At 39.7% G+C, this 72,089-nt stretch overlaps 1 pseudogene across 1 annotated transcript; it reads right to left on the bottom strand.

The window, feature by feature from the left end:
* Positions 1 to 28,437: 28,437 nt before the first annotated feature.
* On the bottom strand, positions 28,438 to 53,862 carry LOC309858333 (5'-AMP-activated protein kinase subunit beta-2-like; annotated as a pseudogene). The gene is made up of 4 exons: positions 53,590 to 53,862; positions 29,718 to 29,884; positions 28,802 to 28,894; positions 28,438 to 28,569 (listed from the first exon to the last, which is right to left on the bottom strand). The product of its transcript is annotated as a 5'-AMP-activated protein kinase subunit beta-2-like (transcript).
* Between the last annotated feature and the right edge of the window lie 18,227 nt (positions 53,863 to 72,089).

The raw sequence follows: 72,089 nt of genomic DNA on the forward strand, positions 1-72,089 counted from the left end.
AGAGTGCCTGGGTGGCTCAGTGGGTTAAGCCTCTGCCTTTGGCTCAGGTCATGATCTCAGGGTCCTGTGATCGAGTCCCACATCAGGCTCTATATCAGCAGGCAGCCCACTTACCCCTGCCCCCTTTCTCTCTCTCTGCCTACCTTTCTGCCTACTCTCTGCCTTTCTCTCTGTCAAATAAATAAATAAAATATTTTTTTTAAAAGATTTATTTATTTGAGAGTGAGAGAGAGAGCATGAGTGACCAGGGGAAAGGCAGAGGGAAAGAAAGACTCTCCAGTAGCCTTCATGCTGAGCACAGAGCCAGGCTCAGTCAGGGCTTGATCCCATGACCCCTGGATCATGACTTGAGCCAAAATGAAGAGTTGGATGGTCACCTGATTGAGCTACCCAGCCCCCCCATTTGTATTCTTATTATTTAGTTGCAAGAGCTCTTTGTATAAACAAGATCTTTTTCAAATATATATTTGGCAAATATTTTTCCCAATCTGCTACTTGTCCTTTATTTTCACAAAAGTATACTCTTAAGAGGAAAAAATTTTTAATTTTTTAAAGTCTAATTTGATGATTTTTTTCTTTTATTGTGTGTGTTTTTATGTCATATTTAAGAAATATTTGCCAAACCCAAAGTCATTAAGACTTCATATGTATTTTTTTTTAGAAATTTTATACTTCTAGCAAAATTAAGTCTATGAAAGTTCTCAAGTTAATTTTTGTAATGGTGTAAGGTTTTTGGGGGGCGTGTTTTCTTTCATTTTGTTTTCCATATGGTTGCTTAAATGTTTCAGTACCATTTCCTGAATGGATCATCCCTTCCCCCAATTAATTACCTTGACACATTTGTTGAAAATATGAACTGCTGTGTGGATCCACTTCTGAACTCTTCATTATGTTCTATGGATCTATTAATCTATTTTTAGACTGATTCCACACTGTTTTGATCACTGTAGTTTTATAAGTCTTGAAATCAGATAGTGTTAATCTTCCAGGTTTTTTTTTCCCCAAAGGTGATTCAGCTATACTAGGTCCTTTGCATTTCCATAGAAATTATTTTTTTTAAAAAAAACATGCTGTTTTAGTAGAAACAGTAATAGAAATTAGTAGAAACCCACTTTAAATAAAAGGCACATATAGATTAAAAGTGTAAGAAGCATCAGGGATATGCAAATCAAAACCACAGTGAAATTTCACCTGATACCTATGAGAATGGCTAAAATAAAAAAGACAAGTATTGACAAGGATATGGAGAACAAAGATCTCTCAGGAACTGTCAGTGGTAATGTAAATTTGTTCAGCCCCTGTAGAAAACAGTATGGAAATTCCCTAAAAGATTAAAAATAGAAATACCACATGATCCAGTAATAAGATCCATCACTGGTTATTTACCCAAATAAATGGGAACACTAATTCAAAAAGACATATGCATCCCTATGTTTGTTGCAGCATTATTCACAATAGCCAAGATATAGAAGAAACCTAAGTGTGGAAAAATGAATGGATTAAGATGATGTCAGTGTGTGTATGTGTTTGTAATGAAATATTACACATCCATAAAAAAGGATGAGATCTTTCCATTTTTGACAACATGGATGGCCCTAGGGGGTATTATGCTAAATGAAATAAATCAAACAGGAAAAGAGAGAGACCATATGATTACACTCTTATGTAGACTCTAAGATATGAAATAAGGGAATAAACAAACAAAATGCAAAATTAGACCTAAAAAGGCAGAGAACAAACAGATGGTTGCCAGACGGAAGGGGGTGGGGAAGACGGACAATTTGGCTGAATAGGAGTGGGAGATACAGGCTTCCAGTTATGGAATGAATAAGTCACGGGAATAAAAGATGCAGCATAGGAACTATAGTCAATGATATTGTCATAGTGCTACATGATAATCGATGTTACTTGTAATAAGTATAGCATAGAGTATAAAATGTTGAATTACTGTGTTGTACACCTGAAACTAATGTAACATTATGTGTCAACCCCACACCCCCCAAATGAAAGAAGTGTAGGGATTGAAAATGATAAACTATGCTAACATTAGTAAAAAGAAAGCAGGAATGGCTATATTAATATCTGACAAAGTAGATTTCAGACCAAAAAATATTACTGGGATTTAAGAGAATCATTCGTTAAAACTGATAGGGTTAGTTATTAAGAACCCATAAAAATTGGGTTCTTAATAACTTAATGGTTAAGCATTGAATAATAGAGCTTCAAATTATGCAAAATGAAACTGTCAAAACTGCAAGAAGAGATAGACTGGGGCGCCTGGGTGGCTCAGTGGGTTGGGCCGCTGCCTTCGGCTCAGGTCATGATCTCAGGGTCCTGGGATCGAGCCCCGCGTCGGGCTCTCTGCTCTGCGGGGAGCCTGCTTCCCCCCCTCTCTCTCTCTGCCTGCCTCTCTGCCTACTTGTGATCTCTGTCTGTCAAATAAATAAATAAAATCTTTAAAAAAAAATGCAAGAAGAGATAGACAAATCTATAGTCAGTGTCAGAGATTTCAGTAGCCCTCTCTTCAGTAACTGGTAGAACAAGCAAACCTAATATCAGTAGGGTATAGAAGTTGAACGGTCCTATCAACCAAGATTCGTAATTGACATTTATAGAATACTCCATCCAAAAGAGCAGAGAACATATGCTTCCAAAGTACACATGGAACATTTACCAACATAGATCGTATTTGGGGCCATAAAATAAGTGTCATTAAATCTAAAAGGATTCAAGCCATTCAAAAATATGTTTTATCAAAATAAATAAATAAAATATGTTTCATTGTGGGGCACCTGGGTTAAGTCTCTGCCTTCCACTCAGGTCATGATCTCAGGGTCCTGGGACCAAGACTGGCATTGGGCTCTCTGCTCACCAGGGAGCCTGCTTCCCCCTCTCCCTCTGTCTACTGGTCTGCCTACTTGTGATCTCTCCTCTCTCTCTTTTAAATAAATAAATAAATAAATAAATAAATAAATAAATAAATAATAAAATGTTTTGTTCTTATAGTGGGATTAGAAATCAATGACAGAAGAGATGACATATGGAAAATTCTCAAATATTTAGAAACTAAATATAACACTTCTAAATATTTCATGGATCAAAGAAAAAGTTGAAGGGAAAGTAGAACTATTTTGAACAGAATGAAAATGCAAACATAAAATACAAAACTTTGTGAAATGCAGTATTATTTTCACTGGAATGCAATTCTAGAATGACAATTTTTTCAGCACTTGCAAAATGGTATGCCACCTCTTCTGGCCTCCATGGTTTTGATGAGAAGTCTTTTGTCATTCAAATTGTCTCTTCTCTAGGAAAGTGTCATTTCGTTCACTGGTTTCAGTGTTTTTTTTTTTTTTTCCTTTAGTTTCAGAAGTTTGGTTATGATGAGTTTTGTGTATTTCTTTGGGTTTATCCTGTTTAGATCACCTTCTGTAAGCTGCAAATTTATGATTTTTGCCAAATTTGGGAAGTTTTTAGCTGTTATTCCTCTGGGTACTTGTTAAGCCCCACACTATTCTTTCCTGAGATTCTCATAATAGGCATACTAGATTTCTTGTTTAGAAAACTACCATTCTTTGAGGCTCTGCTAATTTCTTTTTAGTTTATTTTCTATTGTTCATCCTAAATTTTTTGTACTATCTTCCATTTCATTGATTCTTCCTCTGTTTCATCCATTCTACTGAGATTTTATTTTAGTTATTTCTCAGTTCTAAAATTTTCATTTGTTTCTTTATAGCTTTTATTCTTTACTGAGATTTTCTATTTCTTTGATGGAACTTCTTTCTTCATTTGTTTTGAGTATGTTAGTGGTCGCTCATTGAAGCATGTTTATGATGGCTGCTTTAAAGTCCTTGTCAGATAATTCTAACATCTGTTTCAATTTGTTGTTCTCGTGTACTAGTTGTTTTGTTCTTATTCAAGTCGAACTCTACCTGGTCTTGGTGTGACATGTAACTTTTGCTTGAAACCTGGACAATTTGGGCATTATGTCATGAGACTCTGAGACTCTGGATCTTACTTCAACTTATTTTCACTAGTTTCCTCTGATGGTATTGAAAGTGAAGGTGGGGTAGAAGTCCAGGTTCCCCACTCAGCCTTACTGACACCCAGGAGAGGGCTCCATGTTAATTTAGCAGGAATGGGAATTCTAGCTCTCCATTATGTTCCCCTGATACCCTACACGCCCAGACTGGGAGGGATAGGAGAGCTTCTTTACTGGTCTCTGCATGGTCTCTGTGTCTCGCTAAGATGCCCCTTTGCTGGTCCATGGACTAGAGGGATCAGGGAATTCATCACTGTCTCATTCCTTGCATCCTGAGGTCCCTAGTCAACCTGCCTTTTTCTGTCTTTCAGTGTCTTATGTTTGTTTTATATATAATGACCAGGGTTTTAGTTGTACTTAGAGGGAAGAATAGGAAATAGTATGGCTTACTGTCTTCCCAGGCAGAAGTCACTCTTTTCAGCTTTTTATTGTAAGAAAAAGTCTTTATTTTACCTTCATTTTTTGAAACATATTTTCACCATATAAATAGCTCAAGGTGACAGGGTTTTATTTTATTTTATTTTTCTCTTAGTACTTTGAAGATGTTCTTCCACTGTGTTCTAAATTGTATTATTTCTGATGACAAATCTCCTGTGTTCTTATCTTTGTTCCTCTCTATACAAGTAGTTCCCCCCCCACCATTCTTTACACTTTTCTCTTTTAACAGGTGTTGAAAGATGTGATTATGATTTGCCTTAGTTTAGTGGGATTTTTTTTTTAATTTTTGTGTTTGGGTTTATTGAGCTATTTAGAGCTATGGTTTTATGGTTTTCATCAAATTTGAAGAAAATTGTCACTATCTCTTCAAATGTTTGTTCTTTTTTTTAATTTTTTTTATTTTTTATAAACATGTATTTTTATCCCCAGGGGTACAGGTCCATGAATCAGCACTCACCAAAGCACATACCCTCCCCAGTGTCCATAACCCCACCCCCTTCTCCCAAACCCCCTCCCCCCAGCAACCCTCAGTTTGTTTTGTAAGATTGAGAGTCCCTTATGGTTTGTCTCCCTCCCAATCCCATCTTGTTTGTTCTGTTCCTCTTCCTATTACATGTTTTGGGTATTCTACTTATTATGTTATTTAAAATTTTTCCATAATTCGGGCTCCTTGGGTGCTCAGTCGGCTAAGAGTCTACTTTCAGCTCAGGTCATGATCCCAGGGTCCTGGGATCGAGCCCCACATGAGGCTACTGGCTCAGCAGGATCCTGCTTCTCCCTCTACCTCTGCCTGCCATTCTGCCTACTTGTGGACTCACTTGAGCTCTCTCTCTCAAAAAAAATAAAATCTTAAAAAAATTTTTTTTCCATAATTTGCTGATGTGCTCTTCATTTTTACAAGTCTTTTTTTCATCCTGTTTTATTTCATGTAGTTTCTATTTTTATGTCTTTGGGTTTGATCTTTCCTTTGTAGTGTATAAACTAGTGCTTATTCCATCCAGCATGTTTTTCCTTTCATGATTTTTAGTTTTCTTCTCTAAAGTTCAAGGTCATATCTGATATGTCTCTACTTAAAATGTTCAGGCTGGCCTGGGTGGCTTAGTTTCAGCTCAGATCATGATCCCAGCATTGGGCTCAGTGCTCAGTGAGAAATCTGCTTGAGATTCTCTCCCTCTGCCTTTCCATGCACTCTTACATGCTCTATCTATAAGTAAGTAAGTAAGTAAATAAATAAATAAATCTTTTAAAAATTGTTCAGTCTTTTCTCTAGATCTTTGAACATACAGGATATAAAGTTATAGTAATTGTTCCACTGTTCATCATCTGGTATTTCTAACCTCTTGTGTTAGTTCTGAGTCAATTTTAATTGTTTATTTATTTATCTATTTATTTTTATGATGTTAAGCTAGCCGCCATACAGTACATCATTAGTTTCTGATGTAGTATTCAATGATTCATTAGTTGTGTATAACACCCAATGCTCACCACAAGACGTGCCCTCTGTTTTTTTTAAAGATTTAATTAATTAGTTTATTAATTTCACATACAGAGAGAGACAGCACAAGTAAGTAGAGCTGCAGGCAGAGTAAGAGGGAGAAACAGGCTCCCTTACTGAACACAAAGCCTGATGTGGGGCTCCATCCCAGGACCCTGGCATCATGACCTGAACTGAAGGCAGATGCTTAACTGACTGAGAGACCCAGGTGCCCCGAAAAATGCCGTCCTTAACACCCATCATCTGGCTATCCCTACCCCCCCAACCACCCTCCGCGTGAAACAAGGATTTTTTTTCCTCATTATATTTTGATCATCCTGTTGCTCTGAATAGTGTATATATTTTTAAGCTGGATGCAAGACATTATAAATTTTATTTTAATTTGTACAGGATATTTATTTATTTATTTTTTGTCTATGTTCTTTAACTTTGTTATGGGATGCAGTTAAATTTCTTGGAAACAGTTTGATCCAATGGCTTTTGTGTTTGAGGTGTAAGGGAGATGATAGCAGTGCTGTATTAGTTTCCTATCCTTGCGGTGAGAAATTACAACAAACTTAATGTCTTAAAACAACACAAATTTGGGCACCTGATTGGCTCAGTTGGTTAAGCAACTACCTTTGGCTCAGGTTATGATCTTGGAGTCCTGAGATTGAGTCCTCGCTCCCTGATTAGCCGGGAGTCTGTTTCTTCCTCTGACCCTCACCTCTCTCATGCTCTCTCTCTCTCTCTCATTCTGTCTCTCTCAAATAAATAAATAAAATCTTGAACACACACACACACACACGCATTTATCAGTTTACAGTTCTGTAGTTCATAAGTCCAAAATGAGCCTTAGTGGGAGAAAATAAAGATGTCTATCTTTTATTTTTTCTTTTCCTTTTTCTTTTCTTTCTTTCTTTCTTTTCTTTTTTTCCCCCTAGAGTCTCGATGGGAGAAACCATTTCCGTGCCTTTTCTAGTACTTAGAGGCTACCCACATTCCTTGGTTTATGATCTTCTTTTTCCATCTTCAAAACCAGCAAGAACAGGTCAAGTCCTTTTCACACTGTATCACTCTGACCTCCCTCTTGCACTTATTTGATTGGTTCCACCCACTATAATAATCCAGACTTAACCCCCCATCTTAGGGTCAACTGACTAGCAACCTTAATTCAATCTGGAGTCTTATTTCCTCTTTGGCATGTAATCCAACATATTCATAGACTCTGGGAATTAGGACATAAACATCATTGGAGGATCATTATTCTGCCTACCACAAGTATTTTGTTTAGGGGTATTGTTTCCCACAACTAAGGCAAGACTCCTCTGAATATTGTACTCATTATTCTATGAATTATGAGATTTATCAGGATGGTAGAAACAGAGACTCTTTCTGGTCCTGTGTGAGGTCTGGGTGTTATTCTCTTTATTCTTTCTGATGGCTCTTTTTCTAGACCCAGAAAGTGTTTTTCTCACATGCATTGATCAATGCTCTGCTGAACACGCAAGGGAACCCTCTGCCGCCAGTTAAGCTCTATCTGTTTGTAGCTCTCTCCTCCTTAGTACTCCATTATGTGCTTCCAGCAGTGTTGGATTCTGAAGACTCTTAGCTGTGTCCTCAACTCAGGCAGTTGACCGGGCTGGAAATTCTCAAGAAAGGCAGTTTAGTCAACGAAAGGGATCACTTCGTTTGTTTCCTGTAGTTCATGGGTCACTGTCATTTACTGCTTGGTTTCCCTGAAAACCATTGTTTCATATATTTTGTCTGGATGGTGAGTTGTTTTAGGTTGGAGGGTAAACCCAATACCTGTTATTTCATTTTTTTAAATTTATTTTTTATTTTCAGCATAACAGTATTCATTATCTTTGCACCACACCCAGTGCTCCATGCAATCCATGCCCTCTATCATACCCACCATCTGGTACCCTGACCTCCCACCCCCCGCCCCTTCAAAATCCTCAGATTGTTTTTCAGAGTCCATAGTCTCTCATGGTTCACCTCCCCTTCCAATTTCCCCCAACTCCCTTCTCCTCCTCCCATGTCCTCCATGCTATTTGTCATGCTCCACAAATAAGTGAAACCATATGATAATTGACTCTCTCAGCTTGACTTATTTCACTTAGCATAATCTCTTCCAGTCCCATCCATGTTGCTACAAAAGTTGGGTATTCGTCCTTTCTGATGGAGGCATAATACTCCATAGTGTATGTGGACCACATCTTCCTTATCCATTTGTCCATTGAAGGGCAATCTTGGTTCTTTCCACAGTTCATTTTGACCAGAAAAAAAATCTGGTAATTTTTTATTGGATATCAAATATTGTGACTGTTCACCTTGTTGATTACTGTATATTTTTTTGTTCCTAGAGGTATTCTTTTTTCTTTCCTAAAGATTTTATTTATTTAAGAAATAACTAGTTTGCACAAGAGCATGTATGAATGGTAAGGGGGCAGAGGGAGAGAGAGAAGTAGACTCTCTGTTGAACAGGGGGCCCCACATGGGGCTGGGTCCCAGGATCCTGATCATGAGATCATGACCTGAGGTGAGGGCAGATGCTTAAGTGACTGAGCCACCCAGGCGCCTCATATTCCTATAGGTACTCTTCAGTTTTGTTTTCATATGCAGTTATTTGGAAGCCAAATGATTTCCAAAGCTAAGGAATTTTCCCTTAAGAATTTTCCTTTAGGAATTTTTAATATTCTTTTGTGTCCCACTGCCACATCACTCCAATGCATGACAAGTGTCTTGGGACCATGTGCTTCAGTAGAGCCCCCTTGCTATAATTTGTCTTTGTCACCTCAGCATCATCAGACTTTGGGAGATTTCTCTCCACCTTTTGTAAGCCTTTTGTGCTAGCTCTTAAGCATTCCATGCAAGTTCAGACCTCAGTAAGTATCTTTTGGAGAAAACTAACCATGCATCTGAAGCCCCTCAAGTTTTTAAGTCCTTCCTTTATCACCATGTGCCACTAAGAGCTTTGTTGGTTTTACTTTACCCCTTCAAAATACCTTCTGCCTGGGCAAAGCTGTCTTCTGTTCATGGCCAAAATCATCAAATGGCTACAGGGAATAATACTAGTGATCTCAGTTCACTTAGACAGACCCTATTTCATGAACTTGAGTTCATTTAGACTCTGTTGCTGCTACAGTTCTCTATCATAGCTGAAAATTCTGAGCTCAGACTGGCTCTTTATTTGGTAAATCCTTGGATTGTCAAAGTCCTCTTCTCTGTCTGCAGATATCCTAACTCTAGGTCACACTTCTGGAGGACCTCTGAACCAAATCTTCTAATTGGGGAAATAAAATAATTACCATCTTCAGGTTGTCCCTATAATATTTTCTGAGATCCAATTGAATGAAACACCCATCCCACTTCCTATCACAACATCTGTTTTCTAATTTTGACCCAGAACTATTGTGATCTGTAACAAAGATCCCTGAGAGCAAGAGCTAAGCTATGGTATAGCTCATGATTTGAGGACTCAGTCAGCCTGGGGTTAAGATTTCCCCCCAAGAATCCAGTACACAGTTCTGCAGTAATTTTGGTGGCTCTTTCAGGTGTTCAGTATTCTTGCCTGATATTCTTATCATAATATATCACTAACAGGTGGGCTTTGGAAGCTGTAGTTAAGGGAATCTAGTTCAGTAGTAGTAAAGGAGTTTGTGAAAACCTACTTTTGGTTTAAACACATCCTAAATCATATGGACCTTAGGTCTTCTGACCTCTGACAACCTTGCCCTCCTCCCTAGGAAGTCAATGAAAAGAGAAAACTCTCAAGACATAAACCTCCTTCAGAGCACAACTGAATGCCTGAAGAATTCCAAATGGTAGGAGAGCATGGAGAAATTCATCTTCAGCCAATGTAACTGCCCTGGAGCCAAAGAATGGGCTTAGGGATAGGAAGGACTCCAGATTTGCATATGCACTGCAGATGAACACTGGCCATGTAAGCCAGTGGCGGGGGAGGTGGGGGGTGAGGTGCAGGTGGTGGGAAGCATAGAGATTCATGAGGTCTTAGAGTAGCCTGTGTTATGAGTAACTGTTGGTGCAGAGGATGAGAGACAGAATATGAGACCCCCAAGCCAGCTTGCCAAAGAAAAGCTTTAGGAACCACACACCCATGCAAGTTTGGGCTTTGATAGAATTCTGGTGTCATGCTGTTTTAGAGATCATGGTGCATGATGTTTGGGAGAGCATTGGGTCAGAGGTTGAGTCTGCATCACATCTAACACTTTGCTTGTTGGCAGTCAGTCTCTTGACCTGCTCCTGGGGGTTAAGGTGAACTTTTGTTCTGTCTGCAATCACTCGTCTTCATCACCTGTCCGACTTCACCCCTTCACACTTCTCTGATCACCTCTCCTATTGTTTTCACCCTGTAGTCACCCCCGTTTCATTCTCTTATCTCCCTTAAGGAAATTTAACTCACTTTAGACTGTAGAGTGGCAAATATAGGGGAATCTGACTGTGTTGTTTTGGGCAAAGTCTAGAGGTCAGCTATGTAAGAACCCTGTGAAATAAAGGGATGGAAGACAAAAATTATCCTGTTACAATCATGAACAAAGCCATGAGAAGAGTGATTTGCTGTCAGAATGAAACACACAATCCACTTTCATATATAATAAAGTATCTGTCTGAGAGTAAGAATAAGTCGGATCTTCATCCTTGGATGTGCATTATAATCATCTGGGGACTCTAGTACAGATGCCTAGATCCCATACCAGAGATTTTCATTTATTTAGGCATGGAGGTAAATAGATGGGGCACCAGTATTTTCATAGGACCTGCGTAGGTGATATGAATGTACACACAGGTGAAAACCCTTAGTCTAGGGCCTCAGCAAATCTAGCACAGGATAATAGCTAAGTTCACAGATTTAAAGGATGTGCCACATTTCAAATCCCTGAGTTCACATTCCTCTAGCTAATGATGGGATAGCCTGGAAAAGAGGCAAAATTGACAGATGGTTGGATGACACCACTTTTGTCCCACACATATGACCTCTCTTTATTCAAATGTGTTTGTGTGGCAGTTTGCATTCTTTACATTGTGAGACCACCAGAGCAATAGATCTTTATAATATAACCAGTGACCAATGATGAACTCAAATATTATTGCTGTATAATACTTTTATTCAACAATTTTCTGGGGAAAACCTCATATGTCTGTATGTGTTACATCACATAATTTTCAGCCATGTCAAAGTCCAGTGACAAATGACATTTGGGGAAAAGATTTAAAATCCATTTTTGTATGCCATTTTATGCTGAAAAGTATCCCTTTAACTTGGCACTAAAGGTTACAAAAAGCACCATTTAAAGGACTCACATATTTAATTCCCTTCCAAATTATAGTCTTAATCCCCTTTATGACAGAGCTGCACTCATTCAAAAATGTTTCAGTGAAATAACAAACAGCATACTTCAATTTACCAAAATTCAAACAAGTCTCACCTATGAGGCCCACCATGCCGAATAAGACTAATGGACATCAGTGAGCTTTAACTGTTCTAAAAACCACAATCGAGGTAACGTAAGTGTCCTTTGGATGGGAACAGAAAAGAAGATGATCAAATATGTAATACAATAATTATGATATATAGGGTTCCCTTGTCCACTTAATTTGACTACAAAATTCACAGAGTGGCTTCCCAGCAATCTTACTGTGAAAACACTGTGCGAAAACACTGTGCTCTAATGCAATTAATTCAATTTCAGTTAACATTGGAACTAATAAAAAATGTAATTTTTAATGAAACTTAATCACTTCAAAGCACAATAGAGAAAGGCAAATCAAGACAAAATTTACATTTGAATCTTAGAGGGATTCCATTGCTAAGAATTAGATTTCATAAGTGACACTCTTGAGACTTCTTTCTTTCTTGTCATACTTTAAAAAATAGACTGGACTTTTTATTCCAGAAGTCTAGAATCACTGCAGAAATGATAGCCCTTCAATCTTCCAGTATGGTGGATGCTTAAGGAGAAATAAATGCCTAGGATCCCGAGTCTTCCTAATCCCTAGCCCTACCAAGTTCTCTATCTGTAACTGAAGCTATCAGTCCCTGGTAGAAGACAGTAAGGACTTGGTTTTAAGGATGTGTCAGAATAATGTGTGAACAAACTATGTATCTGCTTATATGCCTATTCCCCAAATCACTAGAATGTGAGGACTTATGATTCTCTAAGTATAGAATATTTTTCAAACACACACAACATAGACTATTGCATATTATTTTTAGTTGAGCTCAAAATTTTAAAAGCCCTAATTCCCCAAGTAAAAGCAGGGGATTCTATCATTAGTATGTCTCCTTCATTTGTACTCAGATTAATACAAGAAGAGTTTGGAGGTAACACTTCTTTCCAAACTTAACTTCATTTTAGCAGCATAAATGGAGTACTGACAGTTTGCAAAGGTTTTATCTCAGATCCATTAGTTCTATGAGAGACAAGAATTGGAGGCTTGGGATTTATATAATCCTCTCAGAATCTTCTCTTGGATTCTTCTTTTACAGGGTTTCTCTACCATATAAGCATTGTTTAAAAAAAAGCCAATACACTTGAGGCCAGGCATGCTCATAGGGGGTGTTACCTAGCGTGACCAAATCCTATTCAACTCTAAGCTTAGTGCAAGCTTTAACCATGACCAGACTGGCAGGATGACAAAACATTTGTTTTAGGTAATATTTGACCTGAGGCTCTGGTAAAGTCAGCTTGACAGATGAAGGTAAAGCACAATATAGAAGAAAGAGTGGACAAAAGGAACAAGAGACCAAGGGATGTTTATACAGTAGGCTTTGCACAATGAGATCCAAATGATACCAGTATGCTATGTCTGTTTAATTAATGACAGAAAAAGGCCATTTTTAGTTCTGAGTTGCTTAAGCCTTTTAATTTCCCAGTATCCTTAGCTCAGTCACTCTTCCTTTTCCTCACAACCCCCAAACCATGATGTATTTCTGGAAGGATTAGCACTCCTGAAGAGTGATTTTCTAACTTTGACCCTGTGAAACAGCTAAAGGAAAAAAAAACAAAAAAACAAAAACAAGAACAAAAATACCATGTTTTTTTTTAAGCTAAAAAGGTTGTTTTTTTCCTGCCTTTATTCATTTTCAAAATTTGCCAAGCTTTCTTCTTTAGAAAATAAACTACCCTTTTAACTAGCATAGAAGAATGAATAAGTTGTACTCTGGGCTACCTTCCTCCTTCCCTCTCTACCTTCTATAACAGTTTCTTGGGGACATACTGTGTGTGATAGGCTTCTCAGGGTGAAAGAATGTATTAGCAGTACAGAGAAGGAACAGTGCTAAAGGAGGCATCGCCCAGTTCCCCTTGCCTATCCTATTCCATACCAGCTGGTAGGCTCTCATTTCACATTTGGCTGGGAGATTACCAAAGAACTTAGGAAACTGACACTTTCTGCACATATCCAGATTAGGAAGGTTTAATGGCCACCATAATCAGTCACTGGAGCCAGAGCTAGTTCACAGAAGCTGGGGGCTGAGAAACTGAAGGAATCTCTTTTCCTGCCTCACTCTACTGATCTATCAGTCTAAAAAATTTAATACATGAACACATAGTCAATGCTGCTTACGAGAAACAGTAGTGTGATAAAATCCTCTAAGTAACAACTAAGAATTTCAATCTTCCTATGTGGCCCACTTACCTAATGGGTATTGGGGAAAAACAGTAGTATAACTGAAGACAGTGTAGATCTTGAGAGTTGGTTAAATAAGATTTGGCCTGGATTTTTAAAATGACACACCACTCAAAACGTGCCTGGGACCACAAAGGGTTTCGCACAAAAGTGTTTTGCTGCAGAAAGGGGCCTCGAGTGGCTAAAGCTCGAAGTTTTATATCTCAAGTATTTACTCTAAGAAAGTAACCACCAAAACACTTAGAAACCTGCATTCCCAGCAAGACAACCACATGCCCTACTGCCTTACTCTTAGGATCTAAGGCCTACACACCAAAAGATAGGTGTGTCATCAGCTTTGAACAAGAAAGACAGGAGGTAGCTAAACGGACCTATGAGTGCCCTTTCAGTGTGGCTGGGCACATTTTAACAATCAAGGTATCCCTTAAGCATCAAGTTTGGCCTCCTTCACTGTAGAAATTTTTTTTTTTACAATTTTTTTTAAGATTTTATTTATTTATTTGACAGAGAGAAATCACAAGTAGACGGAGAGGCATGCAGAGAGAGAGAGAGGGAAGCAGGCTCCCTGCTGAGCAAAGAGCCCGATGCTGGACTCTATCCCAGGACCCTGAGATCATGACCTGAGCCGAAGGCAGTGGCCCAACCCACTGAGTCACCCAGGCACCCCCACTGTTGAAAGTTTTGACTTGCATTTTTCCTTAATGGAAGAACAACAGATACTTGGAAAAAAATGTTTTCTCTCTGATCCATAAGAGTGGATTGGATAGCTACTTTTCATTCCACAAATGAGAATCATTGACCCCACTTCTTCATCAAACACTTTAAAAAAAAGAGAAAAACAAAACGTTCCTGTTTGTACTTGGTTCAGGGAAGCAATACTACTCATGGTTAGGAACCCCAGGGTTATCTTCTTGCTTCTTGGCCTATTGAATCTAAGTTGAAGGAATTTTTAGGTGCAGCAAAGGAACCCTAATTTATTTCTAGAACACTGTTTAGTGTAGTGATGTGCATAGGTTTGGCCACATTAATGAAAGACTACAGAGAGCTAAACTATTTCTCTCTTGTTGAAGAAAATCTTGGGGACCATTTATCAAGAGCCTAAAAATTTCCTATTTAGTCTCTTAAGAATAACGGAAAGGCATTTTTGGGGGGGAAGATTTTATTTATTTACTTGACAGACAGAGATCACATGTGGGCAGAGAGTCAGGCAGAGAGATGAGGAGGAAGCAGGCTCCCTGCTGAGCAGAAAGCCTGATGTGGGGCTCAATCCCAGGACCCTGGGACTGTGACCTGGGCTGAAGGCAGAGGCTTTAACCCACTGAGCCACTCAGGCACACCAAAAAAGCATTTTTTAATTGAAGAAAAATGTAGGCACATAAAAATCTCCCAAAGATAAAAGACATTAAAGTGTTCCCTGGTTCCACTCCCACCTTCAAAGCTGTCTGCTCTTCAAAAGAAAATATGGAAGCAGGGCCAGGCCAGGTGGGACTAACCTATGGGAATGTGTCAAGAAAGTATAAGCTGTGGCACTAAACTAAAATAAGAAAGTAGACTTCTGCCCTCAGCCTTTCTTATAATGCTGAGATGTGTTTCTTTAGTAGAAATAAAAACCAGTGCTAACAAAGTGGCCTGGGCCTATGCTGGGCTGAAAAGGAGACTTTCTGGTAGCCCCAATCTGTGTGGTAGGTCAGGTCTCACATAGCCTTTGAAAGGGGTCACTGGCCAGTGACTTCTGTGTTAGGGATGGGTCAGGTATAGGATCTAAAGGAGGTTATCAAAGTAAGAGCATGAAATGAGATGAGAAAGGGTTCATATGGGGCATCTGATATCACAAAAATCAGACTGTGCCACATACTCTAGGAATACAGAGAATCCATGCAAGGGAAACCTGCCCCTGCAAGGAGGCAACTGTAAGTGGAACAGAAGTCTGGCACAATCCCATCACTTTGAAAGCCAAGGTAGCAGTGGTAGAATCTCTACCCAACAAGGATCCTGAGAGTTGGCTCTTCATCCATTTTAGAGAAAAAGCTTCCTATAATGGTTCTTACCCTTCAGCTCCCCCAAACAGGTCTTGGTGAGTCCCAACAGGCATAGAAAACACAGCTAGCAAGGAGGCTTCCATTAAATATATATATATATATATATATATTTATATATGTGTGTGTATACATATACATACATACATACATACATGTTTTTTTCTTAAAAAAATTCCATGAATTCATAAAGCTCCCATCTGCAATCGAATGAAAAGCAGAGCAACCTAATCAAAGGCTCTGAAACACACATATCAGCCTCAAAGCAAATTAGCCTACTAGTCTTAGGTAAGACTGGTCCAGTCCATAAAGGCAAGAGAGATGCTTCTCTTAAATCCTGGGAGAGAGGAAGGCATCCCTTCAGATGGGCTTTTACAGCAGAGTAGTGACATACTTCTTGTAGCAATGGGTTGCACTAAGGACCATCACACTATCCTGCAATAGAAAGAAACATGCAGCTGATTCATTAGTTCAGAGGACAGGTGGCTCTTCCAGCCACCAGTCCTTCACAGTCACTCACTTTTAACAGAGAGAGTTGATATGATAGAAACAGGCTGGTTCAGTTCAACTTAAATTCCAATCCTCACTCCACCTGTTACTCTATTTGTGGCCTTGCTTAATCTACTTGATGCTTCGAAGCCTTTTTTCCCTCATCAGGACAAAGGATAACACCTGCCATAAAAGTGGTTACAGGAGACTATCTGGCACAGTACGTGACGCATAGTAGATGCTGAAGAAATATTACTTTTCTATCTTCTTACTCCCTTTCCTACCTCAAATTTGAATATTGGGCTTAAAACTAGCATGGAATAAAAAAGATATCATGATATTTATTTTTAGAAGTCTAAAATGCAGTGAGAAGAAAAAGGAGTGATTTTTTCCCCATTTCCAAGACCCAAAAAAGGTCTAATTTCAATTTAATGTAGGTAAGAGCTTAAAAAGTTCATTCTAATCAAGAGGAGACCCAAGAATCCCCCTCTATCCTTGAACAAACTAGACCCCAAAAATCTTCCTTGAAAAGACACTCAGTGCAATGGATCAACTCACACAGCCTAAACACTCTGAAAGAACCTGGGGTGGGTCAAGGGCAAGCTGTATCACAGTAACCAAGACCCTGATCTGGGTTAGAAGCAATGTGCCAAGTAAGAGGTACTCTTTAGCTGGCTGTCTTACAGCTCAAGGGTATGCCATAGGAGGAGATGGTAGGCCCAGGAACACCAGTTGTCAGTCAAGGAGCAGTTACAGGAGGCAAAATTCAGTCTGATCCAAAGAACCCAACAAATCCAACAGAGAAACCAATATGTCTTCCTAATTTCCCATACACTAAGTTATCTACAATGAATGCTTCTCAGATTAACATTCTGTGATCAGAGTATGCTGATCACAGCCTAAATATGAGAGATGCTAGAGAGGTTAAAAAAAAAAAAAAGATAAGATAAGAAAAGAAAAGAAAACAAACAATGGCTCCAGGAAAGGTCTGGTAGAAATGAGGAACAGATGAGAGAAAAACCTTGGAAAGACCTGGCCCAGAGATCTCTGGGAAAGAACATGGAATGAGGATAGGAGGACCTAAGTCCTCCCTCTGGTACTTACTGGCATTAGGAACTTCTCTGAGCCTTAGTTTCTTTATCTATAACACAGTGGTTAAAAATAATACTTACCAGCCTGCTTCCCTCTCTCTCTGCCTGCCTCTTTGTCTACTTGTGACCTCTCTCTGTCAAATAAATGAATAAATAAATAAAATCTTAAAAAAATAATAATACTTACCTTCCAATTTCCTCCAACTCCCTTCTCCACTCTAACTCCCCATGGCCTCCATGCTATTTGTTATGCTCCACAAATAAGTGAAACCATATGATAATTGACTCTCTCTGCTTGATTTATTTCACTCAGCATAATCTCTTCTAGTCCTGTCCATGTTGCTACAAAAGTTGGGTATTCATCCTTTCTGATGGAGGCATAATACTCCATAGTGTATATGGACCACATCTTCCTTATCCATTTGTCCATTGAAGCACATCTTGGTTCTTTCCACAGTTTGGCGACCGTGGCCATTGCTGCTATAAACATTGGGGTACAGATGGCCCTTCTTTTCACGACATCTGTATCTTTCGGGTAAATAACAAGAGTGGAATTGCAGGGTCATAGGGAAGCTCTATTTTTAATTTCTTGAGAATTCTCCACACTGTTCTCCAAAGAGGCTGCACCAACTTTCATTCCCATCAACGGTGTAAGAGGGTTCCCCTTTCTCCACATCCCCTCCAACACATGTTGTTTCCTGTCTTGCTAATTTTTGCCATTCTAACTGGTGTAAGGTGGTATCTCAATGTGGTTATAAAGGACTAGTGTCCAGAATCTATAAAGAACTTAGCAAACTCAACACCCAAAGAACAAATAATCCAATCAAGAAATGGGCAGAGGACATGAACAGACATTTCTGCAAAGAAGACATCCAGATGGCCAACAGACACATGAAAAAGTGTTCCATATCACTCGGCATCAGGGAAATACAAATCAAAACCGCAATGAGGAATTGTGATGCCACCAATGTTGGCTTTCTTTTTTAATATCCCTTTAGCTATTCGAGGTCTTTTCTGGTTCCATATAAATTTTAGAATTATTTGTTCCATTTCTTTGAAAAAGATGGATGGTACTTTGATAGGAATTGCATTAAATGTGTAGATTGCTTTAGGTAACATAGACATTTTCACAATATTTATTCTTCCAATCCAGGAGCATGGAACATTTTTCCATTTCTTTGTGTCTTCCTTAATTTCTTTCATGAGTACTTTATAGTTTTCTGAGTATAGATTCTGTGTCTCTTTGGTTAGGTTTATTCCTAGGTATCTTATGGTTTTGGGTGCAATTGTAAATGGGATTGACTCCTTAATTTCTCTTTCTTCTGTCTTGCTGTTGGTGTAGAGAAATGCAACTGATTTCTGTGCATTGATTTTATATCCTGACACTTTACTGAATTCCTGTATGAGTTCTAGCAGTTTTGGAGTGGAGTCTTTTGGGTTTTCCACATATAGTATCATATCATCTGCAAAGAGTGATAATTTGACTTCTTCTTTGCCGATTTGGATGCCTTTAATTTCCTTTTGTTGTCTGATTGCTGAGGCTAGGACCTCTAGTACTATGTTGAATAGCAGTGGTGATAATGGACATCCCTGCCGTGTTCCTGACCTTAGCGGAAAAGCTTTCAGTTTTTCTCCATTGAGAATGATATTTGCGGAGGGTTTTTCATAGATGGCTTTGATGATATTGAGGTATGTGCCCTCTATCCCTACACTTTGAAGAGTTTTGATCAGGAAGGGATGCTGTACTTTGTCAAATGCTTTTTCAGCATCTATTGAGAGTATCATATGGTTCTTGTTCTTACTTTTATTGATGTGTTGTATCACATTGACTGATTTGCGCATGTTGAACCAACCTTGCAGCCCTGGAATAAATCCCACTTGGTCGTGGTGAATAATCCTTTTAATGTACTGTTGAATCCTATTGGCTAGTATTTTGTTGAGTATTTTCGCATCTGTGTTCATCAAGGATATTGGTCTATAGCTCTCTTTTTTGGTGGGATCCTTGCCTGGTTTGGGGATCAAGGTGATGCTGGCCTCATAAAATGAGTTTGGAAGTTTTGCTTCCATTTCTATTTTTTGGAACAGTTTCAGGAGATTAGGAATTAGTTCTTCTTTAAATGTTTGGTAGCATTCCCCCGGGAAGCCGTCTGGCCATGGGCTTTTGTTAGTTTGGAAATATCACCTCACACCAGTCAGAATGGTTAATTTGAATCTCCCTGATGGCTAGTGATGATGAACATTTTTTCATGTGTCTGATAGCCATTTGTATCTCTTGATTGGAGAAGTGTCTGTTCATATCTTCTGCCCATTTTGTGATATGATTATCTGTTTTGTGTGTGTTGAGTTTGAGGAGTTCTTTGTAGATCCTGGATATGAACCTTTTGACTGTACTGTCATTTGCAAATATCTTCTCCCATTCCATGGGTTGCCTCTTTGTTTTTTTGACTGCTTCCTTTGCTGCGCAGAAGCTTTTGATCTTGATGAAGTCCCAAAAGTTCATTTTTGCTTTTGTTTCCTTTGCCTTTGCAGACATATCTTGAAAGTAGTTGCTGTGGCTGATATCGAAGAGGTTACTGCCTATGTTCTCCTCTAGGATTCTGATGGATTCCTACCTCATGTTGAGGTCTTTTATCCATTTTGAGTTTATCTTTGTGTACGGTATAAGAGAATGGTCGAGTTCCATTCTTCTGCATATAGCTGTCCAGTTTTCCCAGCACCATTTATTGAAGAGACTGTCTTTTTTCCACTGTATTTTTTTTTTCCTGTTTTGTCGAAGATTATTTGACCATAGAGTTGAGGGTCCATATCTGGGCTCTTTACTCTATTCCACTGGTCTATGTGTCTGTTTTTATGCTAGTACTATGCTGTCTTGGTGATCACAGCTTTGTAGGAAAGCTTGAAATCAGGTAACGTGATGCCCCCTGTTTTATTTTTGTTTTTCAACATTTCCTTAGCGATTTGTGGTCTCTTCTTTTTTTTTTATTTTTTATAAACATATATTTTTATCCCCAGGGATACAGGTCTGTGAATCACCAGGTTTACACACTTCACAGCACTCACCAAAGCACATACCCTCCCCAATGTCCATAATCCCATCCCCTTCTCCCAAACCCCCTCCCCCCAGCAACCCTCAGTTTGTTTTGTGAGATTAAGAGTCACTTATGGTTTGTCTCCCTCCCAATCCCATCTTGTTTCATTGATTCTTCTCCTACCCACTTAAGCCCCCATGTTGCATGTTGGTCTCTTCTGATTCCATACAAATTTTTGGATTATTTGCTCCAGCTCATTGAAAAATACCGGTGGAATTTTGATCAGAATGTCATTAAAAGTATAGATTGTTCTAGGCAGTATAAACATTTTAACAATGTTTATTCTTCCAATCCAAGAGCATGAAATGGTCTTCCCTCTTTTTGTGTCTTCTTCAATTTCTTTCATGAGTGTTCTGTAGTTCCTCAAGTACAGTTCCTTTACCTCTTTGGTTAGGTTTATTCCCAGGTATCTTATGGTTCTTGGTGCTATAGTAAATGGAATCGATTCTCTAATTTCCTTTTCTGTATTTTCACTGTTAGTGTATAAGAAAGCAACTGATTTCTGCACATTGACTTTATATCCTGCCACATTGCTGGATTGATGTATGAGTTCTAGTAGTTGGGGGTGGAGTCTTTTGGGTTTTCCATATAAAGAAACATGTCATCGGTGAAGAGAGAGACTTTGACTTCTTCTTTGCCCATTTGGATACCTTTTATTTCTCTTTGTTGCCTGATTACTGTTGCTAGGACTTCTAATACTATGTTGAACAAGAGTGGTGAGATTGGGCACCCTTGTCAAGTTCCTGATCTCACCGGGAAGGCTGCAAGCTTTTTCCCATTGAGGATGATATTTGCTATGGGTTCTTCATAGATGGATTTTATGAAGTTCAGGAATGTTCCCAATATCCCTATACTTTGAAGCGTTTTAATCAGGAACAGATGCTGGATTTTGTCAAATGCCTTTTCTGCATCAATTGAGAAGACCATGTGGTTTTTCTCTCTTCTCTTATTGATTTGTTCTATCTCGTTGATTAATTTGCGAATGTTGAACCATCCTGGTAGCCCAGGGATGAATCCCACCTGGTCATGCTGTGCAATCTTTTAAATGTCCTGTTGGATCCTGTTTGCTAGGATCTTGTTGAGAATCTTAGCATCCATATTCATCAGTGATATTGGTCTGAAATTCTCCTTTTCGGTGGGGTCTTTGCCTGGTTTAGGGATCAGGGTAATGCTGGCTTCATAGAAAGAGTCTGGAAATTTTTCTTCTGCTTCAATTTTTTGAAACAACTTCAGGGGAATAGGTATTATTTCTTATTTGAAAGTTTGGTAGAATTCCCCAGGGACTCCATCAGGTCCTGGACTCTCATGTTTTGGGAAGTTTTGAATCACTGCTTCAATCTCGTTACTAGATATTGGTCAATTCAGGCTGTCAATTTCTCCCTGGTTCAATTTTGGGAGTTTATAGTTTCCATGAATGCATCCATTTCATCTAGGTTGCTAAGCTTATTGGCATATAGCTGTTGATAACTTCTGATGACTGTTTCTATATCCTTGGTGTTCGTTGTGATCTCTCCTTTTCATTCATAATTTTATGAATTTGGGCTTTCTCTCTTTTCCTTTAGATTAGGTTGTCCAATGTTTTATCGATGTTATTGATTCTTTCAAAAAACCAGCTTCTAGTTTCATTGATATGTTCTACTGTATCTCTGGTTTCTACCTCATTGATCTCTGCCCTACTTATTTCCCTTCTTATATGTGGAGTTGATTTGATCTGTTGATGATTCTCCAGTTCTTTAAGGTGTAGAGACAGCTGCTGTGTTCTGGATTTTTCAATTTTTTTGAGGGAGGCTTGGATGGCTATGTATTTTCCCCTTAGTACCGCCTTTGCTGTATCTCATAGGTTTTGGATTAAAGTGTCTTCATTCTCATTGGTTTCCATGAGTTGTTCCAGTTCTTCTTTGATCTCCTGGTTGACCCAAGCATTCTTAAGAAAGGTGGTCTTTAGCTTCCAGGTGTTTGAGTTCCTTCCAAACTTCTCCTTGTGATTGAGCTCCAGTTTCAAAGCATTGTGATCTGAGAATGTGCAGGGAATAATCTCAGTCTTTTGGTATCGGTTGAGTCCTGATTTGTGACCCAGTATGTGGTCTATTCTGGAGAAGGTTCCATGTGCACTTGAGAAGAATAAGTATTCTGTTGTTTTAGGGTGGAATGTTCTGCATATATCTATGAGGTCCATCTGGTCCAGTGTGTCATTCAATGCTCTTATTTTTTTTTTAATTGATTTTTCTGCTTCGATGATCTGTGTGTTAAGATCTCCTACTATTAATGTATTCATATCAATATGACTCTTTATCTTGATTAACAGTTTTCTTATGTAATTGGCTGCTCCCATATTTTGGGCATAGGTATTTACAATTGTTAGATCATATTGGTGGATAGTCCCTTTAAGAATGATGTAGTGTCCTTCTGTATCTCTGATTACAGTCTTTAGTTTAAAATCCAAATTGTCTGATATGAGAATTGCTACCCTGGCCTTCTTTTGAGGCCCATTGGCAAGACAGATGCTTCTCCATCCTTTCACTTTCAGTCTGGGTGTATCTTTAGGTTCCAAATGGGTCTCTTGTAGACAACATATGGAGGGGTCCTGTCATTTTATCCAATCTGCAACCCTGTGCACAACCCTGTGTTTTATTGACACATTTAGGCCATTCACATTGAGAGTGATTATTGATAGATACGTTTTTATTGACATCGTGTTACCTCTGAAGTCTTTCTTTCTATAGATTAACTCTATATTTATGTTCAATGCTATTTTGAGGATTTTTCTTCTTTTATAGAACCCCCCTTCATATTTTCTGCAGTGTTGGCTTAGTGGTTGCATAGTCTTTTAAGCCTTGCCTGTCTTGGAAACTCTTTATCTCTCCATCCATTTTGATTGTCAGTCTTGCAAGATAAAATATTCTTGGCTTCATGTTCTTCTCATTTAGTGCCCTGAATATATCTTACCAGCCCTTTCTGGCTTGTAAGTTCTCTGTGTACAGGTCTGATGTTATTCTGATGGTCTTTACTCTTTAAGTAAGGAACCTCTTTGTCCTAGTGGCTTTCAAGAGATCATATCTACAATTATGATTCCTCAATTTGACTATGGTGCCTTGTTGTGTTTTTGGAATCTATAATCTTGGGGGGATACCGTTTGGCCTCTAGTACATGAACGCTGGTTCCATTCCCGAGATTGGGAAAATTTTCATGAAGAACTTGTTGCACTATATCTTCTAGACTTCTTTCTTTCTCCTCCCCTTCAAGGGTTTCCAATGATTCTGATGTTGGAGGGTTTCATGGCATCATTTATTACCCTGATTCTGTTTTCATGGCTTCTAAGTTGTTTGTTCCAGGCTTTCTCCTGATCCTTTCTCTCTATCTGTTTGTCCTCCAGATCACTAATTCTATCTTCTGTCTCAGTTACCCTAAATTTGAGGGAATTTAGATTAGATTGGAACTCATTGAGAGCATTGTAAACCTCATCCCTGATAGCTTTCAGCTTTGCCCTAACATTGTGAACATCATCACTGGTCACTTTCAGTTTGGCCCTAATCAATTCCGTTTGGTCATCCATGGTTTTCTCCAATCTAGCTATTGCCTTTATTATTGTTATCCTTAATTCTTATTACAACATATTTTCTATGTTGATAGCCATTATTTCTGTTGCCTAAGGTCCATCTTCTGTATTTTTCTTCTGTTGGGCATTCTTCCTCCTAGTTATTTTATATAGAAATGACTGAGCAGATGTAGCTGAATGTATCAACCATGGTGCAGTCAAAGTATACCCTGGAACGCTTCTGAGCAATCAGAATTCCCCACCTAAATGATAGAAAAAAGAAAAGAAAACAAAAAACAGAGTGAGAGAGACAGGAAAGGAAAGGAAGATAAAAGAGAAGTTTCAGCCCAAATGGACCCCAAGGTAAGATTTACGATGTATACAAACAAAAAGACTGATAAAAGTATATGACAAGAGAAAAAAAAATATATATGTAAATAAAGGAAGAACCTCGTCAAAAAGTACTCCAAGTGTAAGATTTATATACTATCAGGACAAACACAAAAACACAGAATCACTGGTGGAAGAAAAAGATGGGAAAGTGGTTATAAATTCTCAGTGTGGGCAAGGATGGTTGTTTTGATTCTTCCTGGATGTATCTTGATATCTTTGTTAAAGGACTCAACTTTCCTAAGATAATGGGGGATTAAAAATTGGTTTTCCTATAGCGTAGTATTGATTGGGGAAATGGGATTACTTTGAAGTTTAAATCTATATGAATATTAGAAAATAAAAATACAAAAGGAATAAACTACACTAAACTAAACTAAGATTTAAAAAAAGAAATTTAAAATATAGAAATGGAAAGAACCAAGATGCCCTTCAACGGATGAATGTATAAGGAAGATGTGATCCATATACACTATGGAGTATTATGCCTCCATCAGAAAGGACGATTTCCCAACTTTTATAGCAACATGGATGGGACTGGAAGAGATTATGCTGAGTTAAATAAGTCAAGCAAAGAGAGTCAATTATCATATGGTTTCACTTATTTGTGGAGCATAACAAAAAGCATGGAGGACATGGGGAGTTAGAGAGACGGGGGTTGGGGTAAATTGGAAGGGGAGGTGAATCATGAGAGACTATGGACTTTGAAAAACAATCTGAGAGGTTTGAAGTGGCGGGGGGGTGGGCGGTCGGGGTACCAGGTGGTGGGTATTATAGAGGGCATGGATTGCATGGAGCACTAGGCGTGGTGAAAAAAATAATGATACTGTTATGCTGAAAATAAATAAATGAAAAAAAAAGAAATGCAAAAGAAAAACACAGGTGTATGAATCAAAAAGTTCAGGTTAGATTATTATGGAATTTGATGTACTGGACATCTCACTGTGATGGTAAATAGGTTAAAAAATACCTATATTAAAAAAAATGAACCAAAATAGTGGGAAGGAATTAAAAATAAAAGTTGCCCTATGAAGTAGTGGTGGTTGTTCTCTTGTAGTTTTTTTTTTTTTTTCTTTCCTGGTTGGCTTTCTGGGGGAGGGGCCTGCCACGAGGGATTTCAGGCAATGATATTCCCCATGTTAAGTCCTCCTACTCCCCTCAAGGGGGTAGGCTCTGAGGAAACCAGTTTTTTTCAGGCTTTTGTTCTCTGGAGCTTTTTATGTTTGTTCACTTTTTTTTTTCTCTCTCGCCTTGACCACTTTTGATGGTTTTTGTAGGTTTAGAGGAAAGCAAACTGCACCCTGACCTCCCTCTCAGAGAGAAGCCTCAGTCTGCTCTCCGGTGGGTGCTGCAGAGCCTCCTACTTCCCCACCATCTTGTCTCTCCCACCCCGCACCCCCCCCCCAACAAATCAGTTTTCTGATGCTGTAGCAAATGTGATGAAATCCATGGGAAAAAGTAAGATTGGGAGAAACAAAAGGATACAGGTCGTTTCCTGTAACAAGAAATTTATTTTTTCATCAAAAACTTATAAAACCTCGGTTAACATGCACACTAAAGAGTTGTGGGGGATTTGTAACCCTTTCTTCCCAGAGACAGTCATAGCTGGAGGGCCATATAAAACTGTGGAATACCCAGCCTAGCTACCAAACTGGCAGAATTAAGCTAATGCAGAGGCAACTAAACAAGCAAACCAGACAGACCTAATCTCAGCTAGGTGAAACTGCCAAAAGGTGAATGAAAACTTGAAAAGGGAAAAAATGAACTATTGGGATTTAATCAAGATCAAAAGCTTTTGCACAGCAAAGGAAACAGTTAACAAAATCAAAAGACAACTGACAGAATGGGAGAAGATATTTGCAAACGACGTATCAGATAAAGGACTAGTGTCCAGAATCTATAAAGAACTTAGCAAACTCAACACCCAAAGAACAAATAATCCAATCACGAAATGGGCAGAGGACATGAACAGACATTTCTGCAAAGAAGACATCCAGATAGCCAACAGAAACATGAAAAAGTGCTCCATATCACTCGGCATCAGGGAAATACAAATCAAAACCACAATGAGATATCACCTCACACCAGTCAGAATGGCTAAAATCAACAAGTCAGGAAATGACAGATGCTGGCGAGGATGCAGAGAAAGGGGAACCCTCCTACACTGTTGGTGGGAATGCAAGCTGGTGCAGCCACTCTGGAAAACAGCATGGAGGTTCCTCAAAATGTTGAAAATAGAACTGCCCTATGACCCAGCAATTGCACTATTGGGTATTTACCCTAAAGATACAAATGTAGTGATCCAAAGGGGCACATGCACCTGAATGTTTATAGCAGCAATGTCCACAATAGCCAAACTATGGAAAGAACCTAGATGTCCATCAACAGATGAATGGATCAAGAAGATGTGGTATATATACACAATGGAATACTATGCAGCCATCAAAAGAAATAAAATCTTGCTATTTGCGACAACATGGAGGAACTAGAGCGTATCATGCTTAGCGAAATAAGTCAAGCAAAGAAAGACAACTATCATATGATCTCCCTGATATGAGGAAGTGGTGATGCAACATGGGGGCTTAAGTGGGTAGGAGAAGAATCAATGAAACAAGATGGGATTGGGAGGGAGACAAACCATACGTGACTCTTAATCTCACAAAACAAACTGAGGGTTGCTGGGGGGAGGGGGTTTGGGAGAAGGGGGTGGGATTATGGACATTGGGAAGGGTATGTGCTTTGGTGAGTGCTGTGAAGTGTGTAAACCTGGTGATTCACAGACCTGTACCCCTGGGGATAAAAATATATGTTTATGAAAAATAAAAAATAAATAAAAAAAGAAATATTGCTAGAAACTGCTTCTTAAACTGTAGTCTATAACCCATTAGTGGCTCATGAAAGAAAGGATAAAATAGAAAATAGAGTGTATCACATATAACAAAGACAGACATTCTGCTGAGACTTGTCTTACAGTGTGCATGTGTGTGTTTGTGTGTGTGTGTGAGACAGAAAGAGAGGGAGAGAGATGGGGACCGGGAGAGAGATGGGAAGAGAGAGAATAGGTTCCAATGTGTAAAACAAATGTCTTGCTGTAGATCTTGGTTAAAACTTTGAAAGACTGAGTTTTTTTTCCCTGTCAGACAAGACCTAAATGTTTAGAAGACAAAGATATATATAGATATAGAAGACAAAGATATATATAGAAACGACTTTATATATAATATGTGTGTATACACACACTTACATATATTACATATATATATATATATATATATGTATATATATATATATTTATGTATGTGTGTGTGTGTATACATGTATATAAACACATATGTGATTCAGAGGATTCCTGAGAAAATGAGAAACAAAACCACTCTTGGGAAGAAATATGCATTACAAAGAAACACATCAAGAAAGAGCAAATACTCCGCATCCTCGCAAATGACAGATGCTGGCGAGGATGTGGAGAAAGGGGAACCCTCCTACACTGTTGGTGGGAATGCAAGCTGGTGCAGCCACTCTGGAAAACAGCATGGAGGTTCCTCAAAATGTTGAAAATAGAACTGCCCTATGACCCAGCAATTGCACTATTGGGTATTTACCCTAAAGATACAAACGTAGTGATCCAAAGGGGTACATGCACCCGAATGTTGATAGCAGCAATGTCCACAATAGCCAAACTATGGAAAGAACCTAGATGTCCATCAACAGAGTAATGGATCAAGAAGATGTGGTATATATACACAATGAAATACTATGCAGCCATCAAAAGAAATGAAATCTTGCTATTTGCGACAACATGGAGGAACTAGAGTGTATCATGCTTAGCGAAATAAGTCAAGCAAAGAAAGACAACTATCATATGATCTCCCTGATATGAGGAAGTGGTGATGCAACATGGGGGCTTAAGTGGGTAGGAGAAGAATCAATGAAACAAGATGGGATTGGGAGGGAGACAAACCATAAGTGACTCTTAATCTCACAAAACAAACTGAGGGTTGCTGGGGGGAGGGGGTTTGGGAGAAGGGGGTGGGATTATGGACATTGGGGAGGGTATGTGCTTTGGTGAGTGCTGTGAAGTGTGTAAACCTGGTGATTCACAGACCTGTACCCCTGGGGATAAAAATATATGTTTATAAAAAATAAAAAATTAAAAAAAAACTAGAAAAAAGAAAAAAAAAAAGAAAGAGCAAATACTACAAAATTATCTCTACAAGATGTCTCCAAGCTTTCCATTGAATCTAGCTTTATAGCATCAAACACCTCAAAGTGAGATTTCTTGACATGGATCAAATTGTTAATCGTGGCAAGCTGATGGGTAAGCACAGGTTGAAACAATGAAAGGAAAGCATCATATACCCTGTTTTAAATTAATCTCTTCCATCTAACTCTCTTTTTAAAAAAAATAATCATGCTGGGCACCTCCACCTTTAATCAAGAGAGAAACCCTCCTGTGTAGGAGCCCATCAATCCTGAGAGCAATGATGTTTGACACCAAGGGGAATAATAGCCAAAAGGACAAAGTTCAGTTAATGGTTACCCTTGGAGATCAAGGCCTTACCTCTGATGGATCATGAATCCACTGTCCATCCACGAAGAACTTGTACTGGTGCTCTCCCTCAGGAAGGTCAAGATGGCCACAAAGTCATTATGGCTACAGAAGAAAACAGAAGGTTAAACAAGCCAAGTTCCTATTATAAGACAGAATGTCAATGTAAAAACCATGAGACACTCACAACGTACAACAGTGATCTCCCATATTCCTAGGTGATTTTCCCCACTGGAATATAAAATGTATACACCCATTTTCCTTTTCTGTATCACCTTGAGCACATATTTGCCAGCTTCTCCCAATAACTTTAGTTCTTAATATCTGGAAAAGAATAAAAGATGTTAATCTCCCAAAATGATTCACTCTAGTACAACTAATTTGCTTCAGTAGGATCAGATCTTTCACAAGTGTAAAGAAGAGAGCAGGTAGCTTCAGAATACAGGAAGTGTCTTATGGTACCATTTTCCATATTTGGGTGAGCACTTTCTGAAAAATAACCTACTGAAAAAGGGCCATTCTGATTACCAAGTAGTTCATTATTGCTCTGCAAGCAACAGCTTACATTACTACCTAGAACATCAATCGTGCTTTTAGTGCAGAAGTCAGAACAAGGAAAAAGTGGGCTCAGCCAGTTACAGATGACTTCCCACAGGCATAGGCAGGACTTGTGTTAACACAATCCTAAAGAATGTACCCACAAAGCTGAATGACAAGTTACTCTGAGGCAATGCCATTCTAACTGGTTATACATTTATGACTCACTATGAGATTAAAAAAAAAAGCCACAGATGTAGTCATTGGCTACAGAAAACGTCCTAGAGAGTCCCTAGTGGGTGGAGAAGAGCGGTCCAGCCAGGTCTCTCTCCTGAGTAGAAAAATCTGTACTCCTGGACCCTGTAGACTCAACCAAGACACTCGTCTTCACCTCTTAATCAGTAGAATCTTGCTGCTCCAATTGTTGAAGGACCCAGAAATGAAGACCTCCGTGACCCCTTCAAACCAGCGGATAACAGTGAGCCCGGCCTGCAGTGTGGGCTTTATGGAATCCTCCAAATCCTGCTGCCATGTTACAAACTCTTTGTCCCCAGGGAGCTGTAAGAAGAAGTAGGTCACCCCTAAATTGTGACCCAGGAACTCTTAAAAGGCTACTCTCTTCCCTAGGGCAGAGAGAGGTGCTAGTTTTCTGGGAAGGATGAGTAAGCCTTGAAGTTAGCAACTGAATCAGATTTTGAATATAATATAGAGAAATAACCCATCTAGGACCAAATGGTCAAATGGCTTATGCTCAACGGTTGCTCAAAACACAGCCTAACTTTAGAGATTGCATAGATCCCTCACCCTTTCAGAGCCTGAGGATCTCCCTTTCAAAACAGAGGTGGGAGAGGTTTACTGCTCCCTGTACCAGATTAACCCACAGGCAGGCAATTATGATATGCTTCTGAGTCTCTCTTAAGAGAAAAAAATATGAAAAAAAGTATGCCTCCATAAAAAACAATAAAGTTAAATCACCACTTCCTCATATGGGGATAAAAATATATGTTTATAAAAAATTAAAACAAAACAAAACAATAAAGTTAGCCAGGAATTTGTCACATGTAAATACGAGTAGCTCTGAATTATCAGTTGTAATGCAAGTTAGAGACACTGAAATTCGTAAATTCATAAAATTCATTTTGGCTAATTGGTTACAAAAAGGACATTAAAAGTATGGAAAAATGATATCATTGGTTTCTTAATTTTTAAAAAATATTTTATTTATTTAATTGAAAGAGATCACATGTAGGCAGAGAGACAAGGAGAGAGGAGGAAGCAGTTTCCCCGCTGAGCAGATAGGCTAATATGGGGCTCCATCCCAGGACCCTGGATCATGACCTGAACTGAAGGCAGGCTTTAACCCACTGAATCACCCAGGTGCCCCAGTTTCTCAATTAAAAAAAATTAAGATTTTATATATTTATTTGACACAGAGAGATCACAAGTAGGGGGAGAGGCAGGCAGGGGTGTGGAGGGGAGGAAGCAGGCTCCCCACTGAGCAGAGAGCCTGATGTGGAGCTCCATCCCATTAACCTGAGATCATGACCTGAGCCTAAGGCAGAGGCATTACCCACTGAGTTACCCTGGTGCCCCCACTGTCTTAATTTTTGAGAAGTGGTTATGATATCTTACTTGCTCACTTCTGCCAGGCATATACTAATTATTTCAGGAGTGGGGATGAAAATTCTGGAGGCTCAAGGAGCATCCGATCAAAAACAAAGCTTCCTTTTCGAAAAGCGGTTCCAATATCAAATAAGGTCTGTAGGATGAAAATAAAAAGGAAAAAAAAAGACTTACTTAGTTTTCTTTCATTACCATCTTTTAGAACAAGAGTTGGCAGACTATGGCCAACTTTTATAAATAAACTTCTTTGGAAAATAGCCATGCTCTTTCATTTACATATTATGTATAGCTGCTTTCATGCTAAGCAAAACCGAAGAGTTGTGACAGAGACCGTATGGTCCACAAGGTCTAAAGTATTCACTGTATGGTCTCTTACAGCTTGCTGTTCTCCACTTCAGATTGATTTAAATAACTCTAGCAAATAGGACTGTACTGTATCAAGTAAAAACATCCCCAAATAAAATAATGTAGGTTAAAAAAAAGATTAACTTATTCATTTGGGCTTTACTTTGAAAATGGCTAGGGTAGTCTACCTTTCATATGGTCTCTCAATAGTCCTCAAAACGTACTGTGATACACCAGGAGCAGCATAAACTCAAGTAAACATAGAAACAATTGAAGGGGTTTTCTCATGACAGAAGGAAGAGTCATAAGTAAAAACCTTTATCTCCATATTCTTAAGGCAATGCACTGTGCCTGACTGGATGCATTAGAATTACAGAAACTTTTACATATGCCTAAGAAAAACTCTCAGATTCTGATTTAGATATAGGGCCCAGGAATCTCTTTTTAAAGAGATTCACTGAGAACAATAATACTGATTGTTAAAATAAACAAAGGAAAAACTCTACGGATACATCCTACAATATTTACAGATAAAATAATAGATAAGGTGTCTGGAATTTGTTTCAAAATAATTGGGGAGGAGAGTGGCTTGGGATATAGAGGATATAAATTTGTTCACAATTTGATCATTGTTTAAACTGGGTGATGGGTATATAGGAGCTCATTACACATTCTATTCTGAAACATGGAAAATGTTTCCAAATTTCCATGTGGTGTTTAAACAAATCTCAAGTGATTCTATTGTGCAAAACAATACCAATTTGTTTTACTTATGATAACTTCAAGATAGTTCTTCATATGAGGTGCACCTAACCCTCAAACTTGGTTCGTTGTTTCCCAAGTGTTTGGCCATATGAGCTCAGTTATACTTTTATGTGAATTTTAAAATCAACTGGTCATTTTCGACCAGAGATACAGGCTGAAATTCAATCGGGGGCAATTTATGTTTGAACAGTATTGAATCTTGTCACCCCCAAATATGGAAGTTCTCTTTATTTTCTAAGGCTTCATTTATTTCTCTGTGATTATCAGTCAGATCTGTCCCTCAGTATTTCAAGATTCATGCTATTACAAATGAGACCACTTTTCACATTTCAGTTAGGCATTGTGATCAAACAAATCACTCCTGAGTTTTATGTATGGATGTTGGATCTTGATGCAAGCAACTGCATTTCAGATTCAAGCTTGATCTGGCAGTGACTGTATCTTTGGAGATTTAGGTATTTGTCAGGTGAGAAGGATCTGATTCCATTACCTTGCACTTTTCTCAGAAGCCCAAGGAAAAGGAATAATCTAACCCACATGCAGTCCTGTGGCTGGGCACATTGTACAGAGTCTTGTTGACCAATACATGTGAAATGTTTTGTATGTCCATTAATACAATTTCCTTGAGAGTAACCAGGCAATTGGCAAGGCTGCCAATTTATCTTGTGTTTAGCTATAACACCACAGTTGTAAAATTTAGAGGCTGATGTTCTCTCTTATAATTTAATTGAGTCTTCAATAATGTATTGCCATTATAATGTACTGACAGAAACTTTGGAACAGTATGCAATGATATATCCATCAAATGCCATGAGTTTGTGCTCAAATCTGATTTCTCTCATTTCTGATGTGATATCTTATAAAATGACACCAGCAGCAGGTAAACAAATAATAGTGGCAGGCTGAGGGCTGTGTGTTACTGAGTTGTGTGACTCAGCTGCCTTAAGACACAATAGTTCCTACTTCAAATCTGACTTAGGTGGCCATCAATCCATAAGCATCGAGTCCTGATTCTGCAACAGAATCTGTAGTCTTTGTGTCAACTTCATTCCCACAAGGAATAGTGAAGATCTCTGACTTAAGTAATTATTGATGTGTGTAGCAAATTTAAGTTACCTCTTTAGTCACTGAACTTATCTTAACATCCTATCAGGTAAAGCTTGCTCACCAGTGTAACTCACAAGGTCACATTTTCTGTGGCTCAGGTAACCTGTCTCAAAGAAATCAAAACATCCATTCAGTGTTAGGTGTCTCACCTGAAGTTCACCCTTGATGGGCTATCACGTGGCTCATAAACAGATTTAAATGTGTTTGATTTAGGTTTATCTAATGGTTAGATAGAGAATGACTATCAGGCCAGTTTTTGTTTCCTAGTGCTCTGCCTTTTGGACAGAATCTTTAGGTCAATATAAACATGGATTTATATCAAGTTGTTTATAACCAACCAATCATTGTGTACATGACACATATTGAAAACATTCCTTCTTTTACCTGTTTACATTTGGTTGTTGGGATGATATGATCATACTCACCTCTTCCATTTGACATCCTGAATTACAATTCTGCTCTCTGTTGGGAAAAAAAAGGTGCTCCACCTTGTTATTCATCAAAGTCATCAGAGGATGTGTTTAAATCTGCGTATTTGTGAGCATCAGAATTTTTTAAAAGATTTTAATTATTTGAAGGAGAAAGAGTAGTGTGAGCTGGGAGAACAGAGTGGGACAGAGAGGGAGACAGAAGCTAAAGCAGACTCTTTGCTGAGCTTGGAGCCCAACTCGGGTCTTGATCCCACTAGCACCAGATCCTGAATAAGCTGGAACCAAGTGTCAGATGCTTCACTGACTGAGGCACCCAGGCACTGCTTGGTATTTCTAAGACTAGAAAAGTCATTTTTGGTTGAAGCCAATACTGGATCATCTGTGAAAGAATGAATGACTAAAGATCATGGACTAAATATTTAGTGTCCATGGACCCAAAATTGTGCTATATATGTTTTCCCAAGATTGTGTAATGCACCCACCTGCAACTTCAAGACCCCAAACTTCTTCCCCAAGACCTAGGGGACACTGTACAAACTCAATCAGACCCTTCTTGGGCCACCAGCCAAGTGATGTTTTTATTGCTTGATGCTATGGGCAGAGCCACTTTACAGTTTTTATGTGTATTAAGGGCCTCCTGTTTCTCTCCAGCCAATGGAAGTAAGTAGTTTGCTTTGTTATTTGGCATCTAGAATCATGATTAGGGTCAGGATTGATTCCCCAGAACTCATTAGGTGCTGTTAAATGCAGGAAATTTTCTCCCACAATGCGACACTTGTCCCCACACATCTACTCTATTCCCTAAAATTTTACTTTCTGAGTAGATCCTTGAACCGTTTTATTCATGGCCCACCGAGGCAGCATTCTTAAGAATTTTATTAATCTGAATGAAAGGGGAGAGATCACGACTCACACCAAGGAAATGGAAACAATCATCAGAAATTATGATCAGCAACTATATGCCAATAAGTTAAGCAACCTAGAAGAAATGGGAAATTACTCAGCCTTTGAAAAGGATGGGATTTTTGTCCTTTGGAGTATGGAAGGACCCGGACAGCATACACGAAAGTGAAATAGGTAAGACACGAAAACACAAACACTAGAGGATTTCACTCCTGCCTGGATTCTGAAAACCAATACAAGTGAATAAACAAGCAAACAAAAAGCAGAATCAGAATTTCAATATAGATAACAAAGAGATGGTTCTCAGAAAGAAGGTGAGGGGGGCATGGAAGAAATAGGTGAAGGGGTGTAGGAGATACAGTCTTCCCATTGTGGGTTGGATAAGTCATGGGGATGAAAGGCACAGCATAGGGAATATGATCAATTGCACTGGAATAGTGTCTCTGGTGATGGGTGGTAGCTACACTTATGTTCATTATAATATGAGGTAAAAACTTGTCCAAGCATTATAATTTTCACCTGATGTTAACAGAATATAGTGTGTCAATTACCTTCAAAAAAATTAATGAGTCAGAAAGTATACATAGATAACAGGAATGGGTTTTTCTGAGAGGGACAGAAACCCAAAGGCAATCCAGCTGGAATGATTCTCACTCCACCAGTCTAGGGGCAAAAGATAACTGGTCTCTTGGGAAGGCCCCACTTCTCACTTCTGTGCTAATTTACTTCTAGTTCATTTCTTTGCAGATTTCTGTTTCAGAACCTGTTGCCACCTTTTCCCTGTGTTCCCTTTTGGTTGGTGTTCAGTCCCAGGCCTCATGCTCTTCTTCCCTTCATGGTCCACATTGGGTAGACCATCTGCTCCCATTTTTTGAGAGTACCTCTCTGTTCATATTCTCTCTCCTCTGAGCTCTAGAGCCTGTGTATCTGCACAGGGATGAGATGGCGCCCTCTGACAGCTCACTCTTTAACAAGAAATTTGTGGGAACTTCCTATGAGCTGGTGGGGAAGAGCTATGGAATGCCCCTGAAAACATTTTTTTTTTTTTTTTTAGTTTCAGGGGTACAATTTAGTGATATATCAGTCATGTATAATATCTAGTGCTCATTTCATCAAATGCTGTCCATAATGTCCACCACCCAGCTATCCCATGTCCCACCTACCTCCACTCCAGCAACCATCAGTTTGTTCCCCAGTATTGAGCCTCTTATGGTTTGTCTCCCTCTCTCTATGCATCTGGTTTTATTTTTTCTCCCCTTCTCCTATGTTCATTGGTTTTGTGTTTTTATATTATGCTAATGATAGAAATCATTTGGCTTTTGGTTTTCTGTGACTGACTTCTTTTCCTTAACATTATACTCTCTAGTTCCATACGCATCATTACAAGTGACAAGATTTAAGTTTTTTGGGGGGTCACTGAGTAATATTCCATTGTATCTATGTACCACATCTTCTTTATCCAGACTTTGAAAAGTTCTGCTTTTGCACCCAGCTGTTTATAATACTTTGTAGTATCTTCCTGAAACAGACTCCCTCCCCTCCACGGTATCGTCAGCTCTACCACACCAGATTCAAGTCTCCATCCTCCTGCCTTCCAAATGGTGGTCATTTTTCTACTTGTAGCCGTGCAGCATTTATATGATCACAACTTTGATTGATTTCTTGAGTTTTCAGATTGAATTAATAAGTATGTAGTTGTAATGAGGGAGGAAAACAATTTAATTCTTGCTCCCAGAATTTTCTGTTTGGATGCTGGACATGAAAACTATGAACCTGGTGGCAGGGTGGATTTTGTCACCCCCCTTCTATGAGAGCGGAATGCCACTATGTTATTGGCAAGCAGATACTTACTGGTGACACAGCTTCATCCCTTCCAGGTTGACGATAATGGTTGGAAGATGTACTAAACATAATACCTACCGTTTTCTCCACTCACTACTTAAGATTTGATGGAGGAGTTGACTGTAGCATTTTCTCTATGGCCAGGTTGTCTGACTTACATACAACTGTGACCTTTCATGGGGTCTAATGCTCCGTATCTTCATTAATATCCATGTCAGTTTTCTAATTAATGGTGCCTCTGTGTGGCACATTTACCTTTGTAGTGGTTGAGTCTTTCAGCCTCACTATGACCATCAGTATAAATACAACCCCAATATTAATTTTTCTTCTTGAAGGGCTGTTTACCTCTTTTCCTTTGAAACATGGTTTCCAGGTGATGATATCAGTCAGGGGTGTCACTGAGAAAGCCATCAGTAATTGGCCAGCTGACTTGCCTGGTGGTTGGTCACCAGAATGAGGCCAGCATGAGAAATCCCTGGTGATTGGCCAGCGGATAGTGGTGACAACACATGGTGGTGACATCACATGAAGAAGGCATTGTGATGCCCCAGGGCGGTTATAAAAGCTTGGCAACAGCCCAGGCTGCAGTGAGGAGAGAGATGGTGGCTCACTCACAGCTCTTCCTGCTCTTTCTTGACTTCTCTGCCCTGTTCCCTGCCCCTGCCCATGGCAAGCCCCCTGCCCACTCCTCCTGCCCTGGGCCTCTCTGCAATATGCTACACACCAACTTCATGTTGGCACCAATGTTTGTGCCCCTCTGTGGTCTGGAGAGTCCTTGAACCTGAACACGGTGACCCATTTCACACTAGGATGCTGGCCCAGGTCCTCAGGAAGACATTGTCATTTGACACGTGGGAGTGGAACACTGGCTACCAGAGTTCCATGGATTCTCATCCAGCTGGCCCCCTCGCCTCTGGGGTCACATGTGTCTCCAGTACAGGAAAGCTGAGTCCAAGTCCTGAGGGAGCACTGGACACACTACTACTCTGGAGCCCTCCAACCTCCCTCAGCACAGGGCACACGAGTGCTCTGAACATCCAGCCGACCCAGATGTGCACAATGTGTGGAATGTCTGGAGACACCAGGTAGAGAGGGAATTTTATGAAATAAGTAGGTACTGGGAAAAGGAATCACCACATCTCTGTATGCATCGTTAGTCATTGGAACAATGGCCCTCAGTCCATGGACTGTCTGAAACAGCTCAGCAGTGGACAAAATAATTCCCCAGAAACCTGGCTAACCCAGAGCCCACAAACCATTAATCTTCAAACAAGGCCTAACAAAGAGAAATTCAGACCTCAGAACAGAGGACCTGCCAGGAACCCAAAGACTGGGAGCCTTCTGATCCCATTTCACACTGGGCAGATGAGTCACATAGACACTGGGTGGATAAGGAGCCTCCATACCTCATGTTGGACAGCCCAATGGAGCACAAGGCAAGTAAGCTCAGAGAACGGGCTTGACAGGTGTGAAGAAACCAGGAGTCCTGTATTTCAGCTCTGTATCAGGAAAATGATTCCGTTCAGCAAAAGCATTAACATGGGCCTTGGTACCCATGTACAAAAACTCAGCTCTCCACTAGTCCACGCAGGCACCTAGCCAGCCCACTCACCATGTGCCCTTGGGTCAGGAGACCAACAATTGAGAGGTCTGTGAGGCCAAGCAGGCACCTGGAGAGCCAGGTCCCCATGTTCCCTTGGACATGGAGACTAACCATTCTGCTCTCTATTACACCAAACAGGCACCTGGAATTCAGGTGCACCATGTAATCTTGAACCTGGACACCAACTGAGCTGTCTGATGGGCTAAGCATGCATGTTGACAGGGGGCTAACCATGTGTCCTTGGACGTGGAGACCAAAAATGCAGCTCTGTGATAAGCCAAGCAGGCGACTTCACAGATGACTCACCATGGGCCCATGGACCTGGAAACCACAAAATCAGGTCTCTACTAGGCCAAGCTGGCACCTGTACAGCTGGCTCACCATGGGCCCATGGACCTGGAGACCAATCAAGGAGCTCTGAGCTAAGCCAAGCAGACACCTAAACCTATGGCTTACCATGTGCTCTTGGAGCTTGAGACCAAAAAAGCAGCTCTTTGCCAGGCGAATGGGACACCTTGACAAAAGGCTCACCAAGTACCCTTGGACCTGGAGACCAAAAAGTGAGCTGTCTGGTGGCTTAAGCAGGTACTGTGATAGTAGACTAAACATATGCCCTTGAGCCCAAGAAATGAGATCTGGGCTAGGACAAGGAGACACATAAACAGGAGGCTCACCATGTGCCCATGGACCCAGAGACCAGCAACTCAGCTCTCTGCTTGGCCACGTGACCACCTTGGCAACAGGATTCCCATGTGTCCTTGGACCTGGAGAACAACTATGTTTTCTAATGGGCTGAAGAGCAATGTTGACAGTCAGTATGCCAGGTACCCTTGGACCTGGAGACCAACAATGCAGCTCTGCACTAGGCCAAGAAGGCCCCTGGACAGTGAGTTCAGCATGTTTCCTTGCACACAGATCCTTCCTTCTCCCAAAAGTACAGGGCACTCAAACACAAGGCTTTCCAGCAGGCGTCACTCCAAACCTCCTCAACATTGCACCAATTTGTCCAATGAAGCCATGGAGACCTGGGAGCTTCCAAACCATGAGCCTTCCATCCCAGAAGAGCATGGGACGCAGAAGCCACTGGGACACCAACTTGACCCAAAAATCTATGACTGCATGCCTTTCATCTCTATGGAGAAGTGAGCATTTGAGTCTCTTACTTTCAATGTCCTTCAGGCTGAGATCCTTGTGGCCTGCTCTCTCTGCATTATTCATTTTGAGGGGAGGTCTCCTCCTGAGAAAGAAAATACAGCATGCCCTGGGAGATGAAACAGCCAGGGGTTTGAACACTTTGTTTTCAAATTCATGGCAGGAAATGAGGAGGGGCAATGGGAGGAAGTTGTGCAGGAGAACCAGGCCTTGAGCTATGTGGAGTCCTTGGCAGAAATCCTCCAGGTGAAGTAAAAGTGTTACATCTTCAAGGGAGAGTTGGAGGCCTTAAAGCAAAAAGCCAAACAATGCACTGAGAGGCAGGCTCAGCTCCATGAGATGGAGAGTTTCTGCCTTCAAATGAGGGTCTTTCTAGATGTTTCTGCCTTACACGCTGTCCCCAAGGGTTAATGTCTGTGCACCTATGCTCTATGGCATTGAAGGGCAGTTGGGGAATAGGTGTACATCTCCTCGTTTGATGGTCAGCTTTGATTTTAAATGTTAGGCAAATAAACCACTTAAAAAAAATAAAAATAATAATTTATTAATATCATGTGGCTTCAGATGGAAGGGCCTCTACCCTGACCCTTCCTGACTTTAAGTAGAACTCACTGCAGTAAGAATAGACATCTCCAACCCTTATCCAAGCATCCTTGATCCCCCTAAGCCCACGCTTACTTGGAAAGCAGCCACGGTGTGGGCAGCTCCAAGGTTGAAGCTAGGGTTCTCTGGATGAACCTCGTGGTCACATCCTCCTCCTCTTGGAGCTGGTACTTCCCAGCAGTACAATCAAATCCTGATCCAGCGTTTGGGGCTCCTTGGCAGTGCACATGTTCACTGTGGGCTAAGCTACACCCTAGTCCTCAGTGGTCAGCTCAGGCTGGTCCTTGCAGAGATGGCTACTGCTGTATGCATTCCTCAGTTTACCCTGATTTTTCTGAACTCGACTTGTCCCTGTTCTTACCTCCATTGGCAACCACTTGCCCCACCATTGCCTTATCCTTCTTTGGGTTATTCTCATCCCCCAAGCCTGCTGATGTTCTGTCTTCCATCTGCTCCCTCCATGCTCAGTTTTCAGTCTAGGTCCAGCTCAGGCTCCTGCAGGGGACACACAGAGAAGGGCCTGAGTCAGGTCTCAGCTGCAGTCCCCAGAGCTACTAAACGGGCACCTCAGATCCTCCTCAGAAACTGAGCAGGAAGGGAATTGGGAGAATGTAAATACCAATCTTAGCTTAGACATGAGGAAACTGAGGCCCAGAGGACTTAGGAACCAGGGCAGGAAGTAGAACATGGTCTCAGTGGAAGCTCTGGATTCTCTGGACTGAGTTCAAGTAACAGAATGGCCCTGACTCTTCCCTTTAAAATCCTTAAAAACAACAACAACAACAACAACAAAACCCGTGCAGATATTGCCAGATGCTTTCATGTGCTCTGCAGCCCTCACTTCCTCTCCTTATCTCCAAGCAGCTGGTTCCCCCTGTCTTTGCCTGCTGCTCCCTTGTCTTGTACCACTGAGAGGTCTCCTCCCTTAAGTCATCTGCCCCCTTTTGGAGTCTGGGGGAACTGCCACGGCCAGAGACTGAAGGCACAGGCCCTGAATCCCTGACTCCAGCAGGGAGGTCAGAAACCAGGCTCTAACTCAGCACCTGCTGGGACTCTAGGATATGGAATAGTAGAAGAAATCAACAAATCTAGGAGCTGCTTCTTTGAAAGAATTAATAAAATTGATATTCCTCTGGTCATATTTCTAAAAAGAACACAGAAAGGATCCAAATAAATAAAATCATAATCAAGCAGGAGACATCATACCCAACACCAAGGAAATACAGGCAAGTATAAGAACATAGGATGCCAACTCTATGTGAACCAATCAGGCAGTCTTGAAAAAATGAATGCATTCCTAGAAACATAGAAACAATTGAAACTGAACTGGGAAAGAAAATGAAACCTGAAGAGACTCATAGTCAGCAACAAAATCGAAGAAGTCATCAAAACTCCTCCAGGAAACAAGAGCCCAGTGTGAAATGGCTTCCCAGGGGAATTATACCAAACATTTAAAGATTTAGTACCTCTTCTGAAACTTTCCCAAAGAGTAGAACTGGAAGGAAAACTTCCAAACCCTTTTGATAAGGTCAGCATTCCCCTGTTTCCAAAACCAGATAAAGGAGGATTATGGACCACTCTCCCAAATGAATGTGGATGCAAACATTCTCACCAACATATTAGACAATAGGATCCAACAGCCCATTGAAAGGATGATTCACCACGACCAAATCGCATTTATTCCTGGGCTACAAGGGTGGTTTGACAACACAAATTAATCAATAGAATCCACGACCTTAATAGAAGAAAGAACAAGAACCATAGGATCCTCTCAAAAGATAAGTAAAAGCATTTGACAAATTAATGCATCCCTTCTTGATCAAAACTCTTCACCATGGAGGAATACAGGGTACACATCTCCAAACCATAAAAGCCATCTATGGGAAACCCACAGAGAATATCATTCTCAATGGGGAAAAACTGAGAGGCTTTCCCATCAGGTCAGGAACACCACAGGGATGCCCATTCTCATGACTATTGTTCATAGTACTAGAATTCTTAGCCTCAGCCATCAGAAAACAAACAGAAATAAAAGGTGTCTGAATCAGCAAAGAAGGAGTCAAACTCTCAACCTTTGCAGACAATAGGATACTTTCTGTGGAAAACCAAAAAGACTCGACCCCCTAATTGCTAGAACACATCCAGGAATTCTGTAAAGTATCAGGATACAAAATCAATACAGAGAAATCACTTGCATTTGCCTGCAGCAACAATGCAACAGAAGAAAGAGAAATTAAGAAATCCACCCCATGTATAACCGCACCCCAAATCATAAGATACTTAGGACTCCATCTAACCAAAAAGGCAAAGGATTTGTACTCAGAAAACCATACTGTATTCATGAACGAAATGGAGGAAGACACAAAGAATTGGAAAAACTTCCCATGGCCTTGGATTGGAAGAACAAATATTGTGAAAATGCCTATGCTACCCAGAACAATCCAAAGATTCAATGCAATCTCTATCAAAATACCATCCGCATTTTTCACAGAACTGGAATAAATCACCCCCAAATTGGTATGGAAGCAGAAAAGAGCCCAAATAGCCAATGGGATGTTGAAAAAGAATACCCAACTTTTGTAGTAACATGGACGGGACTGGAAGAGATTATGCTGAGTGAAATAAGTCATGCAGAGAGAGTCAATTATCATATGGTTTCACTTATTTGTGGAGCATAACAAATAGCATGGAAGACATGGGGAGATAGAGAGGAGAAGGGAGTTGAGGGAAATTGGAAGGGGAGGTAAACCATGAGAGACTATGGACTCTGAAAAACAATCTGAGGGTTTTGAAGGGGCAGGGGGTGGGAGGTCGGGGTACCAGGTGGTGGGTATTATAGAGGGCACGGATTGCATGGAGCACTGGGTGTGGTGCAAAAACAATGAATACTGTTATGCTGAAAATAAATAAAAAATAAATTTTAAAAAAAGAAAACCAATGCTGATGGCAACACAATTTCAGACTTCAAGCTCTATTACAAAGCTGTAACATCAAGATCATATGGTCCTGGCACAAAAACAGACACACAGATCAATGGAACAGAATACAGAAACCAGAAGTGGACCCTCAGCTCTAGGGTCAACTAATCTTTTCAAAGCAGGAAAGAATATCCAATGGGGAGGAAAAAAAAAGTGTCTTCAATAAACGGTGCTGGGGAAACAGGACAACCATATGCAGAATAATGAAACTGGACCTTTTTCTTATACCATACACAATAAATAAACTCCAAGTGGATGAAAGACCTTTTTGGGAGATAAGAATTCATCCAGATCCTTTAGTAGAACAGAGGCAGTAACCACTTTGATCTCAGCCATAGCTACTTCTTACTAGCCACATCTCCAAAGCTGAGGGAAATAAAGGCAAAAATGAACTGTTGGGATTTTGTCAAGATAACAAGCTTTTAAACAACAATGTAAACAGTCAACAAAACCAAAAAACAACAGAAAGACTGAGAGAAGATATTTTCAAATGACATATCAGATAAAGGGCTCAAATCCAAAATTACAAAGAACCCACCAAACTCAACACCCACAGAACAAATAATGCAATCACGAGATAGCTCAAAGACATGAACAGACATTTCTCCAAAGAAGACATCCAAATGGCCAACAGACAATTTTAAAAGTGCTCAACATCCCATGCTATTAGGAAAATATAAACCAAATCCATAATGAGGTACCACCTTACGTCAGTCAGAATGGCTAAAATGTAGTAGTCAGGAAGAGACAATTGTTGGTGAGGATGTGGAGAAAGGGAAACCCTTTTATACTGTTGCTTGGAATGCAAGCTGATGAATCCACCCTGGAAAACAGTGTGGAGGTTCCTCAAGAAGTTGAAAATAGAACTTCCCTACAACCCTGCGATTGCACTGCTGGGTATTTACCCCAAAGATACAAATGTAGTGATCTGAAGGGTCACCTGCACCCCAATGTCTATAGCAGCAATGCCCACAAGAGCCAAAGTATGCAAAGAACCCAGACGTCCATCCACAGATGAGTGGCTCTATATGGATACATATATCATTGAGTATTATGCAGCCATCAAAAAATGACATCTTTCCAGTTGCAAAGACTTGGATGGAACTAGAGGGTATTACGCTAAGTGAAATAAGTCAATCAGAGAAGGACAATTAACATATGATCTCGCTGATTTGTGGAATTTAAGAAACAAGACAGAGAATCATAGGGAAAAAGAAGAAAGAAAGAAAGAAAGAGAAACTAGAGAAGGGTTTCACTTTGAAACCCTTCAGAGACAGTGTCTCTGTCAAAGAGACACTTAATCTCAGGGAACAAACTGAGGATTCCTGAAGGAGAGGAAGGTGAGGGAACAGGGTGGGTGGGTGATGGGCATGAGGAGGGTATGTGCTGTGGTGAGCACTGTGTGGAGTGTAAAACAGAAGGATCTCACCTGTACGCCTGAAACAAATAACACATTATATGATCATAGTAAAAAAGAAGAGAAAGAAAAACATTTAGAATACAAATGTATGAGGAGGGAGTCAAGATGGCAGAGAAGTAGCAAGCTGAGACTACATCTGCTAGCCGGAGATCAGCTAGATAGCTTATCTAAAGATTGCAAACACCTAAAAATCCATCTGCAGATCAAAGAGAAGAAGAACAGCAATTCTGGAAACAGAAACACAACCACTTTCTGAAAGGTAGGACCGGCGGTGGAGAAGTGTATCCAAAGCGAGGGGAAGATAGACCCCGGGTCTATCCCAGAAAGTGGTGGAGCAACGGAGCACAAAATCAGGACATTTAAAAGTCTGTTCCGCTGATGGACATCACTCCAGAGGCTAAACTGGGGCGAAGCCCACATGAGGTCAACGTGGCCTCAGGTCCCGCAGGGTCACAGAAGGATCGGGGGTGTCTGAGTGTCGCAGAGCTTGTGGGTATTGGAACAGAAAAGCTGGCTACAGAGACAGAGCTGACAGTAAGCTCACAGCTCGGTGTTACCTTGAACCGGTCGCAGGCTCGGTGAGCTCGGAGCGTGGCCAGAGGTCTGGCAGATGGGAGTAACTGGGTGCTGTTCCCTGGGGGCGCACTGAGGAGTGGGGCCCTGGGCTCTCAGCTCCTCCGGGCCGGAGACCAGGAGGCCGCCATTTGTATTCCCGTCCTCCGGGACTCTCCGGAAAGCGCTCAGGGAACAAAAGCTCCAGAAAGCAAAACCGAGCGGATTACTCACCCCGGCTCCAGGTAAGGGTGGTGCAATTCCGCCTGGGGCAAAGACACTTGAGAATCAGTACAACAGGCCCCTCCCCCAGAAGATCAACAAGAAATCCAGCTGAGACCAAGTTCACCAACCAAGGAGTGCGGTTTCAATACCACGGAGAGCAGCAGAATTCCAGACGAGGAGAAAGCAAAGCACAGAACTCATGGCTTTTTCCCTGTGATTTTTTTTTAGTCTTGCAGTTAATTTGATTTTTTCTTTTTCATTTTTTTTTTTCACGCATTCTGGTAATCTTTTTTTAACTTTTACCCTTATCTTTTTTAACGTTTTTAACTACTTTATCTAATATATATATTTTTTCTTTTTATATTTTTCTTTATTTGTTGTCTTTTTTAAAATTCTTTTCTTTTCTTTGTTTTTTCTTTTTTCTTTTTTTTTCTCGCTTTTTGAACCTCTTTTTTTTCCCTTTCTCCCCCTCACGATTTGGGATCTCTTCTAATTTGGTTAAAGCATATTTTCCTGGGGTTGTTGCCACCCTTTTAGTATTTTACTTGCTCCTTCATATACTCTTATCTGGATAAAATAACGAGATGGAAAAATTCACCACAAAAAAAAAAAAGAACAAGAGGCAGTACCGAAGGCTAGGGACTTAACCAATACAGACATTGGTAATATGTCAGATCTAGAGTTCAGAATGACAATTCTCAAGGTTCTAGCCGGGCTCAAAAAAGGCATGGAAGATATTAGAGAAACCCTCTCGGGAGATATAAAAGCCCTTTCTGGAGAAATAAAAGAACTAAAATCTAACCAAGTTGAAATCAAAAAAGCTATTAATGAGGTGCAATCAAAAATGGAGGCTCTCACTGCTAGAATAAATGAGGCAGAAGAAAGAATTAGTGATATAGAAGACCAAATGATAGAGAATAAAGATGCTGAGCAAAAGAGGGACAAACAGCTACTGGACCATGAGGGGAGAATTCGAGAGATAAGTGACACCATAAGACGAAACAACATTAGAATAATTGGGATTCCAGAAGAAGAAGAAAGAGAGAGGGGAGCAGAAGGTATACTGGAGAGAATTATTGGGGAGAATTTCCCCAATATGGCAAAGGGAACGAGCATCAAAATTCAGGAGGTTCAGAGAATGCCCCTCAAAATCAATAAGAATAGGCGCACACCCCGTCACCTAATAGTAAAATTTACAAGTCTCAGTGACAAAGAGAAAATCCTGAAAGCAGCCCGGGAAAAGAAGTCTGTAGCATACAATGGTAAAAATAATAGATTGGCAGCTGACTTATCCACAGAGACCTGGCAGGCCAGAAAGAGCTGGCATGATATTTTCAGAGCACTAAACGAGAAAAACATGCAGCCCAGAATACAATATCCAGCAAGGCTATCATTGAAAATAGAAGGAGAGATTAAAAGCTTCCAGGACAAACAACAACTGAAAAAAATTTGCAAACACCAAACCAGCTCTACAGGCAATATTGAAAGGGGTCCTCTAAGCAAAGAGAGAGCCTACAAGTGGTAGATCAGAAAGGAACAGAAACCATATACAGGAACAGTCAACTTACAGGCAATACAATGGCACTAAATTCATATCTCTCAATAGTTACCCTGAATTTTAATGGGCTAAATGCCCCTGTCAAAAGACACAGGGTATCAGAATGGATAAAAAAACAAAACCCATCTATATGTTGCCTCCAGGAAACTCATTTTAAGCCCGAAGACACCTCCAGATTTAAAGTGAGGGGGTTGAAAAGAATTTACCATGCTAATGGACATCAGAAGAAAGCAGGAGAGGCAATCCTTATATCAGATCAATTAGATTTTAAGCCAAAGACTATAATAAGAGATGAGGAAGGGCACTATATCATACTCAAAGGGTCTGTCCAACAAGAAGATTTAACAATTTTAAATATCTATGCCCCCAACGTGGGAGCAGCCAACTATATAAACCAATTAATAACAAAATCAAAGAAACACATCAACAATAATACAATAATAGTAAGGGATTTTAACACTCCCCTCACTGAAATGGACAGATCATCCAAGCAAAAGATCAGCAAGGAAATAAGGCCTTAAACGACACACTGGACCAGATGGACATCACAGATATATTCAGAACATTTCATCCCAAAGCAACAGAATACACATTCTTCTCTAGTGCACATGGAACATTCTCCAGAATAGATCACATCCTCGGTCCTAAATCTGGACTCAACCGGTATCAAAAGATTGGGATCCTTCCCTGCATATTTTCAGACCACAATGCTCTAAAGCTAGAACTCAACGACAAAAGGAGTTTGAAAAGAACCCAAATACATGGAGACTAAACTGCATCCTTCTAAAGAATGAATGGGTCAACCGGGAAATTAAAGAAGAATTGAAAAAAATCATGGAAACAAATGATAATGAAAATACAACGGTTCAAAATCTGTGGGACACAACAAAGGAAGTCCTGAGAGGAAAATATATAGCAGTACAAGCCTTTCTCAAGAAACAAGAAAGGTCTCAGGTACACAACCCAACCCTACACCTAAAGGAGCTGGAGAAAGAACAAGAAAGAAGCCCTAAGCCAAGCAGGAGAAGAGAAATCATAAAGATCAGAGCAGAAATCAATGAAATAGAAACCAAAAAAAAACAACAGAACAAATCAACGAAACTAGGAGCTGGTTCTTTGAAAGAATTAATAAAATTGATAAACCCCTGGCCCGACTTATCAAAAAGAAAAGAGAAAGGACCCAAATAAATAAAATCATGAATGAAAGAGGAGAGATCACAACTAACACCAAAGAAATACAAACTATTATAAGAACATACTATGAGCAACTCTACGGCAATAAATTTGACAATCTGGAAGAAATGGATGCATTCCCAGAAACATATAAACAACCACAACTGAACCAGGAAGAAAAGGAAAGCCTGAACAGACCCATAACCAGTAAGGAGATTGAAACAGTCATTAAAAATCTCCAAACAAACAAAAGCCCAGGGCCAGATGGCTTCCTGGGGGAATTCTACCAAACATTTAAAGAAGAACTAATTCCTATTCTCCTGAAACTGTTCTAAAAAATAGAAATGGAAGGAAAACTTCCAAACTCATTTTATGAGGCCAGCATCACCTTGATCCCAAAAGCAGACAAGGATCCCATCAAAAAAGAGAGCTATAGACCAATATCCTTGATGAACACAGATGCGAAAATACTTAACAAAATACTAGCCAATAGGATTCAACAGTACATTAAAAGGATTATTCACCACGACCAACTGGGATTTATTCCAGGGCTGCAAGGTTGGTTCAACATCCGCAAATCAGTCAATGTGATACAACACATCAATAAAAGAAAGAACAAGAACCATATGATACTCTCCATAGATGCTGAAAAAGCATTTGACAAAGTACAGCATCCCTTCCTGATCAAAACTCTTCAAAGTGTAGGGATAGAGGGCACATACCTCAATATCATCAAAGTCATCTATGAAAAACCCTCCGCAAATATCATTCTCAATGGCGAAAAACTGAAAGCTTTACCGCTAAGATCAGGAACACGGCAGGGATGTCCATTATCACCACTGTTATTTAACATAGTACTAGCGGTCCTAGCCTCAGCAATCAGACAACAAAAGGAAATTAAAGGCATCCAAATCGGCAAAGAAGAAGTCAAATTATCACTGTTCACAGATGATATGATACTATATGTGGAAAACCCAAAAGACTCCACTCCAAAACTGCTAGAACTTATACAGGAATTCAGTAAAGTGTCAGGATATAAAATCAATGCACAGAAATCAGTTGCATTTCTCTACACCAACAGCAAGACAGAAGAAAGAGAAATTAAGGATTCAATCCCATTTACAATTGCACCCCAAACCATAAGATACCTAGGAATAAACCTAACCAAAGAGACACAGAATCTATACTCAGAAAACTATAAAGTACTCATGAAAGAAATTGAGGAAGACACAAAGAAATTGAAAAATGTTCCATGCTCCTGGATTGGAGGAATAAATATTGTGAAAATGTCTATGCTACCTAAAGCAATCTACACATTTAGTGCAATTCCTATCAAAGTACCATCCATCTTTTTCAAAGAAATGGAACAAATAATGCTAAAATTTATATGGAACCAGAAAAGACCTCGAATAGCAAAGGGATATTGTAAAAGGCCAACGTTGGTGGCAGTACAATTCCAGACTTCAAGCTCTATTACAAAGCTGTCCTCATCAAGATAGCATGGTACTGGCACAAAAACAGACACATAGATCAATGGAACAGAATAGAGAGCCCAGAAATAGACCCTCATCTCTATGGTCAACTAATTTTCGACAAAACAGGAAAGAATGTCCAATGGACAAAAGACAGCCTCTTCAATAAATGGTGCTGGGAAATTGGACAGCCTCATGCAGAAAAATGAAATTGGACCATTTCCTTACACCACACATGAAAATAGATTCAAAATGGATGAAGGACCTCAAAGTGAGAAAGGAATCCATCAAAATCCTTGAGGAGAACACTGGTAGCAACCTCTTCGACCTCAGCCACAGCAACATCTTCCTGGGAACAACGCCAAAGGCAAGGGAAGCAAGGGCATAAATAAACTATTGGGATTTCATCAAGATCAAAAGCTTTTGCACAGCAAAGGAAACAGTTAACAAAATCAAAAGACAACTGGCAGAATGGGAGAAGATATTTGCAAACGACATATCAGATAAAGGACTAGTGTCCAGAATCTATAAAGAACTTAGCAAACTCAACACCCAAAGAACAAATAATCCAATCAAGAAATGGGCAGAGGACATGAACAGACATTTCTGCAAAGAAGACATCCAGATGGCCAACAGACACATGAAAAAGTGCTCCATATCACTCGGCATCAGGGAAATACAAATCAAAACCACAATAAGATATCATCTCACACCAGTCAGAATGGCTAAAATCAACAAGTCAGGAAATGACAGATGCTGGCGAGGATGCGGAGAAAGGGGAACCCTCCTACACTGTTGGTGGGAATGCAAGCTGGTGCATCCACTCTGTAAAACAGCATGGAGGTTCCTCAAAACATTGAAAATAGAACTGTCCTATGACCCAACGATTGCACTATTGGGTATTTACCCTAAAGATACAAACGTAGTGATCCAAAGGGGCACGTGCACCCGAATGTTTATAGCAGCAATGTCCACAATAGCCAAACTATGGAAAGAACCTAGATGTCCATCAACAGATTAATGGATCAAGATGGGGTGGTATATATACACAATGGAATACTATGCAGCCATCAAAAGAAACGAAATCTTGCCATTTGCGACAACATGGATGGAACTAGAGCATATAATGCTTAGTAAAATAAGTCAAGCGGAGAAAGACAACTATCATATGATCTCCCTGATATGAGGAAGTGGTGATGCAACATGGGGGCTTAAGTAGGTATAAGAAGAATAAATGAAACAAGATGGGATTGAGAGGGAGACAAACCATAAGTGACTCTTAATCTCACAAAACAAACTGAGGGTTTCTGGGGGGGGGGGTATGGAGAAGGGGGTGGTATTATGGACATTGGGGAGGGTATGTGCTTTGGTGAGTGCTGTGAAGTGTGTAAACCTGGTGATTCACAGACCTGTACCCCGGGGGATAAAAATATATGTTTATAAAAAATAAAAAATTTAAAAAAAAGAGTACAAATGTATACTACGTAAAAATAAATCATTTAATCTCCTTGATATGAAAGAAAGAAAGAAAACAAAAGCAAACAAGCAAGTAAGTGACTATGCCAACTGGAGTCACCACACTCCAATTTCAAGCTAGATTACAAAGCTGTTGTCATCAAAACAATACTGTGCTGGCAGAAAAACAGACAAGCAGGACAATGGAACACAGCAGAAAGCATGGAAACTGATAATCATAATACTTTTGGCAATGTTTATTCATTCAAATTCTAAAGGTATATTTAAACCAAGCTCTGATAGAATCATTAACTCTCAATGAGAATTTATACTACTGATGTCCTGTTCCAACCTTTGCTACCAATAAATGCATTTTTTAAACACGTTGTTTTATATACATATATATTATAAAATAAGGATGATTTAGAATCCACACTTTTAGGAAAAGTTAAATTCAAAAAGGAAAACATGGGTAGTAAGTTCCTCGATACTGGTTTCGGGGAAGAGACCTCTACATCAGACCCCAAAATCAAAGTCAACAAAAGCAAAAATAAACAAGTGGAGGGACATCAAACTTAAATTTCTGCATGATAAAAGAAACATTAAACCCTTAAAAGGCAACCTGCCACAGGAGAAAAAATATCTGCACATCCTATGTGTGAGAAGAGGCTAATATCCAAAATACACAAAACACTCTTTCAAAACCAAACAAAAACTGAATAAAATCTGGGGAGAATATGTGAATAGATACTTTCCAAAGATGGCATACAGACGGCCAACAGACACGTAGAAAGTTGTTCAACGTCACTAATCGTCATTAGGGAAACAAGCCAAAACCACAATCAGCTATCACCTCACAAGGCTGGGAACGGCAATCCTCCCAGAGAGAGACACCAGGTGTGGTCAAGGGTGTGTAAACAAGGAGATCCTGTGCACTGTTGGTGGGAATGAAAATTGGTTCACCCACTGTGACAAACACTATGGAGTTTCTGGAAAAAAATAAAGAACTACCACGTAACCTAGTAATTGCTCTACTGGCTATTTCTTTGGAGAACACAAAAACAATCCCTCCAAAGAGAGATGCACTCTCATGTTCACAGCAGCATTATTCACAAAAAACAGACATGGAAACTTGACCTTGGGAGCATTATGTTAAGAGACTCTGACACAGAAAGACACACACCAGAGACTCTCATGGACGTTCCACATGGAAAAAAAATACTGAATACATAGATAATGAGAACAGATGGGTGGCTCTAGATTCAGGGATGGGGTGGCGGTGAAGGTAGTCAAAGGTGCCATGTTTGAGTAATAAAATCGACAAGTCCTGGAATGTTCTGTGCAGCATGGAGACAAAAGCCACCCCGCAGGATGTGGTACAGGCTCCCCCAGTATTTGAAAGTACAGTATTCCTAAGAAACCTTTGACAGCAGAAGTGGTATAAATGGAAAAAGTAATTATCATTCATTTCCACAAAAATGTGAGCATGTTCAGACACCAAAAGTTTCTTCTCTTTGGCTCTGCCTAGGCCTGAGCACACAATATCTTAACAGATGCCCAAAATAAATGGAGACAAAGCACAGCAGATGCTCACAGACACCATTCAAAGCCCTGGTGGCTGGACGCAGAGAGCAGTGTCCAGGAAGGAGCTGGTTGAGGTGCAGGCTGCTCTGTGGTGGTTCCCCACAAAACAGATGCTGGACGCTATGCCCACTTTGTGACTTTTTTCATAAGAGAGAAATCCTCTTCAGGTTTCTTTCTGCTATTTGTGCTGCATAATAACATAGATCTTTTGAAAAAGCCAAGTGTTTTACCATGAACTTTGAGAAAAGTGAGAAGACTTATACTTGAAAGTTGCTGAGGGGGTAGAAGTTCAGAGTTCTCCCAGACACAAACATCAGCAGGTCCACTGTGAAAGGCACCTTTCTAAGCAGGTGGAACATGGACTACCTCCTTCCCCAAGAAACAACCTTCTTTGCCTTGCTCAGGACAACCTGCAAGAGCTCAAACTTACCTCAATTCCTCCTTTCTCCCATTACCAATATCAAACCCTTTGGCAAATCCCGTGAGATCCATCTTCAGTGGGTACCCAGAATAGCACTAACCCCTCCTTCCAAGGCTGCCTGTCTGGTCCACGCTGGAATCTATCTCTTGCCTGACTTCCTGGAAAAGCTTTATCATTGATCTCTCTTGCCCATCCTCAACCCTCTCTTATCTGTTCTCAACACTATAGCCAGGATGGCCCAGGTGAAATAGGGTCCCATGGGGTCACAGCTCTGCCACGGATTTCTGTCACCTCCCTGAGGTCATGTCCTAAGCTGTCTCCTGTGGCCTTAGGGCTTGCTGCTCCTGAACATACATGATATGCTTCTGCCCCAGGGCATTTGCATATGCTTCCCCTTCTATTTAGAAGACTCTGCATTGATATCACTCACCTTTTTTTTTTAACTTGACTCAAGCATCACCTTCCTAATGAAGACACTCCTGTCCCCCATGTGAATAGCAAGCACCATTGCCACCTCCACTGCAGCACCCCAGCCCTGTCTCCTGCTTTCTATTTCCAGATCACTTATCACAGTCACCAGGCCATCTTGGGGAAATGGAGCGCTACTCAGATGGTTTCACCATGGACTCCCTCTGATTTCCTAATCAAGAGCCCTGGAGGAGATGATGACCAGAACTCTTGCACAGCAAGGATGTCTAGGACACTTGGTCCCTCTCAGTCATCCTGAAGACCATCAGGAAAATGAGCTATAAGAGGTATCCACTTTCACATGAAACCTGAAGCCAGACACCTTCCTCGATTCCAGGGGAGCACACACACGTCCTTCCCTTGCCTGATATGCTCATCTGAGAAAGATAAACAGAGAAGCATCCCAGGGTCCAAATCTCCCTCTGGCCAAGGTCCTGGGAAACAGACATCTCTCCTCCCTGCACCAGGCACCTGTGATTGACATCCAACATCCTCCTGTGCTGGGGCAGAATGGTGCACCTGTCCCTCTTTCCTGGGACGTCATCACAAACCAGGCTTTGTTCCATACTTTTCAGAAAGGAACCTGCAGCAGCAGCAGCAGCAGCAGCAGCAGCAGTAGCAGACCACCCAGGATCGGTCTCAGTCTCACACAGCAGGCCCCATGTGGAACTAGGGCTTCAAGGAAACTGGTGTGCCCTGTGGCCTTGGAACCTAATGGCAGGAGCTGAGATTTTTGTTCCAAATGGAAACCAGCCTCTTCCACACAGCACAAGATAGTGGAGGATTTCTCAGGGGTCTGGCTCTGGAAGAAGTGCTTCTTCTGGCTGAGTTCACAGGCACCAGGCAGAGGACACATGCAGTAGCTCGTCCAAGGAAGCAAGGGGCACCCTCAGAAAGAAGCCTGCATGCTGCCTGCATGCTGCTTCCTACCAAGCCCCAGCTGAGATGAGGGCTGGAGAACCAAACAGGAAGCAAGTTTCCTATCATGTCTGAAGCAGGAGGGCTGGCCAGGGAGCAGAACCCTGTCCCTGGAGCAAGCTGGCCTATGCATCAAAAGTGAAGGTCATCGCCATGACCTCACAGTCTCCCAGCTATTTGATCTGACTACCCTGCCAGGCTCACACCTGCTGACATGGTGGCTCCCAAGGCCCAGAGACTGCTTTCCACCCTGGCTCAATGCTGCTCACAGAGAATCAAACTCCAGTATCAGACACACATTCATCGTTATCTCTGGAATTCCGTGAGTTTGTCTACACTGGCCCACCCAGGTGTCCCTTCCATATCATTCCTCAAGTGCCCTTGGGTTTTGAGCCACCTTCAAACTACCCTTCAAAAGGCAGGAACGGGTCCATTTATGCAGACAAGCTGAGCGACTCTGCATGTGGAAAACATGGACCACATCCTCCCTGAACGCCAGTGCTTCCAAGTCCAAACTTCAAACCCTCACTCACTGGGCACGGAACACCACATCAGCATAAACACTGCTCTTTCAAACCTCTTGTCTCCCATTTCTTCAAATCAGAAAGGCCAAGCTCCAATCACCAGTCTGTTTTCCTTTTAGAGACTGAAGCTAATAATACATTATATGTTAAAAAAAAAATCTACTTGTTCTATCCATTATGGGAGATGTGTCAAAAATCTTTTTCTGTAATGGTGAATTTGCCCATTTTATTTTTTATCCTAGTTTGTCTTATTCATTGGAGTCTATTTCCTCCAGAAATCCTGACCTTAAGTCAATGACCTTTGATACAGCTCCCTCCTCTACAAAGGCCCAAGACTTTGTCCCAGCCACACTTGTGCCCTAAAGCACCAAGCTTCAAGGAGGAGGTTGGTTGCTCCTAAGCATCTCACAGAGTTTATGCTCATTCTCTTCCCTCATCTCATGCTCCCTCGTCTATATGTTTGTTTGTTTGTTTGTTTTCCCCACATTTTTCACAGGCTTACTTAATATTCCAAAAAATTAAAAAAAATTTTTAATTTTATGTATTTTTTAAAGGTTTTATTTATTTATTTGACAGAGAGATCACAAGTTGGCAGAGAGGCAGGCAGAGAGAGAGGAGGAAGCAGGCTCCCTGCCAAGCAGAGAGCCTGATGTGGGGCTCGATCCCAGGACCCTGGGATCATGACCTGAGCCGAAGGCAGAGGCTTAACCCAATGAGCCACCCAGGTGCCCCTTTATAGGGTGTCAGAATAGATTTTTTTAAAGATTTTATTCATTTATTTGACAGACAGAAATCGCAAGTAGGCAGAGAGGCAGGCAGAGGGAGAGGAAGGGAAGCAGTCCCCCTGCTGAACAGAGAGCCTGATGTGGGGCTTGATCCCAGGACCCTGGGAGCATGACCAGAGCCAAAGACAGAGGCGTTAACCCACTAAGCCACCCAAGAATTTGAAAAAATATACTTTATTAAGTATTTTAAGAACTTATGTCTAGAAGGTAAAAATTCCAGTTATAAAATATATTAGAATAACAAATAAGGGAAGCAATTTCACAAACTTTTTAAAAATAGTATAGAAATACTATTCAAAATCTAATTCTTTGTATTTATTAATATTTTACTGCACTTAGTATGCATCACACTCTGCTAAGCACTTTGCATACATTATCTAATTCAATCCTTGTAACAGCTCCATGAAATAGGTATTATTATTACAACTATTATCACCCCATTTTACACCTTAAAAAAATGAAGTTCATAAATATTAAGTAACATACTACAAATCATAACATATAAGTGTTAGAGATGCAGTTGAACCCTGGACTCTCTGACTATAAAATCCATGTTTTTAACCATATTTCTGTAAAACTTCATACATAATAGAATGAGTGGGCTGCGTTACATCCAAGTAGTCATCACAAAACATTACCGAAGTTTATTTGAGTCAGAAAGTTATTTATTACATTTTTAAATTTCAGAATTCTAAATTCCACTTTTCTCTGAACTCTATTCATATCGAAGACTTCACTGGATTCTGGCAAGCTCCCATGAACTTCATATCTGCCTTATCTGTTCTTGTGGTCTTTTTGAAACTCTTACCCTTAAAGCATGCTATGTGTCAGGTAAATAGGTAAGAAAACGAAAAAGAAAGAGATGACAAATCAAACAGAATTTTAGATGAGAATTAGCAACTCAGGCTTGAGATCCTCTCCTTTGCCTACTTTTTTGAAAGTATGATTATGATTGTGACAAATCTTTTTTCTATTAATGTGAACCCAAGTTAACATAGGTCACATTGAAAATCAAAAACAAAACGAAACAAACAAACAAAAGAAACACAAAGAAACCTCACAAAAGACATTGAATAAGGATAATGGGAGTCAAATTCTTTTAAAATATTATTCCTAATTTGAGTTTTAGTTTCCTTGCAGCTAACTTTTTATGTGTGATCATTTTTTTCTCATCAACTGAAATTTTATTTTATTTTTTTGGTGTTCTAAAATTCATTGTTTATGCACCACACCCAGTGCTCTATGCAATATGTGCCCTCCATAATACCTACCACCACTGTGATCATTAGCGAAAAATCTCAAAGAAGTAGAAAGCCAGGTTCAAGAACAAATGAAAAAATAAAGAAATGAATATTTAGAAACTTCATACAGGGATTTTTAAAAAAGGAAATATGAAATGGAGAATGGACAATATTGCTGATTAATCACTGCAGCAGGCATAAAGAATCATGCAGAGATAAAAATGCTATAGGAGACCCTGAGCAGAGCTCAAGTCTTTCCAGCTCTTGCTATACAATGAATGCAGAATCATTTGGCAATTAAATGAGTTTTGGTCATTGCCAAATGTTAAAATTCCCTCTCCCTATGCCTATCAAGAAAAATAGCTTTCATTTTCTAGGATCTTTCAGTTTTCACAGCTAATGTTAAAAATTAAAGTGATTCTCATGAAATCCTTAAAGTTTAGTTCAAAGAGTAGAATGCCATTACCATGAATGGTCTTTGAGAAATACTCAACCTTCTCCTTAATCTAATAAAGATATTTAAAAATGGAGTATTACTGCTACTATTATAAAATGAGTGTGCAGAAGTAATATATAAATAGGAAAAGCAGCTTGTCTTTTCTTGGTAGTTGAATCCTGAGGTTGTTTCAGGCCAAGAAACTCTCTTTTGTATCTAATATAATCTAGTATGGAAGATGGGTATTGTTGGCATAGTGAGATGAACAGAGTTTTCAGGTTCCTTGATGTATAGAAGTGTTAGATAGTGGGAAGACTAGGAATGAAATTCTGGTGTCTACTTATGATTGTATCACCATATAAAACCCCTTTATTAAGTTCTAGGATGATGGAATTGCATGTTGTGATATACAAAGGGATGAGCTTACTAAAAAAGCAAAACATCCCACTAGGAATCTCTGCACCGACCAGGACAACAAACCAAGCACATCTTTTACTCCATTAGCTCTTCTACCTTCAATGACTTATGCCTACAGCCTGCAGCAGAACTTACAACAGGGTTCCTATGAGCCACATTTCCTACTCAAGGTACAAACCCTCATGTACACTAACACTTGTATAAGTAGGACGATCTCACCCTACATCACCCATGCAGAGTTCTTGGTGCTATTTATGCTCAAGAAATAAAATTACACAATCTTACTCCACCAAATATTTACATTGACCTCTGTCTCCTCTATATATTATACTGAAATGACTATAAGGAAATTTAAGTTAGAATTAATTCATGATGGTCCTGAGAGGAGAGGAGAGAACAACCAAAGATCAGAGATCAGCTACACTTAACATGGTGAGAATGGTGCAATGGGTACAAGTATTGATTCACTATGTTGTGCACTGGAACCTAACCCAACATTGTAGGCCAACTATACTTCAATTTTTAATTAAAAAAAAAAAAAGCAAACACCAAAACAGTTTCTTAAAGATGCAAAACCAAAGTGGTGATATTGAAAAATTAACTAAAGCAGAAACTAAATTTCAAAAGAATATTAGGTAAAAGTCTATGATAGAGGTAACAGCTAGTGCCATAACCATGGAAAAATATTAGAGAAAGAAAGAAAGATAGATATATAGATAGATAGATGATAGATAGATAGAAAGAAAGAAAGAAGGAAGGAAGGAAGGAAGGAAGGAAAGATGGAAGGAAGGAAGGAAGGAAGGAAGTACAGACCAAGAGCTGGTAAGAAGGAAGAAAAGAATGGGTGGGTGATTTATTAAAGAACAATCTTTTTTTTTTTTATGCTTGCTTGGTAATCTTTTTTTTTTTTAAATAAACATATAATATATTTTTATCCCCAGGGGTACAGGTCTGTGAATCGCCAGGTTTACACACTTCACAGCACTCACCAAAGCACATACCCTCCCCAATGTCCATAACGCCACCCCCCTTCTCCCAACCCCCCCCCAGCAACCCTGTTTGTTTTGTGAGATTAAGAGGCACTTATGGTTTGTCTCCCTCCCAATCTCATCTTGTTTAATTTATTCTTCTCCTACCCCCTTAAGACCACATGTTGCATCACCACTTCCTCATATCAGGGAGATCATATGATAGTTGTCTTTCTCCGCTTGACTTATTTCGCTAAGCATGATACCCTCTAGTTCCATCCACATCATCACAAATGGCAAGATTTCATTTCTTTCGATGGCTGCATAGCATTCCATTGTGTATATATACCACATCTTCTTGATCCATTCATCTGTTGATGGACATCTAGGTTCTTTCCATAGTTTGGTTATTGTGGACATTGCTGCTATCAACATTCGGGTACACGTGCTGCTTCAGATCACTACGTTTGTATCTTTAGGGTAAATACCCAATAGTGCAATTGCTGAGTCATAGGGCAGTTCTATTTTCAATGTTTTGAGGAACCTCCATGCTGTTTTCCAGAGTGACTGCACCAGCTTGCATTCCCACCATCAGTGTAGGAGGGTTCCCCTTTCTCCACATCCTTGCCAGCATCTTTCATTTCCTGACTTGTTAATTTTAGCCATTCTGACTGGTGTGAGGTGATATCTCATTGTGGTTTTGATTTGTATTTCCCTGATGCTGAGTGATATGGAGCACTTTTTCACGAGTCTGTTGGCCATCTGGATGTCTTCTCTGCAGAAATGTCTGTTCATGTCCTCTGCCCATTTCTTGATTGGATTATTTGTTCTTTGGGTGCTGAGTTTGCTAAGTTCTTTATAGATTCTGGACACTAGTCCTTTATCTGATATGTCGTTTGCAAATATCTTCTCCCATTCTGTCAGTTGTCTTTTGGTTTCGTTAACTGTTTCCTTTGCTGTGCAAAAGCTTTTGATCTTGATAAAATCCCAATAGTTCATTTTTGCGCTTGCTTCCCTTGCCTTTGGTGATGTTCCTAAGAAGATGTTGCTGCAGCTGACGTCAAAGAGGTTGCTGCCTGTGTTCTCCTCAAGGATTTTGATGGATTCCTTTCTCACTTTGAGGTCCTTCATCCATTTTGAGTCTATTTTCATGTGTGGTGTAAGGAAATGGTCCAATTTCATTTTTCTACTGTGGCTGTCCAATTTTCCCAACACCATTTATTGAAGAGGCTGTATTTTGTCCATTGAACATTCTTTCCTGCTTTGTCGAAGATTAGTTGACCATAGAGTTGAGGGTCTATTTCTGGGCTTTTTATTCTGTTCCATTGATCTATGTGTCAGTTTTTGTGCCAGTACCATGCTGTCTTGATGATGACAGCTTTGTAATAGAGCTTGAAGTCCGGAATTGTTATGCCACCAACTTTGGCTTTCTTTTTCAATATCCCTTTGGCTATTCGAGGTCTTTTCTGGTTCCATATAAATTTTAGGATTATTTGTTCCATTTCTTTGAAAAAGATGGATGGTACTTTGATAGGAATTGCATTAAATGTGTAGATTGCTTTAGGTAGCATAGACATTCTAAAGAAGTATTTTGATCTTGAGCTATCACCCCATCACTTGCCGTCATCTCCTCAATATATTCTGATAGTGTTTCTAAGATAAAATGGTAACAGTGATCTCTAAAAATGTCAGCTGATCTGTGTGAGGAAGAGCTAGGTACCTGAGCTTATTAGATATAGGAACTCCAAAGTAAAGTCCTTTTTGTTGCTGTTTGGTGGGGATGGGAGTTTGGTAGGATATTCTCTCCTGCCAATTGAAAGGAAGCATTCATGTACATGGAGACTAGAGTTAACCTTCCCATTCAGGTGAGGAAGTTATTAGGAAAATCAGAATATACATATTCAGAACATCCATGCTGTATAGCACATTAACAACTCAGCCCATTATCCATGAATGAGAACAATTAACAATCATTTATTTTCAAGGACATTAAAGATACAAAAGAAAAAGAGAACCAACCTTAGATAAAACAGACAATTGAGAGATAAGAAGAGAAATTAAAAGAAATGTTGTTAATATGCTCTGAGAGATTGGAAAGATAATGATCTATAAAACAAGAGTTAGTCTACATATATTTCAGTAATTTATGAATACAGTGTCTGACCATGTCCCCTCATGGTAGTGGAGATGGTGTGAAAAATGACAAGGAAACACAAAACTATTTTTATTAGGATTATTTTCTATAGTAGGGTGGGTGAAGCAATTCTCTAACTATTTTAGCCAAATTATAGGATCAAGCAAATAAGTAAATGTGTTGATGTTTATGGGAGCCAAGAAGAAAGGTCACATGTGTTTGGAAAGAGAGAAGGTGAGGAAGATCCTTAAGGAGATAAACTAGAATGGGAATGTTGATGAAAGTTCATGAATTCTAAAATATGTGTATGCATGTGTATGTGCACATGTACATACATGTTCATGCACATGTGTGTGTGTTCAGCTTTATCTGCTGAAAGATCCTAGAGACAGAGACATTCCAATAGTAACAGTTGCCTCCAGTACTCAGATCTTGCTCTGTAATACCATTACGCACTAAAAGTATTGTGGCTCCTCAGAGAAACAGTTGATTCCACAGCCAGGGAAAGGAAAGTACAAAATGAATAGAACGTCTTGTTATGCCAGAAGCAAGAAAATATATTTTTTTAAATTCTGGAGACGTGTTAAGAGGACATAAAGGACAAAAGTGGACAAAAGTCAACACACATAAAGGTGCTCCAACTGATGAAATGTGGAAAATTTGGTCATTTAACTAATGAAGACTAGAGTTTTAAAATTCTAGATTAAAAAAATTCTAGATTAAAAAATATTTCTAGATTAAAAATATTTCTAGATTAAAAAAATTCTAGATTAAAAAATACAAGATTCTTTGTATCCTTTCTACATAGATAAATAAAAACATGCAGAAGGAAAGAGAACTCTTATTTAAAGTAGAAAGACTTCCAACCAATAAATGTAGAGAAAGAACTGGAACAGGAAAAATATTGTTTGGGACCAAAATGGTAACTATTGATTCAGACAATGATCATGAATAGATGCTAAATCTGAGAAGGTAATATTTTTGAGAGGAAGGATATTTATGTGGTTGTAGTAATTCTACAGATTATTAGTTGCTAGAGAGAAACAGTGACTATACAGTGAAGAAATGACAACATCTTCACTGGATCATCAAAACTAACATTCCAGTTGAGGGGCAAATGGACATTGAGTGCTCTATTAGTTGGGTAGACAAAATAACAGAAGCTAGGAGGTTTAAACAACAGAAATTTATTGTCTCATAGTTCTGGAGGCTGAAAGTCCAAATCAAGGTGTTGGCAACGTTGGTTTCTTTCTTTCTTACTTACTTTTTTTAAAGATTTTATTTATTTATTTGACAGAGAGAGAGAGAGAGACAGAGAGAGATCGCAAGTAGGCAGAGAGGCAGGCAGAAGCAGGCTTCCTGATAAGCAGAGAGCCTGATGTAGGGCTCAATCTCAGGACCCTGAGATCATGACCTGAGCCGAATACAGAGGCTTAACCCACTGAGCCACCCAGGTGCCCTGGTAAGGTTGGTTTCTTTTGAGTGCTATAGGAGAAGACTCTGTCCCAGGCCTTTCTCCTTGGTTTATAAATATATACATACACAGAGATACTATGTGTACATACATGGAAATGACTAAGCCAATGGGGTAAAATGTTAGCAATTAGTGAATTTGAGTAAAGGACATGTAGGTGTTTATTATACTGCTTTTGCAAATTTTTCTATAAGTTCGAAGTTACTTCTAAAGAGAAAGTTAAGAATGAACAGACACTTCTCCAATCAAGACATACAAATGGCTATCAGACACATGAAAAAATGTTCATCATTACTAGTCCTCAGGGAGATTCAAATTAAAACCGCATTGAGATATCACCTTACACCAGTTAGAATGGCCAAAATTAACAAAACAGGAAACAACATGTGTTGGAGAGGATGTGGAGAAAGGGGAACCCTCTTCCACTGTTGGTGGGAATGCAAGTTGGTGCAGCCTCTTTGGAGAACAATGAAATTAAAAATAGACCTCAAGAAATTAAAAATAGAGCTTCCCTATGACCCTGAAATTGCACTCCTGGGTATTTACCCCTAAGATACAGATGTCATGAAAAGAAGTTTATAATGTTTATAGCAGCAATGGCCATGGTCGCCAAACTATGAAAAGAACCAAGATGCCCTTCAACGGATGAATGGATAAGGAAGATGTGGTCCATATACACTATGGAGTATTATGCCTCCATCAGAAAGGACGAATACCCAACTTTTGTAGCAACATGGACAGGACTGGAAGAGATGGTGCTGAATGAAAGAAGTCAAGCAGAGAGAGTCAATTATCATATGGTTTCACTTATTTGTGGAGCTTAACAAATATCATGGAGGACAAGGGGTGTTAGAGAGGAGAAGGGAGTTGGGGTAAATTGGAAGGGGAGGTGAATCATGAGAGACTATGGACTCTGAAAGACAATCTGAGGGGTTTGAAGTGGCGGGGGTGTGGGAGGTTGGGGTAACAGGTGGTGGGTATTATAGAGGGCATGGATTGCATGGAGCACTGGGTGTGGTGAAAAAATGATGAATACTGTTTTTCTGAAAATAAATAAATAAATTTAATTTAAAAAGAAAGATACAAATTGCTGCAATTTTATAAAATTAGCAGGAAATCTGTAAGAAAGGATCTAGGAAATCTCAGAATTTAGTGCAAAATGACCAAGAGGTATGAGCCAATACCCAAAAGATGAGAAAAGAGGTTAAGTCTAATCCATACAGAGTTGTGTATGTTTGAAAGAATGAGTAGAGAATATTCAAAGAAATTACAGGAAGATGTGTTCCCAGAGATAAAGAAAGCCCCATATCATTTTTTAAAGATTTTTTTATTTATTGGGGTGCTGGGTTTTTCAGTGGATTAAGCTTCTGTCTTCAGCTCAGGTAATGATCCCAGGGTCCTTGGATTGAGCCCCAGTCAGGCTTTCTGCTCATCAAGGAGCCTGCTTCCCCTCCTCTCTCTCTGCCTGCCTCTCTGGCTACTAGTGATCTCTGTCAAATTAATAAAAATCTTCTAAAAATTATTTATTTATTTGAGAGAGTGAGAGAGAGAGAGCATGAGAAGGGAGAAGGTCAGAGAGAGAAGCAGACTCTGCATGGAGCTGGGGGCATGATGTGAGACTGGACCCCAGGACTCCAGGATCATGACCTGAGCTGAAGGCAGTCGCTTAACCAACTGAGCCACCTAGGCGCCCCATAAAGACCCATATTATTGTTGAAAGGACTCACTGAGCATCAAGAAGAATCAATATTAATTTAGAAAGGATCCACACTCATTCCACTCTTGCAAAATTCCAGTACCTTAAGGATAACGCTAACATCTAAAAGGACTTGGAAGCAAAAGGGAGGTTATTTACACTATAATGTGATGCCAATCAGCATCAAATTTGTCATCAGTGTCACTAGATTCTAAGGAAAGTGGAGCAGTACCTTCAAAGAGAGATCTGCTGGTGAGAACCAACAATACTAGGACAGTAATGATGTCATACAAGTTCCAAGGAAAAATTACTTTAATACTTTATTTTGACCCTATCCACATCACCAATTAAGAATGAGGACAGAGTTCAGCCATAACAACTTTTTCCTAGGAACACAGCCAAAGTCGAGAGAAGCAAGGGCAAAAATGAACTATTGGGACTGCACCAAGATCAAAAGATTTTGCACAGCAAAGGAAATAGTTAACAAAACCAAAAGACAACTGACAGAATAGGAGAAGATATTTGCAAACAACATATCAGATAAAGGACTATTATCCAAAATCCATAAAGAGCTTATCAAACTCAACACCCAAAGAACAAATAATCCAATCAAGAAATGGACAGAGGCCATGAACAGACATTTTTCTAGAGAAGACATCCAGATGACCAACAGACACATGAAAAGACAAATGAAAAAATCCTCAGGGAAATACAAGTCAAAACCAGAATGAGATACCACTTCACACCAGTCAGAATGGCTAAAATGAACAAGTCAGGAAATGACAGATGCTGGTGAGGATGCAGAGAAAAGGGAACCCTCCTACACTGTTGTTGGGAATGCAAGTTGGTGCATCCACTCCGGGAAACAGCATGGAGGTTTCTCAAAAAGTTGAAAATAGAGCTACCCTAAATCCAGCAATCACACTACTGGGTATTTGTCCTAAAGATACAAGTGTAGCGATATGAAGGGGCACATGCACCTGAATGTTTATAGCAGCAATGTCCACAATAGCCAAACTATGAAAAGAGCTTAGATGTCCATCAACAGATGAATGGATAAAGAAGATGTGCAATGGAATACTATGCAGCCATCAAAAGAAATAAAATCTTGCCATTTGTGACGACATGGATGGAACTAGAGGGTATTATGTTTAGCGAAATAAGTCAGTCAGAAAAAGACAACTATCATGTGATCTCCCTGATATGAGGAAATGGAGATGGAGCATGGGGGGTTTGGAGGGTAGGAAAAGAATAAATGAAACAAGATGGGATCGGGAGGGAGATAAACCATAAGAGACTCTTAATCTCACAAAACAAACTGAGGGTTCCCGGTGGGGGGAGGAATAGGAAGAGAGTGGTGGGGTTATGGACATTGGGGAGGGCATGTGCTATGGTGAGTGTTGTGAATTGTGTAAACCTGGAAATTCACAGATCTGTACTCCTGGGGCTAATAATACATTATATGTTTATTAAAAAATACTAAAAACGAGTGAGGACAGAGTGAAAATAGTTTTAGACTTGGAATATTTCATAATTTTGTTACTAACACAACTACTTTAAGCAAAGTACCCCCAAAATGAAAAAAACAAGTATACATGAAAAAGAAAGACAAGGGACCCAAAATAGTGGGGATAATCCAAAAGTATAACAAAAGGGAATCTAGAATGATGAATGGATACTATGCAGAAATCTGCAATTTGTTGATTCAAATTCAAATGGAAAAGTTTTCAAGATGTCTTCAAAAAGAGAATTAATTATACTTGACAAAAATTGTATGATTAAAACACTGGGAGGTCCTTATGATAAAGATAAGTCATGTGATACCAATAATACAATAGTAACAGCAACTGCATCATGAATGCAATTCCTTGAGCATCTTACTTGAAAGAAGGCCTCTTCCCTTACACTTTTCCTTCCCTTTTTCTTCCCTGTCCATGCTTCCTCTCTCTCTCTCCTGCACTCCCTCCCTCCTTCCCTCCTTCCTTCCTATATAATGTTATTGGGTGAAGAGAAAGGAGACGTTTCTTTTCAATTGTTAAGTTCGTTTCTTTTCAATTATTAAGTTATATTCAAATACAACTGAGAAGGTTATATTTTAATCTTAAATTAGACTTTATACAGTTGTTGCATCTAATTCTTTTCATCATGCCTTTAGAAGCCCCTTTCCATTTTGAACAAACTACCACTTGATCTCAATTACTCCTTGAAATACTTCAGAAATCACTCTAGTATCTCTTTGCCGTTATATTCCTTCTCTATCCATGGAAAGGACCACTTGACCACTGGCTCCAGACTCTGTGGCCAATTTGTCCTTTTTTATTCAATATTCAAATGTTTTAGCATTGATTCAGCCCCACTCTGACTTTGTGTCTTAATTTTCATAGTCGAGCATTAACCAACTTTCCACTTTTTTTTTTTTCTTTCCAAGTTATTAGAACTTGGAAAGTTCCTCTTGCTAAAACTCCTGTGTCAAATACTTGCCAAGTGTGCTTGTCACCTAGAATAGGTCCTGCCCCATCAGGCTTCACATCTGCCTCACGGACTGCTACTTGGATCTCCACATGTGAGTGGTTCCCACATTCACCTTTTGGGTTTAATCCTGACAACAATTTTTACTTTCTTAAACCATACTGATGTCACCTCCCCAACTTAGATTTCCATCCATTGGCTGTCATCACATTCTATGGAATCCAACAACCCAGACCGACCAAATGGGTATTTCTAGCTCTAGGCCTGAAATTTTCTGTTTTGTCCAACCTTCTGAATGAATGCATGCATGCTCTCTACCTTCTTTCCCTTTCCTATAACTGAAACCTGGCTTTCCCATGGTGATGCCATTGTTTTGTCCCACTTCAGTTGTAACTTTTGCTCAACTCAGTGAACAAGGAGCAAAGAGTAAAACCTTTGTCTGTACTGATGCATTCAGATAAGACTGTTCTTCACCATAATTATTTACACCTACACTTGGAAATGCTAAGTCCTTGTTCTGGCCCTTGTCACCTCAAGCCTGACCTATTGGAATACACCCCAAGTATTTTCTCCATCTTTTATTTTTGTCCCTGCACACCAATCTATTTTGCCACTCTGTCAAAGTTATCTTTCTTAAAGAAAAAAAAACATTTCTACTGAAAACACTGTCTCAATCCAAGTCCACGATGATTTTCTGTTTCTTGAAAGGAATCATGAATAATTATTAATAATCCCTTGTCCTGGAGTCAAGGCCCTCTATTGTTTTGAGATAGCCATTGATGCTGACTTAGACTCTCCATCTCTAAAGTGTGTATTAAAATGACCCTCTATGTAGTCAAGTCATTGAGAGACATGGCATGTAAAAGTTGTTTGGAGGCTTTTTATCATTTCAAATGTCACATAACTATTTTGCACCACCAATAATAAACATAGCCCTGTTCCCAAGGAAACACAGTTGAGAACTGACCTTTATTGCAATACATGGAAGAAACAGATCTTGTTGCTCTTTGAACTCAGAGCACACTTCTCATGTTTCCAGTACATCTCACTGGAGCATCTTGTATTGTATGCCCTGAGGTATAAGACCGCAAAATTCAACTAAAAGAAGGGATTGTGTATTTTTCAGAGTCCATAGTCTCTCATGATTCACCTCCCCTTCCAATTTACCCCAACCCCCTTCTCTCTAATCTGAGGGGTTTGAAGGGGCAGGGGGGTGGGAGGTCAGGGTATCAGGTGGTGGGTATTATAGAGGGCATGGATTGCATGGAGCACTGGGTGTGGTGAAAAAATAATGATACTGTTATGCTGAAAATAAATAAATTTAAAAAATTTATTAAAAAACCAATTGAATAAATAAATACATAAATAAATAAATAAAAAGAGGGGATTGTAGTAAAGAGTACTGAGACCTTCTAAGTAATAAATGCAGTTTAGCCATTATGAAATGAAAAAAAAATCAAATATGAACAGTTACTGGCATTGGTAGAAACTTTCTCTTATGCCACATATTTTGTTATTAATAAATCTGAACCAGATGTATATTTATTTGCTACATTGTCATATAAATGTGAACCTGACTTTTCTAACCAACTCTGTTCGTGCTATACTTGGTATCAGTTACTGTGGTCCCTGAACAGTATGGTATTATTATATTAAAGTTGTTTTGGCTGAGAAAAATTTCAGTGTATGGTCATAAATACCATGATAATCAAGACATAAAACATATCCATCATCTTCCCACTTCCAGCGCCAGGCAACCACTAACCTTGTTTTAGATTTGTTTTTTTAAGAATTTCATATAAATGGAAAAGTACAGAATTTTAATTTTGCTCTCTGGTTTCTAGAAATCTTTTTTATCTATTTATTTATTTATTTATTTATTTATTTATTCATTTATTTATTTATTTATTTTCAGCATAACAGTATTCATTGTTTTTGTTTTTGCCCCACACCCAGTACTCCATGCAATCCGTGCCCTCTATTATACCCACCACCTGGTTCCCCAAACCTCTCACCCCTCACCACTTCAAACCCCTCAGATTGTTTTTCAGATTCCATAGTCTCTCATGGTTCACTTCCCCTTCCAATTTCCCCAACACCCTTCTCCTCTCTAACTCCCCTTGTCCTCCATGCTATTTGTTATGCTCCACAAATAAATGAAATCATATGATAATTGACTCTCTCTGCTTGACTGATTTAATTTAGCATAATCTCTAGAAATCATTTTTAAGAAGATTTTGTTTATTTATTTTAAAGAAAGCATAGAGGGTGAGTGAGAGAGGAAGAAGCAGACTGCTCATGAAGCAGGGAGCCAGACTGATGTGGGACTCAATTCTAGGACCCTGAGAGCATGATCGGAGCACAAAGCAGATGCTTAACCAGCTGAGACACTCAGACACCCCTAGAAATCAATTCTTAAATGCTTTAATTTCTTATATGCGTGTGCATGAGTGTGCACACACATATAACAAATTTTATTGGTTATTATCTTTAAGTGATGGTAGCACAATATCAGAAATTTCTCATTCCCATTCCTTCACCTTCAGTCATGAGCCCCATTTCTCATTAGAGTGTCTAGCTCTCCACTACTGAAGGCCTTGTGCTCTGGTAGAGGGCTTTACCCATGGTTCCCTGAGTTAGTCACTGCTGAACATGTGAGGGATTCAAAGCCAGGCCCATTTGGAGCCAACTCAAATATGAATCTTTGGTCTCAGCCTTCAGGATTGCAAATCTTTCTTTTCCCATAAATTTGGAACTTTAGAATAGTTGGAGTGTAACCATGCTGCAGCCTTCAAGAGGTAGCCCACCTGAGAATGAAGTCAGCTTCGTGCATGGCAAAGGCAGAGATGGTGAGACAGAAATCTAGTCTTCATAACATCCTTTGTCCTCAAGTCAACTGGTAACTGAAGCTAGTTCAATCCCTGCTGTTTTTAGTACTAGGAACCAATAGATCCCCTTTTTGTTTAAGCAAATTTAACTGGGTGTTCATGTTACATAGAGTGCAAAGATTTCTAACAGTTATAAATTATGGATATTTTTCTTAGTATCTTTCTGTATTTTCCATTTTTCTATGATATACATAATAGTTATAAATAGAATCCCCCCACCACGACCCATAATGGTTACAAAATTGTTTTTAATTCTCCAAAATAGTATTACCAAATTCTTTCCCTTATTTTTGGTGTTGAAATTTTAGTCTTTTAATTTTATATCTGAATCTTATTTTGAAAATAAGGAATATATTTCCTTAAAGAAATACTTATTCCTAAATCTTGTTCAAGCTATTTTGATAACTGACAATACCCAAAATGGTTTCAGAATAATCTTCTTATTTTCTCTGAAGCTAACATATTTAAGATAATCTTGTTTTCCTTAGCTATGTCAATGTATCGTGGGCTACATTTATCTTTCCATACAGATTTCCATTCCAGACTAAGAGAACTATGACACATATTTTTCTTTTGAAATAACTCTTCGTAAGTAGTTGTATGCATATTTTTAATATGAGACACTATATTTAACATAAACTCTCACAGAATAGTTTTGATTATTGAACATTTGCTATAAACAGTTTCAGATCTTTGATCTTCTCTAGTTAAAGTTTGCTGGAATTAGAGAAGGTGAAACATGGGGGTAGGATGGAGAAGAGAGCTAGGGGTCATCTTTAAACAAGAGGAGTCAGAACTCTGCATGGAAATCTGGAAAAATAAATTATGTATTGTCTTAGTACTTTCAGGCTGCTATAATAAACTGCCACAGACTGGGTGGCTTATAAAAAACAGAATTTACTTCTCATCCTTCTGTAAGCTGGGAAATCCAAGATCAAGGTGCTAGCAGATTTGCTGAGGATCTGCTTCCTAGTTTGTGGATAGCTGTCTTTTCTCTGTGTTTTCACATGATAGAAGGGGTCAGAGAGCTCTCTGGAGTCTCTTTTATATGAGTACTGACTCCACTCATGTGGACTCCACCCTCATGATCTAGGCATATCACAACACCCTGCCTCCAAATGCCAGCACATTGGGGATTAGATTTCAACATATGAATTCGTGCAAGAACACAGACATTCAGTATACAGTGGTTATGTTTCAGGAATTTGTTTTAGGCACAAAATATATATAGATGAAAATGTCTTTCCACACTGAAGGACCTTAGCTATTCGGTAAGTGTCGACAATTTGCATGATTCTACTTAGCTCACTCATGTGGGAGAACAGTTAAGGCTTTGGTGAAAAGCAAGAAAAACTGGCTCTGAATGGAAAATGATAACGTTTGGAAAGATCTGGCATGGTTCACCAAATAAAACAGCTGCTGAAGAACTGGGCTGGAAAGGATAGGAAGATGGGATGCTCTGGGCATCCCATAGCAGGAACTAATCTGTAATTTCGATAAATCAGCTCCATAATTTTTCCCTCTCTTTGTCTCTCTCTTAAAAATGTAAAGTCCTAGGGAAATAAATAGTCAGGCTAACAAGGACAAATCATTTTGTCTTGATAAATTTATCAATTCTTCTTTTGCCAGAATAACCGTGATAATAGATGCTAGGCAGCAAAAAACCATAATATTTACCATCTTCAGTTAGGCTTTGGCAGTGGCTATAAAACTTGGTTACTCAAAGCCCCCATTCATGAGATGAATAGTTCATGTTTTATGGTAATTCCTTATGGATATTTCCTATCTTGTGAAATAATTCTGTAAAGTACTCAACAGAACACTGGTCATATATTAAGCCATCAATAAATGATGGCAGTTACTAAAGCTTTTGTCATTCCAAAATTATGGCTTTTATATTTCCTTAAAATATTTCAGTATGTTGAAGATGGGGAGAAGTAGCAGGCTGAGACTACTTCAGCTACCAGGAGATCAGCTAGATAGCTTATCTAAAGATTGCAAACACCTGAAAATCCATCGGCAGATCGAAGAGAAGAAGAACAGCAATTCTGGAAACAGAAAAACAACCACTTTCTGAAAGGTAGGACCGGCGGAGACATGAATCAAAAGCGATGGGAAGATAGACCCTGGGAGAGGGCCGGCTCCTGGCAAGCGGCGGAGCGACGGAGCACAAAATCAGGACTTTTAAAAGTCTGTTCCGCTGAGGACATCCCTTCAGAGGCTAAACCGGGGCGAAGCCCACGCGGGGTCAGCATGGCCTCAGGTCCCGCAGGTTACAGAAGGATCAGGGGTGTATGAGTGTCGCAGAGCTTGTGGGTATTGGAATGGGAAAACCGGCTACAGAGACAGAGCTGACAGTAAGCTCACAGCTCGGTGTTACCTTGAACCGGTCGCAGGCTCGGTGAGCTCGGAGCGCGGCCGGAGGTCAGGCACATGGGAGTAACTGGGCGCTGTTCCCTGGGGGTGCACTGAGGAGTGGGGACCTGGGCTCTCGGCTCCTCCGGGCCAGAGACCAGGAGGCCACCATTTGTATTCCCGTCCTCCGGAACTCTCTGGAAAGCGCTCAGGGAACAAAAGCTCCTGAAAGCAAACCTGAGCGGATTACTAACCCGGGCCCCTGTAAGAGCGGTGCAATTCCCCTGGGGCAAAGACACTTGAGAATCACTACAACAGGCCCCTCCCCCAGAAGATCAACAAGAAATCCAGCTGAGACCAAGTTCACCAACCAAGGAGTGCGGTTCAATACCAAGGAGAGCAGCAGAATTCCAGAGGAGGAGAAAGCAAAGCAAGGACTCATGGCATTCTCCCTGTGATTTTTTTTTTTTAGTCTTGCAGCTATTTAATTTTTTTCGTTTTCATTTTCTGTTTTTTGTTTTTTCCTCGCCTTCTGGTAAATATTTTTTTTAACTTTTACCCTTATCTTTTTTAACGTTTTAACTACTTTATCTAATATATATATTTTTTCTTTTTATATTTTTCTTAATTCGTTTTCTTTTTTTAAATTCTTTTCTTTTCTTTTTTTTCTTTCTCGCTTTTGAACCTCTTTTTTTTCCCTTTCTCTCCCTCACTATTTGGGATCTCTTCTATTTTGGTTAAAGCATATTTTCCTGGGGTTGTTGCCACCCTTTTAGTA

This window comes from Mustela nivalis (assembly GCF_964662115.1).
Source record: "Mustela nivalis genome assembly, contig: HAP1_SCAFFOLD_2210, whole genome shotgun sequence".
NCBI lineage: Eukaryota > Metazoa > Chordata > Mammalia > Carnivora > Mustelidae > Mustela > Mustela nivalis.